Raw genomic sequence first — 71,731 nt, forward strand, 5'->3', positions numbered from 1 at the left:
GGCCTTGCCCGGCAGAGTAGTGGCCCCTCCGCGCGACGAAACTCTTGCGGCTCACCGTTCATCGGTGCCCTCCGGCAGTCCGCTCTCGACGAGTGGCCAGATCGTCTTTGAGATCGGAGTACCGAGCTAGGGTTTGGGTGTGCCGCGTGAGCGCCTGTTCCCATCTCCCTGAGTTCTTCATCTCTGCTCGACAGCCAAACAATCAATTTTCTCGAGTTAGTTGTAGCCCATGTTTATGAAAGGGTGCATGACCTCTTAGTTGTGCTAAGAAAGGCCCAATAGAAAAGAAATTGACCATGCTAGCCCAGTTATAGAGCACTTCTCCTTTTTGCAGCGTATTTTCACCAGTTTTCAGCGTATAAGAGCAACTATTACGATTCTTGCGGCTTAGGAAGCTCACGAGCGTTTTGGAAAGTAGCAACATCAAGCCCGGGCACGTGCCTAGGGTGCCCGGAAGGTAAAATCGCCCCTGTGCCCATGAGCAGTCCCTCGAACGGAAGACCGAAAGGACAACCTCTATACGAGTTGCAGCGTATGGTCTTCATGATCCAGCAGCGCTTCACCGTCCAGAGCTAATCATCACCGAAAAATTAGAGGAAGGAGATTAGAACCACACTGGGCTTCTAATTATGAGGATTAGATGATCTATGTCTAGCTCTAGTTGATCAACTAGGACCAACTAGAAGTAGAACTAGAGAACTAGAGGAGGCTCCAAAATTTGTGTGTTCAAAAGGTGCCAATACCTCTAGTATATATAGGTTGAGGGGGAAGGAGGGGGTGCCACACAAGTGGGAGGACTCCCCTCCCCTTATGTTGGCCCTAGGGGGAGGATTCCTCTCCCTTGTCTAATTTGGCTTCCCCAAGTGGGAAAGGGGGGCGCCTCCCCTATTGGGCCCTTGCGGCCCAATTCTCCTTCCACCTTTTTTGCCATTAAGCCCGTTGAATATAAATAAATATAAAAGCCTTCTAACTATCATTAGATCCTTTTATTATTAATTTAACATCTCCAAAAACATTTTACACCTATATATTATTTATGGTAATACCCGGTATTGTCCGATAAACTCTGGAACTCTTCCGGTGATCCCGAAACGCTTCCGGTTCCTCTTGAAACTATTGTGAATATTAACGAAACTATTTCATGAATTTTTTCTTATTACTCCCGTCCTACTAATACTCATCATATCATGATTACCTTAAACTTGTGACCCTGTAGGTTCGGTAAAACGTAGACATGAACAAAACACTTTTGTTCAATGATCGATAGCGGAACCATGGACGTCCATATCGATCCCTATGAGTACACGAATGACATTCGAGTGAACCTTCGGTTATCATGTGTTGTTACCTTTGCTTCGCGATACTTTACAAAACCCGAGGTGAGATGTGTATCGGTATCCTCTTGAGTCATACACATGCTCACTATACTGGTCTCCTCGTTGCCGGTTTTGTTCTTCTTTTGTCGCCGCCATGTTCCGGCATCCCCATGACACTGTCACCTATGTCTGGCCAGACGATAATGGATGCCGTCACACCGAGAGGGCCCTAGAATATCTCTTCATCACTGGAGGAGCAAATCCCATTCTCGAACTATCTAGTCCCTAGTCAAACTTTTCGATGAACCTGTAAGTTGATGTTATGATCATCGTGTTACAAATCACATTTGAGCAAACCCAAAGTCCACTGTACGGTAAGAGGTCAATATGATACTTTCATGGTCTAAGGAATTAAAACACATGTTAACACTCCATGTTAGAATAATTGACTTCTGTCGATATTATCTCAAAGTATAACAATTCACTTCTGTCGATATGATCATTCTGCTAACGTCATACTCTCAATATTGTGTTAGGACTACCGTTACGCTTAACGATGTCCTAAGATCCGGGAAATATGATCACTAACAACATTGAGCCAGTCCTAGAGGCAAGACTAGAAACCTAATATTACCGTTTATCATTCCACACATGCATATGAATTTTCCACTGAATCGCACATTCCAGGATCATAGTAGTTATAAAATAGAATACAAACTCTTAATTATGAATATAGAAATATAATAATATAATATTATTGCCTCTAGGGTATATTTTCAATAGATGTGATGCACTTTTGGTTGTAAGATTTAATATGATGCACTTTTGGTTGTAGAAATATGAATTTTTTCTCTATATGATGTTTTGTTTTCGAAATGATGCGGCTGTATAGTGGCTGTAGGCTGCCGCACGGTCATCTCCCATTTTACATATTCAAATATGTATCATCCACTATAGTAATAGTTTTACATCGCCAAATATACATGATCTGTTGGAGTTGGCTTTAAAAAAAAATGTAAAATGCACTTTCCGGTGATGTAAATTATACAACACCTACATTTCCATCTCCAAATATACAACATCTATTAAAGATGCTCTTAGGAGCCGTCGGAGCGGAGATGTGACAACACCAACACTATGCTTAGTTTCATAGCTAGGCAAACGATCCGTACCACCGACGAGGTAGAGGAACTTGGCGAGAGGGTGGGAGATGTTACACAGTTAGGGTAGGGAGTTCCGCCACCTGTGTCGCCGCCGCAGAGCGCGTTCAGAGAAGGACATCAGAAGCAAATTAACAAGGAGCGAGGGTCCTTTTTGCTAAATGTCCACACATATTTCTCCAGCATATTTTGTAGCATCTATCTTCAATTTGACGGCTCAAATTTCCTTTTCTATTTTTTTACCACAAGCTCAACTTTTATCTTAGTCGTTCCCCTTTCGACGATGTGTTCGGGGATGTGATGCAGCTGGTATACGATGCTAGACTAGATCCGGACGCTCCATATCCGCCCAAATGTTCGGGTGGCCTGCCTGGGCAGAAAAAAGCCACCCAATTGGCCAACCCGAACACAGCCCAAACGTCTGGACCGACCGACACGTCCCATACCCAGTCCACATATGGGTTGGGTACGGGGATGCCCCGACACGTCCGCCATGTTGGATCCAACCCACTATGGCCCACCCCGACCCCACATATATTCATCCTTATCCGCACTCTAGACTAAACCATAGCCACCACTCTGCTCCACTCCCCTCTGCCCAAAGCTCACGTCCCGCGAATTCCATCCGTTTTCGACATTGCGAAAAGTGGATCCGACTTCGAGATGTCCCGATCCATCGACTGGAACCTCGTCCCATGCGGGGTCAAGGAGGAGATGACCGTCTGCATGGCTCTCTGCCGCTCTTGGTAGGAGTGCGCTCGACCGTGCTCGGACTTGATGTGGAGGGAATCCATTGTGTGCGCTCAAATGACGGTTGGATCCACAGGGCTGGGGACTGGAGGCGCATGACCACAGGCTCGCCGGAAGCGGTGACCATTGCCTAGCATTGCAACCTCGGGGTGGCGGCGCAACCCCTTCATTGGCCCATCGTCCTCGAGCCATCGGGCTCCTAGTCGGAGGTCAACGCCGACATGGCTCACGAACTATCTACGAATACCGCAAGGCATGCATGCAATATGAGGCACATGACGTTGGTGGCCACGATAGCCCTCGAGGCGAAGGCTGCGGAGGCGGAGTCGCGTGCGTGTCGCCTCGCGCCACACTCCAAGGGTGTCGGGGTCGGGCTCCGACCACGAGTCCGGCCCATCCACGTCTATCGCGTACCTCATCTCCACCAGCGACTTCGAGGTCGGGGGCTCCGACGAGGAGTAGGACATGAGAGACGGCGACGCCTCGTGTCCCATGTGGGATAGTCCGTGTCCCATGTCCTACTGTACCTTGCCGACGACAGGACCTTCACTTCGCAGGTCTCATGGCTGTCGGACAAGTATACTGAGGGGACAACAAGGATGGTCGCCGACGAAGAATTAGATTAGATTTTAAGTTTCATGTAAATTGTATATATTTGATGATTTGCAAATGAGCACCGATTGTGACATTGAACATTTGAGTGTTGATCGATAACCGTGTTAGATGTAAATGAGTCAGGCTTTAGCTGGGTCGGGTTGTAGAGGCTCTAACTTCGGAGGTGTTTGTTTCAGCGTTTTTTACCTGTCATCCCTTTACGCCGTAAAGGGGAAACGTTACCTACGTTTGTTTAATGCACACCGTAAACACTTTCCTCCGTAAACAGGTCCAACCCAGTTATTGATCGATACCGCTCCCCCCCTACCGGTAATTGCGATACCGTTCCCTTCTCTTCCCACACGATCCCTTCTTCCTCCCCTCCCGACCCCTTCCTCCTCGTCCGTCGCCGCCGCCTCTCCTCCGAGATCAGAGTGACCGTTGACGCTTGACATCGAAAAAGGCTGCCGACGCTTGACATCAAAGGCGGCCGACAGTGCACATGCTCAGGGACGGCCAGCGGCGCGCAAGACTCGAGCGTCCGGCGACGCTTGATCTATCTACGGGGAGGATGGCGGCCGGCGAGCAGCAGGGCCGAGCAAGAAAAGCAGGATGATGGCAATCGATTCCTTTACGGGAATGTGAACCAAACAAACTTGCAAACTGATTACCCTCCAAGGCTGTGATCTGATTACGTTTACCATTTCTCTAGCCAAACACCTCCTTCGTTTTAATCGTCAACGCTGGATTGTAAACAGAACCTGCGAGCCGTTGTCTCTCGAGAAAAAAACCCTAAGCGAGCCGTTGATATCTCCTTCTTTCATCCTGACCGTTCATTAACTGAAGCCTCTGTATGTTGCACTCGGCCCTGACAGCGTGCCGCCTCCTCCTCATCACCAAGCCCAACGCTAGGGTTTTGCCTGCCACCGCCGCCGCCATCCGCCTCTCCTCGTCGCGAGCATCTACGGTCGCCGCCACCGCCACTGCCACCGTCGGCCCTCCGATGGAGGTGCCGTCGGATTGGACGGCCGCCCGGGTCCGGGAGGTTTTCATCGACTTCTTCAAGTCCAAGTCGCACACGCCATGGCCGTCGAGCCCCGTGGTACCCGTCGACGACCCCACGCTCTTGTTCGCCAACGCCGGGATGAACCAGTTCAAGCCCGTATTCCTCGGCACCGCCGCTCCGGACTCGCAGCTTGGCCGCCTGAGCCGCGCCTGCAACACCCAGAAGTGCATCCGCGCCGGCGGCAAGCACAACGACCTCGACGACGTGGGGAAGGACACCTACCACCACACCTTTTTCGAGATGCTCGGGAACTGGTCCTTCGGAGACTACTTCAAGGAGGGGGCCATCGGGTATGCATGGGAGCTCCTCACCCAGGTATCGGGTTCTTGCCTTCACTCCCCCTTTTGATCGCTAGCGCGTTAGTATGTATATGCACTACTGTACTTCTACATCAGATTATGGATCAGTAAAATTTAAGTGAAAGTTGGGTCCACTTTGGTCATAAATCTATCCGAACAAGCAAAAATAAGCAAATGATGTCAAAAACTTTAGATGTACAAATTTCCCACTGATTTTAAACACTGGACACCTTCTTACCACATACTGTTTGCTATTTCATGTGTACAGGTCTACAAATTGCCCACTGATAGAATTTATGCAACATACTTTGGTGGTGATGAGAAAGCTGGTCTCGCTCCGGATACCGAGTCGAAGAACATATGGTTGAAGTATCTACCTAATGAAAGAGTTCTGCCTTTCGGTTGCAAGGTATCCTGGATGTGCTTGGTTTGTTGGTTGAGCTCCTATCTATTGTGGACATTATGTTGTATTAGTTTCACTTTCTCCGTTTCTGTTGGGCCTAACTATTGACTGAATTTCCCTACTAAAGAACACTATATGATGTATTCTTTGAGCAGGATAATTTTTGGGAGATGGGTGACACAGGTCCTTGTGGGCCATGCACAGAGATCCATTTTGATCGTATTGGCAATCGTGACGCAGCTTCATTAGTGAATAATGATGACCCTACATGTATTGAGATATGGAATCTTGTGTTTATTCAGGTTAACATGCTATTTTCCCCATTTCTTTCCAGATTGTCAAGCTTTAATCCCAATACAATGTCAGTTACTCTGTTCAATGTGTGCACACCTATTTGCTTATTTATCTGTTGTATGCACTGACATTTGGCTGTTTTAATACCCAGTTCAACAGGGAATCAGATGGTACTTTGAGATCCTTGCCAGCAAAACACGTTGACACTGGAATGGGCTTCGAGCGTTTAACCTCTATCCTTCAGAATAAAATGAGCAATTACGATACAGACGTATTCATGCCATTATTTGATGCCATCCACAAGGTATTTTGTGCACACTTGCAGCTTCTTTTATGCTTATGAGTTGTGGCAACAGTATTTTTCTGCAGTAATTAATTGTTACCTAAAGTAAATGATATTCATTGTTAATTCAGTATGCATTATGAATGCAGCTGGCAGGCGCTGGAATTCAACCATACTCTGGTAAAGTGGGATCCGATGATGTTGGGAAAGTTGATATGGCATATAGGGTTGTTGCAGATCACATAAGAACCCTTTCTTTTGCTATCGCTGATGGTTCTCAACCTGGTGAGTTCATACTGTTTTGGTTGGGGATACATGATTTAAAATGATTGCCATCCATTTATAAGTATGGTTAGTTTCTGTAAAAAGATGGAATAATAACAATACACCTAAATGCTTGCTGCGTTGCATCCTGCACAACAGGATGTTAAAGTAGTTCTATTTCATATCTGTCCCCAAGTGAGCATAACGAGCTTGTGCGCTTATGTTATTTTGGTTCCTTAAACTAGACATTATTTTGAACTTATTATGCTCCTAAATTTTCTGTTACATATGTAAGATATTTTTTATTCAAGATATGGATGTGGCACTGGAATAAAATGAAGTATATAGACATAAAGTCACCAATAGATCATCATATCCAATTTTGAAGAATTTGAATGAAAACAGATAGATCATTGTAGTACCCATTGTCAGCCAAAATGATTAGTCATTCTAAGAGAGGCTAGGTTTTTGGACTTGAATGATTAATTTTGGTTTAAGTATCCAAGTGTCAAAATCACTAGTTTGGGGACCTGACTTGCATTTACTATTTTAGGAAGAAATGCATTATTTCCCTTCTAGTTAATATGAAGTCATACCTGCTAATTTTTTATGGGCTTAGTTCATTGCGAACCAAAATTTATAGATTTCAAATGGACCCCTGAGTTGTTATAGTTCTTATCACATGAATTTATGTGTGAAATACCAATTAAGCCTTATTTCGACTGTCTTTTCCATGGTGGAAGTGTTGGCGCTAGTGGTTGGGTGTTGTAATTAAGTGATGGGTGCTTGTTGGAATAAATATGGCAAGGATATGTTGAATTGGGCCAGACTTGGAATAAATATGGCAAGGATATGTTGAATTGGGCCAGATATGGATGTGAGACAATATTAATTAGTAGTCCAGAATGACATATAATATGAAGTGAGCAGTTAATGATTCTCTTGCTTGCTGTTTATGCAATAGAAATCACCACTTGGATGTACTCCCGAAACGTCATATATTTAGGAACAGAGGGAGTATATAGCTGCAAAATAATATGATATGTTGCACATATGTTGCAGTTACATAATATTACCTCCGTCCCGAAAAGCTTATCTCAGATTTTTCTAGATGCGACACTAAAGCGTGTCTAGATACATTCGTATCTAGACAAATCTAAGACAAGTAATTAGGGATGGAGGGAGTATTTCGGTAATAAAGGTTCAGAACAACTGCAGAAAATATATTATTGTCTTCATTCAGTTTAATGGGATTGTTTTGGTGGATCCACCATCATGGTCAACCTATCTAGTGAGGATGGTGTAGAACTGATTTTTTTTGTCGCAACTACTGAGCTATTGTATTTTTCTTGCATTTACAAATTACAATGTTTCAGAGCTTTGTTTTGTATTATACAATGACGTTTCTTTGTTCTAATATGAGTTTTTCTGTAGGAAATGAGGGAAGGGAGTATGTTCTAAGGCGTATACTTAGACGTGCTGTTCACTTTGGTCATCAAAAATTGATGGCAAAGCAAGGATTTTTTAGCTCGTAAGAACTGTAACCTGCATCTGCTGTATTCTGTACCCTCCTTTTGATGATATATTTGCATAGCTTTTTGTTTACCCAGAATGCTAAAAATGTAATGCAAGGCTTATGAGAATGACTGTAGGAATGTCATATGACAATAAAAAAAACTATGTTCACACACAATTTTAGTTAATTTATTATGAACCCAGGGTCATGTGCTATGTGTTACTTTAATTTGGGTTTGGGTTTGTGGGGCATAACTTGGCACTGGACTTACCATTGTTCCTGCGATGCCTTTTGTTTTAGGTTCATGTGTACTTTTTTTTTTGCTAGCAAAGCTTTATAATAACTAGCATTTGGTCCTGATAATGAGGCATGGTTTTGAAAGTTATTTCACTCGCAGAGAAAAAAAGTGCTAGTGCGTTTTGCCATTGCCTGGCGCCTATCTCATCTACTCCCTCCGTCCGTGAATAAGTGTACATCTAGCTTTTCTCCCAAGTCAAAGTTTTAAAACTTTGACCAATTTTATAGAGAAAAGTAGCAGCATTTATGGCACTAAATTAGTATCACTAGATTCGTTTTGAAATGTAGTTTCATAATGTACCAATTTGATGTCATATATGCCACTACTCTTTCCTTAAAGTTGTTCAAAATTTTAAAACTTTGACTTAGGACAAAAGCTAAATGTACACTTATTCGCGGACGGAGGGAGTAAGCGCACACCTAGCATGATTAAGCGCTAGGCGTTCTGTTGTTGCCTAGCACCTAAGCACACTTAAGCGGATGCCTAGGGGTGTTTTTTTTCATGACTATCTTAATAGGTCTTGATGGCGTGGATTCTTGGGCATCACTGTCCTATGCTTGAGTGTGTGTTCTGGAACTGCTGTATTTTCCATAACTTGAATATTTATTTATTAATTAACTATCACTCTCACGATTGTAAAATTATTGTTATCTTAGAATGTGTACAGTCAGATTCTGACGGTTGACCAGCAATAATTTCATTGCTGGTCTAATTTTACATGGAAAGTGCTATATATGTCCAACTAAACCTTTTTGTTTTTACTTCTGCATCAATTTTTCAAGTTGTTTCTGATTCTCTCTCCATATTTCCGGCGACTGGCATCTCTCTCTCTCTCTCTCTCTCTCATCTCTCTCATCTTTTGGTTTTCGAAGCTGGCATTTGATTTACCATTATTTTGTGTCTTGCTCGTACAGCCTTGTAGATGTTTTTGTCCGAGTGATGGGTGATGTGTTTCCTGAGCTGAAAGACAATGAAAAGAAGATTAAAGATATAATTAAGGACGAAGAGGCAAGCTTTGAGAACACTCTAGCGAAGGTATTATTATTTGCCTGGAGTATTGCATAACAGTAACATCAGTTTAGCCCAAGTGAAGTTTGTTGGTGTAATTTCATTGGAATCAAATCCGAGTCTTTGCACACTCTTAGGCAGTGTTCTCATACTTTATCCTTTTCTGTGAAGCATACTTTATCCTTCTGAACATGTGCTAGTCTCAAAGTAATTTAGCTAGTTTGTTTTTGTAGTTGCCGGAGACTCTGGGCCAGTTTATACCTTGTATCTTCTATACCACTGTTTTGCTCGTGTGATACTGCTACAGGCTTTATATATATTAACGTGTTGTGCTGAGTAACCAGGCAGTGCCTTGTTTTAACACTACACATTAAGGAACATATCCATGATGATCGTTTCGATCTTGGTTTATGGCAGCTTAGCAAACTTCAATAGTTCAATCACAGTAATTAGCATACACGATAAATTGTCTCATCTTTTCTCTGAAATGACTAATTATAATCCAATTTATTTGGTTTCTACATGGGCATGATTCTGTTTATCATGTTTGTATTTTAAGGGTAGTTCCTACTAGGCGCATTGTCATTGTATTTCATAGAGACTAAGAAAGCTTACAGTTGAAGTTTAATTGGCCATTCTTTTCTTAAAACCATCATAATATGTGTTGTCATTTCTGGTCACTGTTCAGCCAGTTAACTGAGTGTGCTGTTGGTGTAATTTTCAGGGGTATGAGAGATTTAAGAAAGCTGCAGATGCTGTCAAGGAGAATGGCGGGGCAGTACTTAGTGGCCAGGCAAGTGCTTTGGTTTTGAATTACCACCACATTAGTTGATTTATTTTGTTTTCACTAGAAGATGTTTGCACCTAAGCAGATATATAGTTTGTTTGTTGTGTGAGCACGTGTTGTGTTATCTCATTGGACAGAAGGGGGGAAAGGGTCCATTGGCAAGTGATGGTATTTAGGAGATAATATAAATTATGAAGTTGGAGTCAAGGTATCCTGATTAGTAAGATGCATATATTTCATATTAAAATATTTGGAATATGTTCTTATCCTTTGCTAGAGCGGTTGCATTGTCATCCATTTTCATAGTGAGGATTAATCTGGATATATCTAGCCCTTCCCTCCCTCTCCAATACGCCATAGAGCATTGTTTTTAAGGTGTCCCGCCTTGGATGCTCGGCAAGCGCCCTGGCAGTACCTTGCAGCGCTTAGACGTCAGGGCGGTGAGTGCTCGCCTTGGGTCGCCTTACCGCATTAAGAACAATGTCTCAAAGCCTAACCATCCTTTAATGAAAATGGTTTCCTGGCAGGGGTGAAAATGGTTCGAATATCAACAAACTGACGGAACCCCTTAACAATGGCGTTAGGAACCAGAACTTGGATATCTGACGGATACAATATCGGTAGTTATTCTCGGATGTGGTTTTAACATTGTATAGGCACTATCTGCCAGAACCAGGATACCAGGATTCATGGATTATGAGTCCAAGGACTAGTCAAGACTAGTCTATGAGTCTCAACTCCAGGGCCGACTGCACTTCAGTGTCGACTAGTCTATGATTCGCAACTTCAGTGTCGACTAGTGTCGAGTAGTCACGCTTAGTCTATGAGTCTCAACCTCGGAACGACTCGTCGACTCGTAGGATTTTGATCAGATAGTATTCAACACACTATTTGATGAGACTCCCACCTGCTCATTTGTGAGCTTGTCTGCTGGCTTCAGGTGATCCTGGTGGTTGCATTGCTTGCTTTAGAGGAAACACAATACATGGATGTGAAGCCTGCCTGTGGGATGTTAACATGGGCCGTGCTGGCTGTTAATTGGGGCTTCTTGGTTATAGAAAGATTGGTTCGGGCCTTGTGTTGAGTTTTTCGTATATTTTTTACAGCTGGACATCAAGTTGTAACGAGTGTTGACAGGTTATGGTTTGTGTGGAGTCGGGCGCGTTGTATCCTGTGCCTCCTATATGATGAGGGGGGCACCACAAGTTAGCGACGGACACACAGGGGGAGCTGGCGGCATGCGTTGGTGTCCGGGCAGCTGGTGTTGCAGTATCAATGGGAGGAGCACCCGTAGTATCCACAGGGGATGGAGGCGATGTGCACTGAACCTCTTGCTGTGATTGCTTGGTCCTCACTAGGCCAACATGCACCTCTGTTATTGCAACCTCCTCACCTAGCCTCAAAATCAGGCAAATGATAGGTGTAGGTTCATTTCGCTCAACCTAAAAAATATATTTGGCACAGTTATATATATCTAACTAGAGACTTAGAGCTATCGTGTTTAGTGGTATCCGTTGAGCATTATTTATGTTTCTGTTTTTGATTAGAGCATTGTTTGCTGCCGACCATATTTGGTCGTTGTTCACTCCATATTCATGTCCAGGCACTCATCCGTTGAGCATCTCTATCCGCTCTGCTTGCACCCTTACCGGTGGTTAGATGAGGGCAAGGTCTCTACCCCTCAGTCCCAGACCTATACCAAGCCATGCAGTTATCAATCTGGTTCTCCTTCATCCATCCATAGCTCAATCGAATGTTGGAACAATAATTTTGCAAGGTTGGTTACAGCTCTGAACACTGCGCACCTAAGCATCGACAGGGCTCTTCCTACCGTGGTGGAGAGGCTCGTGTCTATTGGAGAAATTAGCTGGAGACATGAGAGACTTTCCAATTAGTCGTTGCATCTAAAATTAGTATGAAAAGTAGGCATCATATGTTAGATTAGTGCTTTGTCAGCCAGAGAGCTAGTTTATCTGTGCTCTTGGGTGTGTAGCCTTCCCTCCCTAGTTTCTATTCATTCCTTCGTATTTGAGAAACATGTCAAAACTAAGGAATTCGACTATTTGGAAAACTTGACCATATTCTCTACAATAATGTGGAATAATTCTTTTCTTCGTTCTTATTTTAAGAATCGGAGTCCACTATGTAGAAATATGTCTCTTAAATCATACTTCGGTCACGTTTATCAATGTTCTGTTACATCCTGCTGAACTTTTCAAGTTTATATTGCTATCCTTCATGTATTGCAACCGTTATTTGTTCTTTCAGGATGCATTTGTTCTGTGGGACACCTATGGTTATCCAATTGATTTGACTGAGGTTTGTTCTTCATGTTTTCATCAGTAAATTTAATCAAATTAATTTGGCAGTGATATATACTTTTCATGTTTATTATGTCGTTAAACTTGATAAAGCTTTTATTGTCTTTTCTGGTATCATTGTTGTTTCCTATCTCATAGGTCATGGCAGTTGACTTCGGGCTATCTGTTGACATGGAGGGTTTTAATGCTTCTATGGAAGAAGCAAGGCAAAAGGCTAGGAATGCTCGCTACAAGGTTGTGTTCATTTCTCCTTCAATATAAAACTTAATCCTTCGCTTGTGGTCTTCTATGCTATCCAAGTATTATCCCTGCTCTTTGTTGTTTAATGATGTTGTATTTAACTAAACCTAGCATCTCTTATATGCCAGTGATGCTCAATTCATTGAGCAACTTTAGTCTGTTTATATCATACTTATTTCTGACTTTGTTTTATATGTTTTTCCTGCAGGCTGGTGGTAAATCTATTGTCCTGGATGCAAATGCTACGTCGCAGCTGCACAATCAGGGACTTGACAGCACAAATGATAGCCCAAAATTCCAACACAAGGTTAGATGATTAGTTAGATTATTTAGTTGTGGTTTGGCTATTAGGTACAGTTCTTTCCAATATTTCAGTGCCTGTTTGGGATTTCATAGAATTTCCATTCTAGTTTGGCCCAAACATTTAGAAAGCAACCCCCACTTCAAAAATCACCTTCAAGTAGTGAATTTACGTGGCTGCAAGCTTTTGATTGTTTTTGCAGTGTTCATATTTTGAAACACTTATATATTGGTTATATGACCGATATACCTAAAATCATTTTGCAGGTACATAGCAGTGTAGTGAAAGCTATCTATACTGGCTCAGAATTCGTAGCCACTGCATCTGGTGATGAAGACTTTGGCCTGGTTTTGGAAAGTACAAGCTTCTATGCAGAACAGGGTGGTCAGGTACAACTTCATGTTTGACAGTGTCACGTTGATGTGTTGAATGAAAACGCCAATTGCAATCACCTCTAGAGTTGAAATCATGCTATGAATTATCAGCTTACCTACTGAATAAGCATGGTATTCTGTTGTTTTAGGTCATGTGGGGCCATTACTATAGGAAGAAACCCCAGCTGACATCAGCTCGATAGCTACCTTAGTTTGCAAGTTAGATATTTTCTATAGTAACCATTGAGCTGATGTCTGATGGGGTATCCTCCTGTAGCAATGGCCCCACATGACAGTATTTTTTGATAGCTTTAACAGAATTATGTTGACCTATATTGATTCATTAGTAAAGTAGACACATAATTTCTGTTTGGAAGTTATTCTTTGATTGTAACCATAACAAAAAATGATTAATGCACCCTGAAGAGTGATACCTCCCATTGGTTGAAATCTGATTGGTATCCTGTGTTGTTTGTTGTACGTCATCCTAATAATCTACAGCACTCATGAATACTCCCTCCGTCCCATAATATAAGAGCGTTTTTATATTATGGCATGGAGGGAGTATATGCTTGAAGTATTTTTGTCATTACACCATTTCAAACACCACATTACGGTTGTATACAATAGTGTTGAGGACTTTGAAGTTGCCCGTACAATACACTAGCTTCAAGTTTTTCAGTCAAATTTTGACTAAATTAATACCCGTACATTGCACAACAAGCGTTGCAATTTGCATTCAACAGCCATTGATGTTTTCTCAATTATTTGAAGTCACCGTGCTGCCATGGTCGTTTCTTGTTCTATTTCAAAGAAGCGCATGTGACCTCTTTCTTGTGTGGGGTTTGGGGTTGTATATATAAACTTTTCCTCTTTTTAATGAACGATACACAGCTCTCCTGCATGTTTGTTGAGAGTTGCACCATGCATTGTATGAATTCTCTTGACATGCCATATGATATTTTTGGAATAGATTTATGACACTGGGAGTATCGAGGGGCCATCTGGATCTTTCACTGTAAACAATGTCCAAGTGTTTGCTGGCTATGTCCTGCATATCGGTTCATTTCTGGAAGGTCCGGACTCCAAGGCATTGTCTGTTGGCGATGAAGTGAAATGCAAGGTAACATTCTTCACTGATTAATTTCTTTATACCGAATCAGTTAACCTGTGAAATTTGCTAAATCACATGGCGATACTTCTATTACTCTTGGTAGGTTGATTACACACGGCGTACTCTCATTGCTCCAAACCACACATGTACCCATATGCTGAACTTTGCTCTAAGGGTATGTTTTCAAGCCTCTCAGATTTTACAAGGAGTGCTTTTTTTGCATTCATGATGGTTTCACTGTTGTAAGTGTAGGAAGTACTTGGTGACCATGTTGACCAGAAAGGTTCCATTGTTCTTCCAGAGAAGCTGAGATTTGATTTCTCCCATGGTATGCTGTGATTCTTTTTATATTGTATTCACATGATGTTTTTCCTCAGCTTGTCAACTCAACTGTTGGTACATAACAGGGAAACCTGTTCAGCCCGAAGATTTGAGAAAAATCGAGTATATAGTGAACCAACAAATAAAGGATGAGCTGGAGGTATCTGCACAAGAAATAAAATTAGCTGACGCAAAGCGCATAAATGGTCTGCGAGCTGTGTTTGGTGAAGTGCGTCCTCTTACCCAGCTTGACATACCATGTTCTAATACCTTGTTTGCCTGACCTGTTGTTTCGTGTAATTCGTTTTGCATATGGACTTTGTAGATCTACCCTGATCCTGTAAGAGTTGTATCAATTGGTCGCAAAGTGGAAGATCTGCTTGCAAACCCTGAAAGCAAAGAATGGTTATCCATATCAACTGAGCTGTGTGGAGGTATATTTACTACTCTGTTCTATGTAATTCTACATTTGTGTGTTTATGTCATCTAAAGTTTTTGTATACCAGGTACACACATTTCAAACACTAGAGATGCTGCGGCATTTGCCCTCATATCTGAAGAGGGTATCGCAAAAGGTGTTCGCAGGATAACGGCTGTTACTGCTGAGTGTGCCTCCCAGGCTATGAAGCTGGCATCATCTATCGATACTGATATTAATGAGGCATCTAAACTGGAAGGAGCCACATTGGAGAAGGTACTAAGTGTGCTTGTCTCTCTTAGTATGAGGCTGTGAGCTATATGGTTGTGTTACTCTGACAAATTGGATAATGGATATCATTAGAAGTTACTGTGGTTTTTGTTTGTTTTCTTGGAAATATTATGTCCTTAGCCTTTATATAAATAGATGATGTCCATTGTACTTTGTAGCTATTTCCTTCTGATCTGCTTTGTATTAGACCGTATCTAAGAATGATGTTTCTTCATCAGAAAATTGGGTCCATCAAGAATACACTGGATGCAGCTGCTATCCCAGCTGCAAGGAAAGCTGATCTAAAAGGCAATATCTCAAAGCTGGAGGTCTGTAAATGTTTCAGTTGATTTGGTGCATCTTGTCAAAGAGAAGTATTTATGATACTTGGTATTCTGTTCGTAGTTAAAATGAAAGCTGATTACAGCTGTTGCATATATCAGGATCAACTTAGGAAGGCGAAGAAGAAAATGGGTGAAGAAAATATCCAGAAGGCTGTCAAGATTGCCATAGATGCTGCAGAAGCTGCTCTTTCTGAAGGAAAAACCTTCTGTGTTACTCATGCTGATGTGGGTCTTGACACCACTGCTGTCCGGGAAGCAGTTGTCAAAGCCATGAACCGTTTCAAGGTCGGTACTCCAATCCATTTCTGTCAAGTAGTGTCCCCATCATGTAAAAATCACTGTAGATTCAGCATAATTTCCAACTTGCTCCAACATTTATTTTTGTATGAATTAAAACATTAAAGTTGTATTCCTTGTGTTCTTTGGATGTGCTGGTGACCTCATGGGTTCGACTTTTCCAGGGTTTGCCGATAATGGTATTCAGCACAGATGAGGCATCAAACAAGGCTGTTATTTATGCCGGCGTACCTCCGGATGCACCCAATGGCTTCAAGGTGTTGGATTGGCTTACACCTTCAATCGCACCACTCAAGGGAAAAGGAGGAGGCGGCAAGAATGGTCTCGCCCAGGGCCAGGTGAGGCATTATTTAATCTTTATAAGAGAAGCCCCTTTGGTCAAAGTCTACTAATTGTCGTTGCCTAATATCTGTGAATCCTGCAATGCAGGGAAGTGATGCTTCTCGGGTCAAGGAGGCAATGGAGCTTGCTACCCAGATAGCTTCGATGAAGCTGAGCTGATTTGTTGAGACTGGTCTTCATTACATGTTAAAGTGGCTGCTTGATTGGTCGTTGTCACCCTACTTTCACAAATTGTGATACGTGAAGATAAATTTATTCATGAAAATCGACTAGAAGCAGTGTCCGTTTCCACATCACAGGATGGTGTTTAAGGGTCACAGTTGTTGTGTAATTACAGTTTGGTTTATCAAATGGAGTGTTATATTTGACGAATGTTACGAATCTAATAACAGTACCGAACACCTTTTCCTAGTGTAACTGCGGCATGCTTGGTTCATCACCCGTGGTTCTTGCTATCTCATTCCTTTGCAACAGTGCACCAGAAAATATTCAAAAGCTGGATTAAGATCTGTTTTTATGATTAAATCCGTTGTGATGAGATTTTCGAAATTGGATCTCATGTTGGTATGTTTCGATGATTTCTTCTAGTTTGCCATATGTAAGTTATCAAACTGTTGACTCGTCGGTCATTAATACAATACTCTCTCAGTTTCTTTTTGTAAGGTGTATTATTTTTGGCATGGGATCAAGACACATAATTATAAACGACACTTTTATCACATTGATCTCCAAGGTACGATTCCCACAAAGTATCACTCAATATCGTCCTATCTCTCTCTGTCCAGTTTTGTATAAGATCGCCTCTAAGGCCATTGCTAATCGTCTCCGAGAGTTCTTGGATGATATCATCAGTGTTGAACAAAGTGCGTTTGTCCCTGGTCGCCTGATTACTGACAATGTGCTAATTGCACATGAAAGTGTGCATGCGATGAGAAGAAGGAAGAAAGGGGGGAATGCTGTATGTGCTATCAAGCTGGACATGATGAAAGTGTACGACCGTGTAGAATGGCATTACTTGCAAGCAATCATGTTGAAGCTTGGTTTCGGTATGGAGTTTGTTCGCCTAGTCATGAAGTGCGTCACTTCCATCAGATTCTCAATACGGGTGAATGGTGAACTTCTTCCTTTTTTCACTCCCTCTAGGGGGCTGCGACAAGGGTGCCCAGCGTCTCCGTACTTATTCCTGCTATGTGCGGAAGGACTAACTTCACTTTTGAACCATTTTGGTGGTTAGAGAGTAGACAAAGGCATTCGAGTCAGCTACCGATCTCCGTGGATCAATCATCTTCTTTTCGCGGATGATAGTCTAATATTTATGCAGGCAAAGGTGGACAGTGCCCAAAGGCTCAATGAGATACTGAGAATTTATGAGAGGGGCTCAGGGCAGGCTGTCAATAAAGAGAAAAGCTCTATTTATTTCAGTCCGAACACCCCTGCTCCGGATAAGCTACTGATGAAACAAACTCTGAACATTGCGGTAGAAGCTTTCAGTGAGCGCTACCTTGGTCTACCTACAGCCGTGGGTAGGATCACAAGCGGTACTTTTGACCATATTGGAGAGAGGATTCGAAGCAAACTCCAAGGCGGGTCGGAAAGAATGATATCTTGTGCTGGAAGGGAAGTGCGTATAAAGACTGTAGCCCAAGCTATACCTATTTTCAGCGTGAGTTGTTTCAAGTTAACAAAGAAGGTGTGTAAAAGCCTCACTTCCTCCTTCGCCAAGTATTGGTGGAGCAGCTCCCTAGATCGTAATTCCATGCATTGGAAGGCTTGGACGGCTTTGGCAAGTCCAAAAGAGAAGGGCGGAATGGGATTCCGGGATCTTGAGCTTTTCAACACAGCTCTTCTCGGCAAACATGGTTGGCGACGGATGACGAACCCATCATCGCTGTGTGCTAGAGTTCTCAAAGGGAGATATTTTCCCACTTGTGATTTTATGCAAGCTACAGTTCCGCGTTTTTCCTCGACGATGTGGCGTGCTATCATTGCGGGGAGGGAATCTTTGCAAGTCGGTCTGATCAAACGCATAGGAGATGGCAGGTCGATCTCTATCTGGGATGATAAGTGGATCCCCGACACTCTTTCTATGACTCCGACTGTCAGAAGTACTAATACACAATTGCAAACAGTCTCAGACCTTATTGATACGGTTAATTGGTCATGGAAGGCTGATGTGGTCTGTCAAAACTTCATCACCCCCGATGCGGATGCAATCCTTAATATCCTCCTGATGCGGGGTGGGGGCGACGATGTTGTTGCATGGGCTCATGAACGGTCGGGATGCTATTTTGTAAAATCAGCGTATCGTGCTCTAATGACTCGTAACGAGCATCTGGCTCTAGAGGAAGGGACGATCACCGAGACTTCATCGACAGACAAACAGCTATGGTCCCGGTTATGGAAGCTTAAGGTTTTGCCAAGGGTGAGAGTGTTCTGGTGGCGGGTATTGCATGGGATTCTTCCGGCTGAATCTACTCTCATGCACCGTTATATCACAACCATTGGCACCTGCAAACCGTGTCTTCACGCAGAGGAAGACATGAAGCATGCGTTACTGGATTGCACCCACGCCAGACGTTTTTGGAATGCGGCTCCGGACTGGCTTGACATCAAGCGACCGGAGCTGCACCCACTTACATGGTCTCGGGATGTTCTTTGCGATCCAATGTTCTCTGAATCTGAGAGAGCAAAATTGGTTACTGTCATGTGGGCGATTTGGACCTCAAGAAACAATGCCACGCATGACAAGAAGGAACTTGATCCTATTCAGTCCATGAAGAAAACCCAAGAAGCTCTCACTGTCCTCGAACTACCTCGCGATCACGCGCGAATCTTGCCGGGGCATGGTTGGAGACCGCCGGACTTGGGATGGATCAAGATCAACACTGATGTGAGTGTTGCCATGGAAGCTAGAAGGGGAGGGGCAGGTGGAGTCGCAAGAACACATTCATCCTTCCTAGCTGCATGGTGCAAACCTTACTCGGGAATCACAGATCCTCTTATAGCCGAAGCACTCGCTCTACGCGATGGTGTTCTCTTTGCTCATCTTCGAGGCTATTCTGAGGTGGTTTTCGAGTCTAATAATTTGGAGATTGTAAATCTCTGTTCGTGCGATCGTGGCGCCTATCTTGTTCGAGATTAGGGAGCATGTTATTTATTTTAAGTCTTTTGTAATTCAGCATGTAGGGAGGTCAGCTAATGTTTTGGCTCATCTTTGTGCCAAACAAGCTAGCACCCTGGATGTAACCGAATGTTGGATGGACTCCATTCCGAGTCTTCTTGTAACCAGCCTCTCAGCTTATTTAGCTGGAGCTGTTAGTGTTGAATAAAGAGCTCCCAAATTTCCCTACAAAAAAAAGACATGTTCGGATGAAATTAGCCTTGGCAAATTTGTTGTTTAGTGGCAAGTAAATCAATTAGTCCAGGATACATGCAATCAACAGAGAGATTCTTTCTTTTGCCATAATGAGAGATACAGACAATTAGGTTAGAGATACTTTCCCAACTAGATTAGACATACTTTTTCTTTTTCTGGAGGGCTAATAAGGGAATTATAAAGAATTAAAAGAAATGCATCTTATATTTTAAATTTTTATCAAAAAACAAATACACCTTACACTGGTAGAAAAAGAGGCTTCCGTCCAGCCCCATTAGTCGCGAAACTGTAGGAACCGCGACTAATGAAGTCTTTAGTCGCGGTTCGGCAGACGAACCGCGACCAAAGGCCTGGGCCCAGGGCGCTCGGTGGCCAGCTGGTGCACGTGAGGGGCTTTAGTCGCGGTTGGCCAGGCCAACCGCGACTAAAGGTGCGCAAAGGCCTTTAGTCGCGGTTGGCCAGGCCAACCGCGACTAAAGCTCCTCCCCTATATATACCAGTTCAGCACGCTCACTTAGCCATTTGGTGCCACTTCTCTTCACAAGCTTCACAAGGGGGTGTAGGTTTGCTTTTGGTTCCTCTTATGCACACAAGGTGTTTGATGAAATGCCCTAAGAGGGTGAAACAAACATGATATGAAGTGTTGGAGCCACACTTGAGGTTCCTCATTTATTTTTTCCTCCTCGATCGCGGTTAGCAACCTGAACCTTTCATGCATGTGTGTCATTGATAAAATATGCATGTGTGCAGTTCATTGTTTAATTTATATTGTTTGTAGCTAGTTAGTTTAACAAATGCATGATGGTTAATTATATATTTTATATTATAATAATGCAGATGAATCGGCAATGGATGTACGGTAACCGACTCTCCGGCGAGTTCACTACGGGTTTGAAAGATTTCCTTGTAGTGGCTAATGCGAACAAGCAGGGGGGTTTTGTTATCTGTCCATGTGTTATCTGTAAGAATCAGAAGGGTTACTCTTCCTCAAGAGATGTTCACATGCATCTGCTTCGGCACGGTTTCATGCCAAGCTATAATTGTTGGACCAAGCATGGAGAAAGAGGGGTTATAATGGAAGAAGATGAAGAAGGGGATGATTTCATCGATGAAAGCTATCTTGCTCATTTCGGTGATACTTTCATGGAGGATGCTGAAGGTGAAGGGGAAGGTGAAGAAGAGGCACGTGATGATCCCGTTGATGATCTTGGTCGGACCATCGCTGATGCACGGAGACGCTGCGAAACTGAAAAGGAGAGGGAGAATTTGGATCGCATGTTAGAGGATCACAGAAAGGCGCTGTACCCCGGATGCGATGATGGTCTGAAAAAGCTGGGCTGCACACTGGATTTGCTGAAATGGAAGGCAGAGGCAGGTGTAGCTGACTCGGCATTTGAAAACTTGCTGAAAATGTTGAAGAATATGTTTCCAAAGGATAACGAGTTGCCCGCCAGTACGTACGAAGCAAAGAAGGTTGTCTGCCCTCTAGGTTTAGAGGTTCTGAAGATACATGCATGCATCAACGACTGCATCCTCTACCGCGGTGAATATGAGAATTTGAATGAATGCCCGGTATGCACTGCATTGCGTTATAAGATCAGAGGCGATGACCCTGGTGACGATGTTGAGGGCCAGAAACCCAGGAAGAGGGTTTCCGCCAAGGTGATGTGGTATGCTCCTATAATACCACGGTTGAAACGTCTGTTCAGGAACAAAGAGCATGCCAAGTTGTTGCGATGGCACAAAGAGGACCGTAAGTCGGACGGGGAGTTGAGACACACCGCAGATGGAACGCAATGGAGAAAGATCGACAGATGGTTCAAAGACTTTGCAGCTGACGCAAGGAACATAAGATTTGCTCTAAGTACGGATGGCATGAATCCTTTTGGCGAGCAGAGCTCCAGCCATAGCACCTGGCCCGTGACTCTATGCATCTACAACCTTCCTCCTTGGTTGTGCATGAAGCGGAAGTTCATTATGATGCCAGTGCTCATCCAAGGTCCGAAGCAACCCGGCAACGACATCGATGTGTACCTAAGGCCATTAGTTGATGAACTTTTACAGCTGTGGGGTGGTGTCCGTGTGTGGGATGAGCACAAACAAGAGGAATTTGACCTACGAGCGTTGCTTTTCGTAACCATCAACGATTGGCCTGCTCTTAGTAACCTTTCGGGACTGTCAAATAAGGGATACAATGCATGCACGCACTGCTTACATGAGACTGAAAGTGTACATTTGCCAAATTGTAAGAAGAACGTGTACCTTGGGCATCGTCGATTTCTTCCGAAGCGATGAATTAGTTTTATTTTTCTGATTATAAGAAAACGATCAGTACATCATGCGATGATCCAAAGCGCCACATTGTTCTTTCAGGGAAAAGAAACATCGTGGGAGTGGAGGACAAGACAGACATGTCAGAAGATTATAATATGTTTGGTGAAATTCCGCCCTTCAAAGTGAACATTGACCCAAGCATTAAGTTAAATGATGAGGATGCTCCATGGATACGGCACAATCGTAAGCAAGCAGGGACACAAGGGAAGAATTGATGTGTAATAATTTATTGTACCAAACTTTGTATTTGGTCGATGAACTGAATGATGTATCAAACCTTTTGTCAAACCTTCAAGGGGTTTTAAAATGAATTAGTTTTATTTTTCTGATTTTTTTGATATATAATTGTATTTTTAAGATTTTAAAATGAATTAGTTTTATTTTTCTGATTTTAAAAGGAAAAAGGAAGAAGAAGAAAGAAGGAAAAAGGAAGAAAAAAACAGAAGAAAAAAACAGAAGAAAAAAGGAAAAACAGAAGAAAAAAACAAACAGAAGAAAAACATAAAAAAAACAGAAGAAAAAAACAGAAGAAAAAAGAAAAAAGGAAAAAAGGAAGAAAAAAAGAAAATATGCCACCTACTGGGCCACCACGGCCTGAATACGACTAGAAACCCATTAAAGGGCCAGGATTCAGGCCCGCAGAAGGCCCAGTAGGCCCACAGGCACATCGTGACAGAATAGGCCCGTAAGCCTGCATTTGAGAGGAGCTCGAAGTGGTGAGCGCAGCCGCGCTTATAAACCACTGTCGAAGCCTCTCGGCTAGCGAGGTGGGACTAAACATCCCACCGCACCGCGCCAGTTGTAGCACAGACCTTTAGTCGCGGTTGGGGAGGCGGACCGCGACTAAAGGGTACCCTTTAGTCGCGGTCCGCCTTTCCAACCGCGACTAAAGGGTCTTTCTGCGCGGGAACGGAGGCGGCGCCAAAACCCTTTAGTCGCGGTTGGGGAGGCGGACCGCGATATGTATGGACGGCCTTGATGAGGCGCCAGTGAAGGAGGTAGTAATTACATATGTCAAGAATGGGCCTCTCGTCGAGCCTGCGCAGGAAAAGGATCTACCTCCACAAATGAAAGGTCTGCTGAAATGGTACAAGGGTTACATAAAAAATAAAAACGCCAAAGAATATATTTATGCGGAAGTTAGACATGAGCATCACTTCAAACATTACTATGTACAAATTGAACTGAGTGAATTGTTCCAGCTTTTCAATCTGCGCGAGCTCGATAAATCTATCATCAGTTGCTACGTTCTGTAAGTGATTTATTAATTTCTACCCCATCTCGTTCATATTGCCTGCACTATATATATGTCCTAACTATATTGTTGTGTCCGCTATTATACATGCAGAATGAAGATTAAGGAATGCAGAGTAAGGAACATCCATGATGTTGGGTTCATTGACCCACACATCGTTAATGGACATGTGTTGGAGCGTTACCCCACCGACGTGGAGGCAGACCTGTGGCAGTTTCTTACAAAGCAGGAACTCAAAAGTGATATTCTATTTCCTTACCATTTTGAGTGAGTGTTTCTGTCTTGAGCACATTCTCTTTTGTTTACTCCATGCATGGTATGTGGCCGGCTAATCGATGAGTTATGCATGACGTACTGTGCATGTATCGTGTCCGCAGGTTCCACTGGATTCTGCTAGTAATTAAAGTTAACACCTCAGAATGTCTCGTCCACGACTCTGTGAATATGGATCCAAAGCTTTGGGGCGGCATGAGAAGAATGCTGCAGAAGTAATTATTTTCATTCATTTGCGCTCTATATCGATCGGCTTATTTCGTTCATTTCCTAATATCAAGTAACTAATTAATAACTCTCTTGTTCATTTAATTTTCTTTGCCTCGTAGGGTTTGGAGACGGTTCGTAGATACAAAGGTCGGTGAATTCAAAAAAGAGCTAGAATTCAAAATGTTAAAGGCTAAGAATGCTGGGGATATTCAGCCACCGGAGACCAATCTATGCGGATACTATGTCTGTGAGATGATCCGGAGATACACCTCTGAGCGGGTTCCGAGTGATACCAATGCTCAGAGGAATAACCTCCGGTGGATGCTTAGTCCAGAAGCTCGCTTCCGACCACTTCAAGAGGAACTAGCTGGATGGTTCAGCAGGGAAGTCCTCCATCCTAAAGGAGAACACTATTACGAGGACGTAGAACTTTATATGCATTAAATCATGTATGGAAACTTGTTCAAAATTGTATATGGTCATCCGATGATATTGAATATATATTGTATATTCCTCTTGAATTCTTTTTGTTCTAATTTCAAATTTATTTGAAATTGTACATTCATATGCATGTATGTAGTACCGTAGAATATATGAAACTCCTTCAAAATTAAAATAAAGCACAAAAGAAATAAAACAATACAAATTAAACAGAAAACAGGTTTAAGGGGGGGGCTAAAACCCTAAACCTGCGGCGGCCTTTAGTCGCGGTTGGCCAGAAGAACCGCGACTAAAGGTCCTCCGCCCCGACGGCCACCTGGCGCCCACGTGGACGGGCCTTTAGTCGCGGTTCTTAAGCAACCGCGACTAAAGGGGGGGGCCTTTAGTCGCGCCCGTTCGGTCGCGGTTGCGCAACCGCGACTAATGGCAGTTGCGAACCGCGACCAAAGGCCCTTTTTCCACCAGTGTTATAAAAAGAAATGGAGGGAGTACTTCTCAACGTTTTAATACGTATTATTTTTTCAGAAGTTATCAACTGGTACTATAAGAGATATTGATACTGTCCATATTAATTGACAAAAAATACACAGGTTGTCAAACTACTTGTAGATAATTATTGATTTTAAAAACTAGACTTCGCCACTATTCCCTCCGGCCCATAATATAATACTCTCTCCGTTTCTTTATATAAGGTGTATTTGTTTTTTGATAAAATGCAACAATGTAAGATGCATTTTTTCTAATTTCTCGTAATTCCGATCTTGTCCCTCCAGAAAGAGAAAAGTATCTCTCCCCTGATTGCATGTATCTCTCCCTGTAAGAAAGAAAAGAAAACTATCTCTCTCCCAATTTCGTGTATCTCTTCCCTTCCTAGCCTAAATGATTTACTTGCCGCCAATCTATGAATTAGACAAGGGTAATTTTGTTCTAAATAGTCCATAATTATGTGCATCGGTTAACGTGCTAAAAATAATACATCTTAGATAAAGAAATAGAGGGAGTAGCATTTTAGCATAAAAAACGGCGCTATTATATTATGAGACGGAGGAAGTACATCACTGCTATGTGTGAGGACCCTGGGAGGATCTCACACCAAGTCCAGCATCAGATGGGAAAATTTGGGTAGTTGAGAGAGACAAAGAGGGGATGGGAAAACAGAGAAGCAGGTGAGTTTGAGAGGGCACCCCGCGAACCCATGGGCATATGCACCCATTTTTCCAAAAATGCATTTTAAGCACGCTTTAAAATATAAAAAAATTCAAAAGAAAATATTACGCAGACATGTTCGCAAATATGTGTGTGCGGCACAAAGTTTTGTGAAAAGAATGTCATTTTGTTGTCTCCATAAAAAGGATAAATTTCAGTGCTTCTAAATAGTGTTTCACGACATAATTTTTGTCTTTTTTGCATATACCACAAAAAATGTTGTTTTTTCATGAAACTTTATGCACGCACATGGAGACATACCCGTGCAACTTTTTCAGATTTCTTTTAGCATTTAGAAATGTGTTTTTTAAAGTGGGTTCATCCATACACTTGTCGTGAGAGTTTAGATTATTTTCTTTTCTTCGGAGTGGTACATAACCCCACGCACGTCACGGCTCACATACAGCACAGGCTAGGCCCACTCCACCTGCCGGTTGTCTGGTGACGTCGTCAGCGACGGAGCCATGACACTGTTTTGAGCCCAAAGAATTGCCTCCGTTTTGCATCACTTGGATTACCTCCATGCAGTCTGCTTCTATCTGAGCTTGTTGCAGGCTTGCAGCTCACGTTGGTCGCCAAAAGCAAGCCGTCCCTGAGTCCCGATCTTGCCGGTTCGAGCAACTTCTCGACATGCGAGAATTTCCTTCTCTCCCACCAGATATACCAAATGGTTGTGATAATCAATATCTCGCAATCAATACCCGGAACTAGGGGCGCCAGGCCATTAAGTGTACACAATCGCGATCAGTTTGGCACATATCATTGGCCATCTGTTGTAGACCCAATATTCTCCAGATTTCATTCACACGAGGACACAGGAATAGAGCATGCCCAACACTCTCGCAATCACAAGTACAAAGAGGGCCATTGTGAGCTTGTTATCATGTCTCTGTTGGAAAGAACTCCAAGGCATTGGTAACTCTGGTAACTTTAGCACTGATAGTATTTTAACTATAAAATATGCAGCCTGTAAGAACATCGTAACTGTGTTGGTACCTATAACATGAGTAACAGTGGCGGAGCTTCAGCAAGGCTACATGGGCCATGGCCCGCCCAGCTTTGCACCACCTCCTCCTATTATAGCCGGCCCATGGGCCGGGGAAAAACCAATTTCATGCAATTTAGCCTACCCAGCCCGCCCAGGAATTTGCTGCAAGCTCCGCCACTGATGAGTAACATGATAAATAAATGTACCGTGTGCAATTTGGTAACGTGTACTAAATCAACAACACTTATTTTTGGGACGAACGGAGTATAACATATTGATCCTGGTAACTACGTAGTAATCATGACATTCAACTTGCTGCTACCCACTTGCCATCTGAAATTGCTCTTGAAATCATAGTTATGGAATGCTGGAACATTTGGGTTCATAGAAATAACAAGATTTTCAATAACATCACTCCAAGCTCTGCCTCATGGAAAGTCCTCCTCAAGCAAGATCTCAAGATTATTTGTTATAGAATCAAAGAAAGAAAACTTCAAACATTTCACGACTGGATTGATATATAGTTCCCTTCGAGTCCACTTGATCTTTGATGTTTCCAAAGCTAGGAATTGGCTAAACCAAATGTATTTTTTACTTTGTTAGTTTTATTAATGAAAATAACGTAGAACCATTGTTCTATGGTCAGGGCTTAAAAAATGCTCATACAACAAGTTATCCAAGTGCAAGGAAAATCAAGAGGTCTGTTGGGGGCAACAACACAAGACATACCCAGAAGGAAAAAGGAAAAGCGATATTTCAACTCATGGCTTTATTTAGGTATAAGATACATAAATCCACATTTCAACACCTGGCTTCAAACAAGACCTGTTACACATGCACGTAAGTTTAAGGCCGGTGCGCATAGAAACCCATTCTCTGCAAATACGATTTTTTTTTTGCGGGGATGCAAATACGAATTTAACTCCAGAATATCCATTGTTTGAGGATACCGTGTCCATGTTTTGAAAAGCCTCATATGAACTCAAAACAGCACACATTTTGACACATAAATTGATTCGTACTACTACAAGACAACTGCTTCTTTTTGTTTATTAAACATGGGCAGAAGGATGGCTGAGACACCAAGACGAATAATACAATCTCTCTCAAACGGACCCTTGTTTGTTTGTCCATATGTGCAGGCGCTAGCTGCTCGATGGTGACCGATTTTATGCAACGGAAAGATTCGATGGTTCCAACTGAGCAGTGAGCTGGTTGGCTTCTTCACATGGAGTGTAATGGATAGAGGACAGCACGACATTTCCACTGCACCACCATCAACAAGCAACCATGCCTGCAATGGCTCCCGCCCAGGAAGAGCCGTTGGGGCTCGTCAAGCCTGCGCCACCGCCACCGCCCCCTTCCTTCTTCCTCGACCAACCCTCGATAACCAACGGTGGCTCACAGTCACAGCAGCCGCAGGATGACCTGGCCTTGGCATACATCTCGCGCATGCTCATGGAGGAGGACATCACCGACAAGTTCTTCTACCAACACCCTGAGCATCCGACGCTCCTGCAGGCCGAGCAGCCCTTCGCTGAGATCCTCTCAGCCTCCGGCATCGCCACAGCTGGTGCCCATGGGTCCTCCGCTTTACTTCCAAGTCAAGGCAACAACACGGGCATCATGGCTTCCGCGTTCTTGTCCAGCGAGGTACATAGTCCACCCTTGTTCTTGAACGGCACAGTCACAGCGGAGGCGCCCAGGAGCGGCGTCACCATGGGCGACCTGTCGAGCATGGCTTTCTTCAAAGGCATGGAGGAGGCCAACAGCTTCTTGCCCACAGTCAATGTGATGGTGGATGCTAGGGGGCGTAAGAAGAGGTCTGGCATGGATAGCGAGACGGAGGCGTGCATGGGCAGGAGCAGCAAGCAAATAGCGGTGCGGGTGCTGGCGCATAATGATTCGGAGGAGGAAGAGACCGCACTTGAGCTGGACCTGCTCATCCTCAACGGCTATGACATGTACTCCAATGAGACGATGAAGGAGAGGGGGGGCCAGGCGGCGCATCAGAGCATTTGCAGGAAGGCGCCGTGTGTGAGGCACAGCGCGAGGCAGATGGTGGTGGCTGATCTGGAAACGCTGCTGATCCGCTGTGCGGAGGCGGTGGCTACCAATGACCGGAGCAACGCCGGCGATCTACTGAAGAAGATCAAGCAGCACTCGCTACCAACAGGAGACGCAAGGCAGCGACTGGCATATTACTTCGCCGAGGGGCTGGAGGCACGACTGGCGGGCACAGGGAGGCAAATATACCACTCGATCACCGCGGCGAATCACACCTCCACCGTGGAGCTCTTCAAAAGCTACCACCTGTGCATAGCCGCCTGCTGCTTCCTGAAGGTGTCGCTTAACTTCTCCAACAAAAACATCTACAATGCCGTGGCGGGGAGAAAGAAGCTGCACATTGTGCACTATGGTGTCAACGATGGGTTCCAGTGGCCGGATTTGCTCCGGTGGCTAGCAGACAGGGAGGGTGGGCCACCGGAGGTGAGGATCACCGGCATTATTAGCCCGCAGCCTGGGCCCTGTCCGGTTAAGCAAGCCAAGGAGACAAAACGCAGGCTCAGCTACTGTGCAAGGCAGTTTGGCGTGCCATTCAAGTTCCATGCTATCATAGCCAAGTTAGAGACTGTCCACGCTGAGGACCTCGACATCGATCCAGACGAGGTGCTCGTCGTGAACAATATGTTTCATTTCAGGACATTGATGGATGAGAGCCTCACCTTTGACATGGAAAACCCAAGGGACCTGGTGCTCAACACTATCAGGAAGATGAAACCATCCATGCTCATCCACGCTGCTGTCAATGGAGCATATAGCTCGGCGTTCTTCATGACTCGTTTCCGCCAAGCGCTCAACAACTTCACAGCGCAGTTTGACATGATGGAGAGTACCATGATGCAGAACAAAGACAAGAGGTTACTGGTGGAGCGGCACATTTTTGCACGCTCTGTGATGAATATCATTGCCTGTGAGGGCCCTGACCGGGTGGAGCGCCCTCAGAACTACAAGGAGTGGCATGCGCGGAACCAGCGAGCCGGACTAAGGCAGCTGTCATTAGACCCTGACATTGTTAAGATGCTCAAGGACCAAGTGAAGAAGCAGTACCACAAGCATTTCATGATTGATGAGGATCAACGGTGGCTTCTGCTCGGATGGAAAGGCCGGGTGCTCTACGCCCTCTCGACATGGGTAGCTGATGATGCTAGTGGCTCTCAACTGGAGTAGATGGATGGATTGAAGTACGAGTGAATATAGATTTGCCTGTTGCACTATCAGATGTGTGTTTGCTCCTTTTTTGTATGTGTAACTTGGTAACAGAGACCATTATAAGATTTCAGAGATGCAGTGAGTGCACATATATCCATTTTAATCTGCATTGTGAGAGACAAGATTATGTGGAATCTCTGCATAGCTTGGTCTGATAAGGAGACTGGATATTTCTCTTCAATTTTCTCAATCAGAGATGACATGATATGTGAGAAACAGTGCGCTTGTAGGTTGTAATGCTAACCTGGTGGATAATTTGGAAGGAGCGCGATACGCACATCTTTGACAACAATGCCTGCGATGCTGACCAGTTGTCTCTCGATATCTTTGAAGAGCTCCAGAACCATGCAGGGACTCAGCGCACAGACGGAACCCCTTCTGCCTAATCTGTTCAAGTCTTTAGTGCTGTAATAGTAGCTGAACGTACTTAGGTTGATTGTACTCTTCCTGGCTCTGCCAGCTTCTCTTAATGAATGAAACTCGCATAGCACTGCTACAATTTCATCAAGAAAAGAAAAAAAGTTAGGAATGATGATTCTGACATGATACATACAATCAGTCATCACTCTAATGTCTAATAAGATGTCAGGAAAGTATCGAAATTGCAGCTAGTTTCCATGTCCTGATTAGTTTCAGTGATGCCTTGTCAAGGTTCCTGGTATTGCAGAAACTGGAGGATGCTTGCTCAACTAGTACTGAAGGTGCACAGGTTGGGTCGATGCATGTTAGCTGTTTGTATCCATGCGTCTTTTTTCTTTTTCTTTAATGTGCATTGGAATGTACATCCTACTATTGTTTTTTAGTCGTCTGCATCGGAAAGGAAGGTCACAAGTTTGTCATCTTGTCTTCATCGTTGTAGAATCCAAAGTTTTTGTCTGGTAAACCATAGTCAACTGCAGACAGTCCATTTATGATAGTACACAAAACATGTAGTACGCCTAGTACAGTTTTGTTATATGGCCTGGTCTTCCGTTGGATGGTTGGAATCATCGAACACCCAGCCAAAATCTCCATGTTATCTCATACAACCAGGACAGACTGAGAGCATAGGAGCACCATCATTCATGGCACCCACGCCCTATGTCTTTCCCAATCCCAACCTGCAGCCTGCTCCGGCGTTGCAACAGCCGCATGATGACCTGGCCCTCGACTACATCTCGCGCATGCTCATGGAGGAGGACATCGTTGACAAGTTCATATACCAGTACCCTGACCCCGCCGCGCTGCTGCAGGCCCAGCATCCCTTCGCACAGATCCTCACCACCTCCGACACCACCACCTCATCCGACATGCTCACCTCAGCCTTGCCAATCAGACATATCCAGAACCCAGCCTTCTTTTTGAATGACAATGGCGTGGCAGATCCCAACAACAGCATGGACATGATCTCGAGCATGGCATTCTTCAGAGGAATGGAGGAAGCCAACAGATTCTTGCCCAGATACAGCGGGGCGGTGGAGGGTAGTAACATGCCTCACGGCGGCGGTGGCAACGGGGCAGAAGCTGGAAGGAGCAGCAAGCAAATGGCTGTGCAGGTGCACCCTGAATCCAAGGAGGAGAGCGATATGTTGGACCAGTTCATGCTCAACAGCTACGACATGTGCACCACTGAGGCACGTGAGCGATGTGACGAGGCGGAGCAGCAGCCCATCTCCACCAAGGCGCCGCGTGGGAGGCGCGGCGCTAGGCTGGCGGTGGTGGACGACCTGGAGACACTGCTGATCCGTTGCGCGGAGGCAGTGGCCACTAACGATCAGCGCAGCGCGTGCGAGCTGCTGTGGCGGGTCAAGCGGCACTCTTCCCCAACAGGAGACGCCACACAGCGACTGGCGCATTACTTTGCTGAGGGTCTAGAGGCACGGCTGGCTGGTAGAGGGAGCCAGCTTTACCGATCGCTAATGGTGAAGTGCACCCCCGTTGTCGAGGTCCTCAAGGCCTACAAGCTCTTCATGTCCGCCTGCTGCTTCATGAAGGTGTGTTTCCTCTTCTCCAACAAGACCATCTACAATGCCGTCATGGGGAGACACAAGCTGCACATTGTGCACTATGGTGTCAATGACGGGTTCCAGTGGCCAGACTTGCTCCGGTGGCTAGCAGAAAGGGAGGGCGGCCCTCCGAAGGTGAGGATCACCAGCATTACCAGCCTCTGGCCAGGATTCCGTCCTGCCGAGCAAACTTACGATACAGGACAACGGCTCTACCGCTGCGCAAAGCAGTTTGGCGTGCCATTCGAGTTCCGCGTCATCCCAGCCAAGGCAGAGGATGTCCGGGTAGAGGATCTCGACATCAATCCTGACGAGGTTCTTGTCGTGAACAGCCTAATCCATTTTAGGTCCCTGATGGACGAAAGTGTTGTCATCGACAGGCTAAACCCCAGGGACATGGTGCTAAACACTATCAGAAAGATGAAGCCAGCCGTATTCGTCCATGCCATCGTGAACGCATCATACAACACGACATTTTTCGTGACACGGTTCCGCCAAGTGCTCCACAACTTCGCAGCACACTTCGACATGATGGAAGCCACGGTGCCACGAGACAATGATGAGAGGCTGCTGGTGGAGCGGGACATCATCGCACGATGTGCCATGAACATCATCGCCTGTGAGGGGACAGACCGGGTGGAGCGCCCTCAAAACTACAGGGAGTGGCAGGCGCGGAACCAGCGAGCAGGGCTCAGACAGTTGGCACTGGACCCAGACATTGTTCAGTTTTTGAAGGACATAGTGAAGAAGCAGTACCACAAGCATTTCGTGATCAACGAGGATCACCAATGGCTTCTGCAGGGATGGAAAGGACGCGTGCTCTACGCCATCTCCACATGGGTATCTGACGATGCTAGCAGCACTCAAGTGACATAAATTTTAAGTACCAATGGATGCTTGGGCACATTTGATCTGCTTTTGTGAAGTATGGTCCCAAACATTTTTTAGCAGCTTGCACCAGTTATGATTTATGAGGATCTACGGTGCAATCTGCAACAAGGGTCTATGTTTACCATGGTAACGATGTACACATAAGGAATAAAGTCTGGAAAATCCTTCGTTTTTTGTGGAGAAATTATAAACTAAACTGCACAATCCATGAGCCAAACCAAAATGATTTGTGGGCATACAAATCCACAACTTTAAACCAGCAGAATAGCTTTCCTACAGAAGTGATTTAGTGGTCCATGGAAACTGTACAATCCACTTACCGTTTACCACAACCATCTTCTGCATAGAAATCTCAGGAACGAATCATCCTTGTGTCATGGCATAACTGACAGCATAGTCAACAAAATACATTTTCCCTTGAAACTAGCACAAACAGTAGTACTCCCTGTTAGGAATAAGCAACTTGTATTCCCATGAGGCCATAGGCCGATATATATATATATGTACAGGTGTGGAACATATGCAGGAAACCCCTTATACAACGGGATAAATACAAAGGGGTACATGACTTATATTATAACTCTAACACCCCACTCAAACTCATGGTGGATGAACAATACTGAGTTTGGAGAGATAAAAGCCATGTTGTGCTCTAGTCTGGGCCTTCGTCAGGAAATCCGCCAACTGTAACTCGGAAGGCACATACTGTAGAGCAATAACCTGATCCTGCACACCAGCGCGCACATAGAAAGCATCAACACCAATATGCTTGGTGAGCTCATGCTTCACAGGAACGCGCGCAATGCTGATAGCACCTGTACTGTCGGATAAGAGCAGAGTCGGTGTAGTGACAGAAACACCAAAATCCTGAAGTAACCACCGTAACCAAGTCACCTCTGCCGTCAAAAGAGCCATTGCTCGCAACTCAGCCTCGGCACTCGAACGGGAAACTGCAAGCTGTTTCTTCGTCTTCCAGGCAATGAGAGAACCACCAAGAAAAACATAGTAAGCAGAAAGTGAACGGCGATCTGAAGGATCACTAGCCCACGTAGCATCCGAATAGGCCTGAAGCTGTAAAGAACTGGAGCGAGGAAAGAATAGATGGTGAGAGATCGTGCCTCGAAGATATCGGAGAACACGAAGGAGATGACTATAGTGAACCGAGGTGGGAGCAGAGACAAACTGACTCAGAATATGAACCGGATAAGAGATGTCCGGACGAGTGACAACTAGATAGACAAGACTGCCAACAAGATGACGATAACGCGTCGGGTCAGGGAGAGGATCACCATCAGTAGCACGGAGGTGAACATTGAGCTCCATAGGAGTCTCAACAACGCGCTCGTCAGTAAGAGCAGCACGAGCAAGAAGATCCTAGATATACTTTTCCTGGGATATAAAAAAGCCATCAGAGGTAGAAGAGACTTCAATCCCAAGAAAGTAGCGAAGAGGTCCAAGATCAGACATAAGAAACTGCTCACTAAGACGGGCCTTTACAAAGGCAATATACTCGGGGTCATCCCCCGTGATGATCATGTCATCAACATAGAGAAGAAGAAGAGTCCGACCACGAGGAGAAAGGTGAATAAACAATGCTGGATCATGAGCACTTGCTGAAAAACCAGCAGCAGTGATCACAGAGGCAAAGCGCTCAAACCAGGCGCGGGGGGCTTGCTTAAGGCCATAGAGAGAGCGACGAAGACGACATACCATGCCATCAGGAACAGAATACCCAGGTGGTGGCTGCATGTACACCTCCTCACGCAGCTCACCATTAAGAAAGGCATTCTTAACATCAAGCTGAGATATAGACCAGTGGCGTGCAGAGGCAACGACAAGAAGTGTACGAACAGTGGTCATATGGGCCACAGGAGCAAAAGTCTCGTCATAATCACGACCGTGCTCCTGCTGAAAACCACGAGCCACAAGACGAGCTTTGTGACGCTCAAGAGAACCATCGGAGCGAGTCTTAACCTTGTAGACCCACTTACAAGTGATCGGACGGACTCCGGGAGGAAGAGAAACAAGATCCCAGGTACCAGTGCGTTCAAGAGCAGCAATCTCCTCTGCCATCGCAAACTGCCATTCAGGATGAACAACAGCCTGACGGTAAGAAGTCGGCTCAAGAACAGCAGCACCAGCGGTGGGAAATCCAAAGCGATCAACAAGCGGACGAGGACGAGAACGCAAGCCATAAGTAGGCTGAGAGGAAGATGACGACTCATCCACAGAGGCATCGACTGGTCGTGGACGACGAGTGTAATGCTGAGGAAAAGATGAAATAATAGAAGGAGGAATCGTCAAGGTAGAATCGGGGGGTGGCGACGAAGAAGTCACCGGAGATGAAGGTGTAGAATCCGGTGACATGCTGGGAGAGGAGACCGGGGAGGAAGTCACCGGAGATGAAGGTGGAGAACCCGGTGACATGCTAGGAGAGGAGACCGGGGAGGATGGTGGCTGCAAATCAACTAGAGGTGGAGAAGGAGAGGAAGTGGAACGGAGAGGTACATGCTCGACGGGGGTGATAGGTGAGTCAGGAAAAGTGAGGAAAGAGATATCATGCACTGAAAAAGTCGAGGAAGATGGGCGTGGGTAGAAGGGACGAGACTCATCAAAAGTCACGTCTCGAGAGATACGCATCCGATGACCGATTGGATCCCAACAACGATAGCCCTTATGCTCATCACTGTAGCCTAAGAAGACACACTCAACAGACTGAGCGGTCAGTTTGGTGCGTTCGCGAGGGGCAAGAAGAACATAGCAAACACAATTAAACGAGCGAAGCATCGAATAATCGGGAGAACGATCAAAAAGTCGCTCGAAAGGAACACCACCCTGTAGAGCAGCGGAAGGCTGTATATTGATAAGATAGGTGGATGTGGAGATGGCCTCAGCCCAAAAATGAGGCGGGAGAGAGGCAGCAATCATCAATGCACGAGCCGTCTCAAGAAGATGTCGATGCTTTCGCTCAGCCACACCATTCTGAGCATGAGCACCAGGACAAGAGAATTGAGAGAGAGTCCCTTGCTCAGCAAGAACACCACGCAACATCTTAGAGATATACTCGCCAGCGGAGTCAACACGAAAAACACGAATGGGTGAAGAGAACTGAGTATGAACCATGGCAGCAAAATGCTTATAAATAGACAACACCTCAGAACGAGAAGTCATGAAATAAAGCCATGTGTAACGAGAGAAATCATCTATGAAAATAATATAGTATTTATGACCACCTTTCGAAGCGAAAGGGGCCGGACCCCATACATCAGAATGGACTAAATCGAAAGGACGCTTGGACACTGACTCACTATGTGAATATGGTAACTGAATCTGCTTGCCAAGACGACAACCCTGACACTCTAAAGAGACATCTCCTGAGACAGACCCCAGAAGACCTCGACGAACTAAAGAAGACAACCGAGAACCACACAGATGACCAAGTCGATGATGCCACTGCTGGAAGGAACCAGTAACGGAGGCGACAGAAGCGGAAGAACTGGCGATGGTGGTGGCAGCGGAAGGAACATGAAGCCAGTCCAACTCCCAAAGACCCTGAGAATCACGGCGGCGAGGGCCAGCCCCAACCAGAGTGTGCGTGCGACGGTCCTGGACAGAACAAGAGTCAACGTCAAGGATGACACGACAACCAGAATCAGTAAGTTGACCAGCAGAAAACAGATTCATGGTAAGTCGAGGAACATGAGCAACATCAGGAACAGAATAAGAAGGAGTGGTAAGATTGCCTCTACTAGCAACAGAAAGTGGAGTACCATCAGCAGTGAAGACATGAACAGGAGAATCCAGTGATCGAAGAGAGGACAAAGTGGAAGAATGAGAAGACATATGAAAAGAAGCTCCAGAGTCCAGAACCCATGGGGATGTACCTGACTGTGTAGAGGGTGATTGCTCAGTGCGGGAAGCATCAGTCACAGAACCAGCAGTACCCGTCGAGGAAGAACCTGAAGCCGCGAGCAGACGCTTAAGTCTCAGAATATCCTGGTCAGTCAAAGCAATGGCTGAAGCTGTCGAGGTAGATGACGAAGTCCCTGAAGATGATGATCGCGCCTTGCGCAGGTGTTTCTTCTTCGTGTAGCACTGAGACTCAAGATGACCATCATTGTTGCAATAGTCGCAATGTGGACGGGGGTGACCTGAGCCTCCAGAAGGAGTGGGCAAGAGCGGCGGAGCACTCGAGCGAGAGGGGGTCGGTGCAGCAGGTGGCGTAGGAGCACGAGTAGCGAGCACAGAGGGAACCTCCAGCAAACCAGCCCCACGTAAGCGAGTCTCCTCAGCACGAATCTCAGAAAGCGCCTCCATGAGAAAATACGGCCACGAGCAAACAACTGAGCACGTCGGGGCTCAAACTCCTTACGGAGCCGAGACAGGAACTCATAGACGCGATGAAACTCCAAATTGGCCTGGACAGCCTGGCAACAGGGGCAGGTACGACAACCAACACTGCGGAGAGAATCAAGCTGGCGCCAGATAGCAGAACTCTGTGCATAGAAGTCATCAATAGTAGAGTCACCCTGCTGAAGAGCATGCTCCTGACGGACCACAGAAGGTATAAGGCATCACCAGAGGGCTGATAGCGCTGACGAAGACGGGTCCACATCTCAAAGACAGTAGGAAGACCCAGAAACTCGGAAGCAAACTGAGGCAGAACAGTAGCAGTGAGAACAGCTGCAGCACGAGCATCATCATCAAGCCACTGGGTGTAAACAGACAAAGCACCATGATACGTCTGAAGAGCCTCCTCATAAGCCAAAACCCTCTCATCATAAGCACGATCAGCAGCCTCATCAGCAAGCTTAGCCGCATCCGGATGAAGAACCGGTGGAGTCGGCGGAATAGGAGCCACCGGAGGAACCGGACGTGGTGGACAGCAGACCTTGCCAGAAAGAACACCCCAGAGACGGATGCCACGCATGTGAATGCGCATGAAGCCAGTGAACTCAGTGTAGTTAGTACCATCGAAGATCACCGGACAGCGAGGGACAGCAACATAGCCCGTTGCAGCAGTCATTTTTTTTTGGTCAACGACTGCGTGGAAGCCCGATCCGATCTGGAGGGCAGAATCGAGCAGCTAGGCGGTGGGATCCGATCTGGAAAGAAGTAGAGGCGAGCAGGAAGATGAGCGCCTCGTCACTTGAAGCTGGCTGCAGCTGGGCGATGGGAATCGGCGACTGAGACGATTGGAGGCCCGGCGGTTGGAGGCGATTTCGATCTGGAGCGGGGCCTGGAGCACATCGATCACGGGAGGTCGTGGTGAGCGCTTCTATCTGCAGCGGAACGGGGAGGAGAAGGAGATCGAGGAAGACTTCGATCAGGAGATCAATCACACGAGGCCGGTTGGAGATCGAGCGGGACTGCTTCGATCGGGATGGATCAATCGCACGAGTTGCAGCGTGCAAAAAATTGACCTAGCTCTAATACCATGTTAGGAATAAGCAACTTGTATTCCCATGAGGCCATAGGCCGATATATATACATGTATAGGTGTGGAACATATGCAGGAAACCCCTTATACAACGGGATAAATACAAAGGGGTACATGACTTATATTATAACTCTAACACTCCCGAGTTACCTCCTTTATGAAGTTGCGATGAGATGATATCTTGTGAGACATTCCAACATCTGAAATAAAAAAGAGGGAGATCAAAAAAGATCAACATGGGAAATCAAATATTAGTGCCAACAATGCTGAAAAATACTAAGAGAAACAAGTTTGGCCAATGAAACAGACATTAGGCTGAATGGGTGCACAAGTCACAAGTGTCCAAATCAATATAGTATACCATCAAAATATTTCAAGGGGGCATTACCAAATATGATACACTAAGTTGCAACAGGAAAAAACAACAAAACACCGTATTCAAGGATATGGTAGCCAGGAGATCAGATACGCAGACCAGGCAAATGCTGAAATGGAAGACAGTAAGAAGTGAGCTGCACATGCCCCCCCACGCTAAGAAAGATTTAAATTCTAATTCATAGATACGTACAGTGCATGAAATAGGATCCTTCTTGTACTCCCCCATTATAATTTTACTACATTGTACATTCAATTTTTCGCGTGGTAGTTCAGATTTTTTATAGATTGTCTTCATGTTCAAGAATATGTCAATGCTCATTCTTCATCCGACTCCGAAGGAGGAAATTTTGGATCTCCATGCATCTACTATGTTATATTGACAGGTTGTGCACAGTTAAGAAAACAGCAAAAGCCAGTCGGGCCTTTGAAACTAGTCTGCAGAAGAACGGAGCTAGAAAATGGTGGCCTATGATAGCGGAAGCTCGTGCAAGTGAATCATCATTTAAACAACCTAGGTTAAATTCTTGATAAGCAACAAATAAATGTCTCTAGTGCAATCATCTAGTTCCATCGTAATAAACAATAAAAATCAAGCGAGCTGAAAAAGAGAAAAACTGAAAGATGTAATACGACTGAGGCACTGCTTATATTGCTTATTTAACTGTGTGCAGAGCACAGTCTAGCACGCACATGTGCAGTGTTTCTAGTAATTACCAGCCATCATTCCTCAGGTAACTCTCCCTCCCCAAACCACCTGGGAGGATCATATCCCTGTGCACCTACGCTTGTATCAGAAAACAAAGCACTCATGTTCCATAAACATGATATGATGCAGAACTGGAAATGTGTAGCAAAAAAGAACACGCACCAAGAGGATTACAACGGCACAGACGCCATGCTGTCAAGATTGTACCCTTCGCAACACCATATCTTTTGTACGCCTGCATAGAGTACTCGCTGCATGTTGGCACATAACGGCAGCTTGAAGGCAGCAAGGGTGATATCTCTCCTGTTCACATAAAGCATGAGCCAGTGAGCAGGCCATGTATAGATAAAAGCCGGTCTTAAAAGCATGGTCTATGACTGCATAGTGGTAGTAACACAAATGTCCAAAAGACAACCAGAAATGAAGCGGTAACAAACTGCAAACAAGAACTTACTTTTGTAGAATTTTAGCATCGATAGTGCCACGCTGACTCCCAAATCGTTGACTTCCTCTTCTCAGAATCATAACATGCACATATTTTTGGAAAAGGGGGTCAGTTTGTTACTTCTGTAAATCAGCACAGGGAAAACACAACTCCATGTTCGATCAAAACAACGCTGAATGCATGATGTCCTAAACTCGTAATGTCTTACTTAAGCTAGTGCCTGCTCCTTGTCCTAAATTCATGTTTACAAGAGCGCATAAAGTATTGCATAGTGGCGTACGTCTAATGAGTTTTTACAGCATGCGAGTTGAAACCAACGATTCATGAGCTTCTGAGAGTTCTCTTGCACAAAAAATAGACTAAAGAAACTCACCCACATAAAGATGAAATAACTGTGTTGAACAGTCCAATACTTGGGAAACAAAACATAAACTAATACTTTGGAAACAAAACATACATAAACTAAAATAAAGGAAAAAGAAATGCATTCAGATTTCTCAATCTGTCATCACTAGACTAACCGTCGTCGTCGGCAGCACAGCAGACCCGCACCATCGGAATCCTTCTCTTATTCTTGTAGTGCGGACCAGTGAAAGAAGCTGGAGATTCAGAAACCAGCAGGCAGATAAAAGGGGGTAAAAAAGAGAGAAATCGGTATATCGGTTGCCGCAGGATAAGGTTCAGGAGAGATTTAACTGAAAGTAAGAGACTCACGTGCGCTCCTCCCGAGAGGCAAGAGGGAAGCGGAGACGGGGGCGGCCATGGCGACGGTGGCGTGGCGCCTACCGGCAGCACAGACGAGCAGTGGTGATTTTCGCAGGATCTTTTTATTGGATAAAGTTCTTGCAGGATTTGAGGCCTTTTGGGCTAAATACACTATTATCCCTACTCTATGGAAATGGTGGGCTGGGCTCGGAAAATTTTGCCCTCCGGCCCTTTCGAAGCAATTTTTTGGACCATTTTTTTTGGAAAAAGAAAATCAGCCACGCGGAAGGCTATCCAAAGAACTAGACCTTGTCGGCGAATCGCACACACCAAAACCTACCAATATCAAAGCTTGTGAAGGATAAAAAAAATATCAAAGCTTGTGAAAATAGATAGCCCTGACGATTAGGAATTCGCAAGAAGCGGATGGAAGGTCCTAAACCCCTTTTTTTCCCATGAAAGGCCAACCACAAGGCGACTAGGGTTTCGGCTGGTCCGCGCCGGCCGCCTTCTTGACAGCGGTGTGGTGGCCGACGCCATTGCTGTCCCAGGGCGGCTTTGGAGCGTCGTTGTTAGCCTCTCTCTCCACGACGAGCTTGACGGCTGATGAGGATCTCTCGATGTAGCATCAACTCTTCTCCCCTGACTGTCTAGATGGGATCAGCAGATTGTTCATGGAAGTTTTGAGGTACTGAGACTGTGTTCTTCACCCTTCTCGGGGGGAGCTCCTTCTCCAAATTCGTTGCCCCCTAACAAATTTAAGTTAGGGTTTGCTGTCCTCCGACAGTGCCACCGACCGAGAGTTTTTTCTGTTGTTTTACTGCCATGAAGATACTAGCATGGAACTGTCGCGGCCTCGGGAATGCCCCGATAGTCCGAGTTTTGTTGGATGTTCGGCGAGCATGTAACCCCGATGTGGTGTTCTTGTCGGAGATGCACTTAGAGAGCTATCTGGCAGAGTGTTTGAGAAAAAAAATGAGGATGGATCAGAAGCTGGTGTGTGTTAGTGAGGGAGAAAGGGTGGCCTAGTGCTTTTCTGGAAGAAGGAAATAAAGATTCATAGATAGGGATTGGATCCCACATTCATTGATGTAAGAGTGGAAGATGAAACTAATAATTCATGGATGCTAACGGGTATGTATGGTGAATTTAAATGGGAACATAAGTAGAAGATTGGAATTTATGAGACAACTCCATCAGAATTATAATTACCCCTGGCCTCTTATAGGGGATCTCAATGAAGTCTGATTCTTGAGTGATAAAGATGGAGGAAATCCACGTCCGCAACAATACATACATGCATTCCAATCAACAATAGATGATTGCAGATTGAGAGACTTGAGGTACCTGGGTGATCGTTTCACCTGGCAGTGTGGACATATTAAAGAGATGCTTGACCGTGGACTGATAAATGATGCATGGGGAATCATGCACCCCAACGCAGCACTCCAGAACATGAACTACAACCATTCAGACCACAGTCTGCTCTTGGTGGATACCGAGTACTATGCTCAAGAAGAAAATAGTGGAGAGCGAGTTAAGCGATTTGAGGTACGATGGCTCAAAGAAAGCTCCTTTTCGGAGAAGGTGTTGGAGGTGTGGCAAAGATAGGGTCAAACCCAAACTTGGGTTTGGTCCATGTGATAAATTAAACGCATGCACAATATGCTTCATGACTGGGATCAAAGGGTGCTTAAGAAACCAAAGAAACAATTACTAAAAGCACAAAAGGAATAGGAGAAAACCATGATCAGACCTATCAGTGATGAAAGTGAGGAGAAAAGGAAAGAACTATCAGAATTGATTCAATTATTATTAGAGCTTGAAGAAATCCATTACATGCGGAGACCGCGTTTCAACTGGCTGAAATTTGGTGATCACAATACGGTGTTTTTCCAGGCGTATGCATCAGTACGAAGAAAGAAAAATCTTACAAAATAGGTAAAAGATGAGGATGGTAATGTTTTGCCAGATATGACAAATTTAAGTCCACATATTCAAAACTACTTCCATAATCTGTTTACATCGATCGGAGGTGCGGCATGTGAACCCGACTATTATGGAGAAAGTTCAGAAGAAGGTTACAGATCAAATGAATGCACTCCTGATGGCGCCATATTCGTATGGCAGTTTTCAGTATAGGTGATCTTAAGACACCGGGCCAGATGGGCTCCATGCAATTTTCTTTAAAAAAATCATGTGTTAGGTGAACATATCACCAAGGAGGTACTGTTTCCCGTCAATAACCAACAGATCCTGGTTGAGTGGAATGACACCTCCATGGTTCTTATTTCGTAGGTTGATTCTCCAGAATTAATTACTCGGTATAGGCCCATTAGTATATGCAATGTATTCCCTCCGTCCCAAAATTCTTGTCTTAGATTTGTCTAAATACGGATGTATCTAGTTATGTTCTAGTGTTAGATACATCCGTATCTAGACAAATGTAAGACAAGAATTTTGGGACGGAGGGAGTATTATATAATATTATCTAAAAAATATTAGCATCAAGAATGAAGGGTATCCTGCCAGTGATCATTTCGCCCACCCAGAGTGCCTTTGTGCCAAGTAGACTCATAAACTGATAATATCTTGATTGCGTATGAGTGTATTCATAAATAAAGAATAAGTGAGTGGGCCAAACAGGGATGTGTGCAGTTAAGTTAGAAATGCATAAGGCCTATGACGGTGTTGAATGGATTTTCTTGAAGAGTATGATGGAAATTTTGGCATGAGCAATGGATTCATATGATTATGGCTTGTGTCTCATCTGCCAGATATAAAGTCAGAGTCAACTCTCAAGAGACAGAAGTGTTTACCCCATCTAGGAGCATTCCGGCAGGGAGACCCTCTCTCCCCATATTTGCCCCTTCATCGTGCAGAAGGGCTTTCCAATATGTTGTTGTATGAAGAAGAAGTTGGTGGCATGGAGGAAATTAGAATGTGTAGAAATGCACTGTCAATATCACACCTTTTATTTGCTGACGGTTCTCTGATTCTTATGAATGCAAATGTTTTAAATGCAACTTCCTTACAGCAGACCCTGGATACCTACAGTTAGAGCTCAGGACAACTGGTGAGTTTGGACAAATTAGTAATTTTTTAGCCCTAATACTAGTGTGGTTTCTAGGGCAGAGGTATGTGAAATCTTACACATTAATACAGAAGCCCTGGCAGATAAGTACCTAGGACTTCTAGCCTTAGTGGGAGGTGATAGAAGTGATTGCTTCAGGCACTTAGTCGAAAGAATCAAGGAAAGGTTGATGGGATGGGTGGAAAAATTATTTCTATAGGTGGTAAGGCAATATTATTGGAAGTTGTTGCCCAAGCTATACCTATTTTTGTTATGACTGTGTTTAGCATTCCTAAGGGGATATGCAAAGAGATTACAAATATTAGTATTTCCCAGTTCTAGTGGGGAGATAACGAGGGGCATAGAAGAATGCATTGGATGGCATGATGGATTTTTGTTTTTCGAAAAGTGAAGGAGGCATGGGATTCCGAGATCTCTATTCTTTCAACTTGGCCTTGCTTGCTCACGATGTGTACATGGTAGTCGTGTCGATGACGAGCGGCTCACGAAGGCATCTCCTACACCTCCCTGACGTTTGTTAGTTGGTCGCTGACCCTAATTTCGGCGACCCCGATTGAAACAGTGGCCAATCGGCTTGGTCATGGTAGTCGCGTGACTATCGGTCCCTTGTCCCCTGAGCTATACAACATCAAGTTTGATGTTAGTACTGAGCTTCATGGCATACTGGTGAATGAGGAGATATATTGGCTCCAACAGTCTCATGAACGCTGGCTCTTGAAAGGGGACCTGAACACGGACTATTATCATAAAATTGCAAATGGCCGAAAGAGAAAGAACACAATCCACTCCCTTAAAGCCGGGGATGCGGAGATCGAGGGCACTGACAATCTGATTGCTCATGCCATGGAGTATTACAAAGATCTGTTCGGACCTGGGTCCGGTAATCTGTTCCACCTTGATCCTGACACTTGGTCTGTTGACGAAAAGCTCGATGCTAGTGATAATGCTGATTTGTGACGTGAGTTCACGGAGGAAGAGATCAAGGAGGCGTTGTTCTCTATGGCACATAATAGAGCCCCTGGCCCTGACAATATTCCTGTTGAATTCTATCAGGTATGCTGGGATATCGTTAAAGATGATCTTGTGAGGCTTTTTGTGAGCTTTCATAATGGGACTTTGGATGTTCAACGTCTTAACTATGGGGTGATCACCCTTTTGCCCAAGTCTCCGGGCGCGGATAAAATCCAGCAATTTAGACCTATATATCTCCTAAGATGTCCATATAAGCTTATTACTAAAGTTTTGGATCGGCGAGTGGAGAGGTACGTTGATAAGCTCATTAGCTCGACCCAAAATGCTTTTATCAAGGGAAGAAGCATTATGGACGGGGTGTTGTCGCTGCATGAAATTTTGAATTATACCCATGTGAAAAAAAGGGTGGGGGTCGTCTTGAAGCTCGACTTTGAGAAAGCGTACGATAAGGTGAACTGGGAATTTTTGTTGGAATGTCATAAGCTTCGTGGTTTTAGTGACACGTGGTGCAACTGGATTAAACAGATCCTACTCAATGGTACAGTTAGTATCAAACTTAATAATCAGGTCGGTCCTTATTTCCAGAGTGCTAAGGGTGTTCGACAAGGGGATCCCCACTCCCCTTTCCTGTTTAATCTAGCCGCTGATTGTCTTGCGAAGATGATCTCCAATGCCCAAAATAATAACTTGCTGGTGGGTTTGGCTTCAGATCTTATTCCTAATGGAGTTGCGGTGCTCCAGTATGCAGACGATACTATTATCTGTCTGGAACACAATGTTGATAAGGCAGTAAACCTGAAGTTGCTGTTGTACATCTTCGAGCTTATGTCTGGTCTTAAAGTGAACTATCATAAAAGTGAGATCTTCACTGTGGGGGGCGATGAGAGCACGGTGAAATACTATGCTGAGTTGTTTAACTGTGATGTGGGTAGCTTCCCCATCAAATACCTCGGCATGCCTGTTAGTTATTCCACACTTAGAGATTCTGATTGGGAGTTCATAGTGGCTAAATACCTTAAAAGATTCGAGGCGTGGATCGGTAATGCTGCATCCATGGGGGGAAGACTAACTTTGTTGGACTCAGTTGTCACCCAAATATCCTTATATCATATGTCTATGTGGCTTATGAGCAAAACCTTCATTGAAAAACTTGATAAACATAGAAGGAAATTCTTTTGGCAAGGTTGTAACAAGAAAAGGAGGTATCATTTGGTCAAATGGGGCAGAATATGTAGATCTCGAGATAAAGGTGGCCTGGGAGTTAAAGATCTTCGTAAACAAAACATTAGTTTGATGGTCAAATGGTGGTGGAAACTCGAGACCCAAAATGGCCTTTGGCAAAAAATCATTCGTGCTCGTTATTTGAAAAAAAAGAACTGTGGCTACGGTTGAACCCAGGTTCAATGATTCTCCGTGCTGGAAAGCCCTTCTTAAAGTTAAGGCCCTGTATATGGCTGGTAGAAAGATCAAAACGGAATCAGGAGATCTAACTAGAGTGTGGAAAGACTCTATTAATGGGTCTAGACCATTCCAGGACTGTTATCCCCTGCTGTTTGACATATGCACTGAGCAGGACTGCACTGTCGCAAAAGTCAAAGCTGTGACTCCCAACACCTTCTTTAGAAGAAGGCTTACCCCTGATCTTCAGATGCAATGGGAGGATATGAGGAAATATATTGACAGTATACAACTGGGAGTAGGGGGGGGGACCAAGTATACTGGGGGCTAAATGGTAATGGTAGATTTTCTACCAAATCTATGTACAAATGGCTAGAAAACCCTCTTAGTGGCTGTCACTACAGATGGATTTGGAAGGCCAAGATCCCCCTCAAAATCAAAATTTTCCTGTGGCAGCTATCTCAGGATGTTGTCTTGACTAGGCAAGTTATGAAGGAGAGGAGATGGCCTGGGGATCCCAAATGCTCCTTTTGTGACAATACTGAATCATCCCGGCATTTGTTTTTCACTTGTCCTGTGGCTAAAGTGGTGTGGCGTTGTGTTGGGATGGATTTAGGGACGGACCTCTGTCCAAACAGTTACTGGCAATATTTCTCATGGTGCCACACTTTCCTTCCCTATGAGAAGAAATACTATACTGTTGGCCTGGCGGCCGTTTGCTGGGCTATCTGGTTGGCTAGAAATCGAGCCACCTTTGAGAAGAAACAGATTAAGACACCGTTTGAGATTGTGTTTTCCGTGTGCTCCTTTTTGCTATATTGGGAAGGTCTTCAGCAAGGTGATGGAGTCAAGGAGCTGCGCAGTGGGGCGGCGATGGTCAGGTCAAGCACTATGAGCATGATGAAGATGTGCGAGGCGGCGAGGAGACCGATCAAGGGAGAATGATCTCGCAATCTCGCCTGCTTTCAGAGTTGCCGCTGTCGTTTCCAGCTCCTGTCCGTTTTCTATTTGGCTCTTGTGATGAGCTTTTGGCTGTAATAGACTGTAGTATTTCAGGTTGTCGTTGAAATATGGTGTTGTCAGGTTTTCGCCCCATGGCGTTCGTTTCGATGTCGGGCGAACGCAGTGGGTTTCCTGGCAGTGCCCGAACTCGCTGCACCTCTTTCCCTTTTCTCCTGTTTGTTTCTCGGAACAATGTATTTCCGTTCTTTTGCAATGGAAAGGGGTCATGCCCGGTTCGAAAAAAAGTCGCGTGACTATTTGCACTAGCTCCGGTGGCCAGTAATCCTACTCCGTACGTCGGCCACGAGCTGCGAAAGCTATCATGGGCGTCGGCGCTCCGACAAACAGCCGAATCGGCCAAAACACGATGTCATGACGGATCCAAATCAGCACGGCGGTGGGACCTTCGGTGTCCGTCCGACGGAGGGATCACGGTCGGGTCAGGGATGGATGGACGAGCGGCGGTGGCAGACTTCCCGGGCGAAATCGTTGGTGGCACTAGGTAGGTGGAGGAGCTGGTGCGGCGCAGGAATGTTCTGTGCGACAGTGGGGGCTAAGCGCGTGACCGACTGCGTTTTACTCGAGCCGCACAAGCGATGGAAATTTGCATTACTTGGTGCACTATTTTACATCACGGACAAAATCTGAGTAAAAACACTTGCATCTACATCATCTGTTGGAGCATCGTTTTTGTGCCTTCGTGATGCAAGAATCAGTTTTATGTACATCTACATCGTGTATTGGAGATGCTCTAACTGAACTACTACTCCTACATGATGATCACTGAGGAGGTACGGGTGGTCTCAAACAATTCCAAGCAATGAATTTTGTGCATGAAGGCCGGGAGACTAATACGGAAGAGCATAGTATTGTGTCATATCTCCCGTTCAAAGTAAAGAAATAACTATAAATCATATTCCATCATGTATTGAAATCAAGTCCCTCCGTCCCATAATTGAAGACGTTCTTTTACACTACAGTAGTGTCAAAAAGTCTTACATTATGGGACGATGAGAGTATTTGTGCATCAGATATTCAGAAAAAAATGGAGAAAGGAAAATAATTAATCCAAGAAAAAATGTATTGCGTTTCTGATGAACACACCTGGAATTTTATATGTGTACAGGCGTCGGTGCATTGTGTACGTGCGTGCATTGGTTCTTTTAGTTGGATTTGAGCTGTGCATAACGTGATACTACTAATTTGCTCAAGTCATGCCCGAGATGTAAGCTTAATTATTTGATACACATGGGCCGTTAGGCGGAGAGAAAAAGAGTCAGGGAGACGACATCTCCTTTGGACCTCGTACTGATTGTTTGATGGACACCAATGTAATATCTCACCTCAGTTTTTATATTTTTTATTTTGGCAGAATTTTCAATCTATTCATTTTCAATCATGATAGTACAACAAACATCAAAAATAACAAAAATTACATCTAGACTCGTAGATCACCTAGAGACGATTACAAACACTAACGAGCTGAAGGCGTGCCGCCGTCATCACCCCTCCCTCGTCTGAGCCGGACAGAACTTATTATAGTACACAGTTGGGAAGTCGTCATGCTAAGGGCCCATAGGACCAACGCACCAGAACAGCAACCACCGCCGATGAAGAGAAGGTTAGATCGGAAGGAACCAACCTAAAGACACACGAATAAAGACGAACAAAGACCGAATCCGAGCAGATCCACCAAAGACAATCACCGACAGAATTTTGCGAGATCCGCCGAAGACACACTTCCACACGCTCTTCAAAGATGCTAAACGCAGCACTGGAACAGGGGGCTAGGCGGAAGAGCCTTATTTCATCTTCAAGAAGCTGTCGCCATCTCATCTTGCCGAGGAGAACACAAAGCCTAATAAAACTTGAAGAAGCACCTAAAAACGGAGCCCTCCCGCCAGTAAGGGTCGGGATCCAACGTGCACCCATGGCCCTAAGGCCACATGAGGCGTGGCAGATCGGCGCCGCCGCCGCCGGAAGGCAGAAACCCGAGCCATGTTTCCTTGAAGGAGAGACGTAGGGACGAGAGGCCTCTTACATGTCAGACATCAAATTTAAATTCATAACAATTGCTTGTTGTAACATGATAACTTTTCTCACATTTTCATACTGCATGGCAATTTTCACTCCAGAACATGATAATTTTTTACACACAAGCATGGCAAAATTATCTATTTTTTGCATGTCAAATTTGGCTGTTCGTTGGAAAATGTAAAAAATCTGATGTTAGATTTTTAACATTTTCGTTGTTTGATTTGTTAGTTAACTAGTAACATTGATGCATGAAAGCTTAGTAGTGGTGTGCCCAAAAGGCTATTAGTTGCCTAGGGAAGTGTATGGCTTCATATGCGATAAATATTGTAGACAAATAATAGGATGCAACACACGTTTATTCACGGGCATCCAGTGCCAATATATAGATGTACAAAGAGATCATCACGTTCAATACTAAACCATAACGAGATGGACCGAGATTGGAGTACATGTATATGTATGTGTACATAGGGCGCTCAACACCCATCCTCAGTCGAAGCGTCGGCGTTAACGCACAGGCTGGACCGAAACTCCTCAAAAACCGACGTTGGCAACCCCTTTGTCATGATATCTACAAACCGCTGGAGGTAGGCACGTGAAGAACTCGAACGTGACCAAGGGCCACTTGCCCGCGAACAAAGTGGATATCCAGCTCAATATGTTTGGTGCGACGATGATGAACGGGGTTAGTAGAGAGGTAGACAACGGAGACGTTGTCGCAATACACCATGGTGGCCTTATCAACAGGACAAGAGAGCCAGGAGAGAAGCTATCGAAGCCAGGAACATTCAGCAACAATGTTAGCCACTGCGCGATACTCAGCCTCGACACTAGACCGAGAAACCGTGGGATGCCGCTTGGATGACCAGGAGATAAGTGACGGTCCAAGGTAGACACGGTAATCGGTGGAACATTTTGTGTCGGGCCGTTGAAGCATTGAGTGAGAGGCCAAGATCCATAGTACCACGAATGTAATGAAGAGTCCGTTTCACCGCGGTCCAGTGAGCATTGCTACTTGTGAGTTGCGTTGAGTTTTCCCCGAAGAGGAGGGGATGATGTAGTACAGTAGAGATAAGTATTTCCCTTAGTTATGGAACCAAGGTTATCAATCCAGTAGGAGAATCACACAGCAATTCGTTAACAACACCTGCACACAAAATAACAAATCCTTGCACCCAACACGAACAAGGGTTGTCAATCCCTTGACGGTTAATTGCAAGATTAAATTCTATGGTGATAGATAGATAGATCAAACAAAATACAAAATAAAATAAATAAAGTAAAATTGCAGCAAGGTATTTTTACGATTTTTAATATATGATAGAAGCTGACCCGGGGGCCATAGTTTTCACCACAGGATTCTCTTGAAAATAGCATAAGGTGGTTAAACAAATTACTGTTAAGAAATTGATAGAAAAGAAAATAACTATAACAATGTCCAAGACAATGATCATGTATATAGGCATCATGTATGAGACAAGTAGACCGAAATGATTCTGCATCTACTACTATTACTCCACACATCGACTGCTATCCAGCATGCATCTAGAGTATTAAGTTCATAAAGAACGAAGTAACGCCTTAAGAAAGATGACATGATGTAGACAAAGTAAAATCGCGCATGAATAAACTCCATCTTTTTACCCTTAATAGCAATGATACATACAGGTCATGTCCCCTTCTGTCACTAGGATTGAGCACCACAAGATCGAACCCATCACAAAGCACCTCTCCCATTGCAAGATAAATCAATCTAGTTGGCCAAAGCAAATCAATAGATCGGAGAGAAATACGAAGCTATAACAATCATGCATAAAAAAGTTCAGAGAAAACTCAAATAATATTCATGGATAATCTGAGCATAAACTCATAATTCAACGGATCCCAACAAACACACCGCATAGAGTGATTACATCGGATAGAACTCTAGGAACATCAAGGAGAACATTGTATTGAAGATCAAATAGAGAGACAAAGCTATCTAGCTACTAACTATGGAACCGTAGGTCTGTGGTAAACTACTCACGCATCACCGGAAGGGCATCAAGGTTGATGTAGAGCCCCTCCGTGATCGATCCCCCCTTTGACGGAGTGCCGTAAAAGGTCCCTAGATGGGATCTCTTGATAACAGAGGCTTGCGGCGGCGAAAAAGTATTTCGTGGACTCCTCTGTTGGTTTCCCAATTTCAGAGAATTTATAGAGGCGGAGTTAGGTCAAACGAAGCTACATGGACTCCACGAGCCACCAGGGCGTGCCCTGGTGCCTCGTGGGCCAATGCCCCATCTTCTCGTCCCCCCCGAAGCATTCAGGGTCTCTTATGTCCGGAAAAAAATCACAGAAAAGTTTCGTGGTATTTGGACTTTGTTTGGTACTGATATTCTGAAAAACCAAAAACAGGCAAAAAACAACAACTGGCACTGGGCACTAAATTAATAGGTTAGTCCCAAAAAATTATATATAATTGCTTATAAGTGTATATAAAACATCCAAGATTGATACTATAATAGCATGGAACAATCAAATATTATAGATATGTTGGAGATGTATCAAGCATCCCCAAGCTTAATTCCTGCTCGTCCTCCAGTAGGTAAATGATAGAAACATGATTTTTGATGTGGAATGCTACCTATCATATTCATCATATAATCTTTTCTTTTGTTGCATGGACATTTGGACTTGAATGATTCAAAGCAATAGTCTATAATTTGATATGAAGACATAAATACTCAAGCATACTAACAAGCAACCATGTCTTTCAAAATATCAATGCTAAAGAAAGCTATCCCTAGCCCATTATGCTCAATCATTGATCCATTCATGAAACACACTCCACATTAGCTACATCCAATGACAAGTATGACAATAGTGTTCTCTAGTTGGTTCTTCATAAGAGAAGATGGAGACTCAAAATAAAAATAAAAATTGCATAAAAGTAAATAGATAGGCCCTTCGTAGAGGGAAGCATGAATTTTGAGATGTACGAGAGCTCAAAGCTTAAATCAGAGAGATAAAATTATTTTGAGAGGCATGCTTTTCTTGTTGTCGGGGAAACGACACCTATGGGATCCTGTGGATCCCTTCTACGGTTTGGCAGGGAAGAGGAGTGAGCAAAGAGAAGATCTAACAATCAACACGAGAGATTTTTACCCAGGTTCGGGCCGCTGAGAAGCGTAAAACCCTAGTCCCGCTTCTAGTATATTTAGTGTTCTTGAGCTTCGGCTAGCTGCTGCGCATGCCAACTAGGCCGTAAAGTCCAAACGTCCCTTCCTGCATCGCCTTGGGCCTCGTTTTATACCAAGGGGCTACCACAATGGCGTACAGGCATACAGGAGGTGTAAAGTAGCTACCGTGTACATGCTTATCACTAATGTCTTAGGACAAACACATTAAATGCGCCGGTTACGTGCCCCTAACTTTATCAGGGACGGAAATAGAGCCCGTCCCGTCCGTCGCCGCCTCACCCCATCTTGAGACGCACCCAGGATGATGAGGCATGCAATGCCAAGCTGACTGGCTAGCCGCTGCACTGGAGCAGTGGCAGGATCTTCACGAAGATCTGCATGCCACCACGCAGGTGATTGCCTGGCTGGCTGGCTAGTTGCCGTGCTGGAGCGGTGGCAGGGCGGCGGAACCTTGATGTGTGCGAACCTTGCCGCAGGCTCGCAAATGCCCCTGGCAAGGATCTTGCCGGGGCCTTGCAGACGTCCCCGGCAAGAGCCTTGCGGGGGACTTTGCCTCTTGGTCTTCACAAATATCTCCATGCCACCACGCAGACGCCCCTGGATCTTGGTCTTGACATTGTCGATGGTGTCAGAGCTCTCAACCTCAAGGGTGGTGGTCTTGCTGAGGCTTCACAAACCATCCCGACAAGAAGCTTGGCCGGGGCTCGCAAACCACCCCGGCAAGAATCTTGTGAGGGGTTCAACTTGTCTTCTGTTCTCTGATTACTGGCTCGGATGTCGTCTTGGTCGTCTTGCATTTGCCACCAGCTGTCCCCGTCAAGCCTCACCGCGGGTACGATTGCAACTACCCATGCACAAGTAAGGGGTACGAAAGGGCCCAAACCTTATCACACCGACAGGACCCCCCGGGCCTGGGCCACACACGCGGGTGCGAGGCGTTGTTGGGCTAGGCCCAAACAGTGCGCGGGCACACGTGGCAGGGGTTAACTGTTGTAATCATCTCATCTGTTGCGCTTCGCCATGATCCACATTGAGTGCGCGACGTGGGGTACGTGTGTGGAATGGTCACAACAACAGCACGCCTGTGCAAATGCCTCCTCATTGAACAGTAAAGAGGCAGCCCCACGCCTTCCCCATAAAAAGAGGAATCCGCAGAGGTGCCGCTCATTTACCTCTTGCCCATCCCAATCTAGGAACCACCGTCATCTTCCTCCTCGAGCCCGAAACATAGTCGCTTCATCCACCCGCCGCCCCTGCGCTCCCACCATCCTCGGCCTCTCGCTTCTCTCAGTCTCTTATGGCGCCTAAAGTGAGCAAGAGCAAGGAGGCGCCCAAGGCGGGCAAGGGCAAAGACGCACCCAAAGCGGGCAAGGACAAAGATGCGCGCAAAGCGGGCAAAGACAAATACGTGCTAGAGAGTGAGTTCGTGACGACGTGGAAGAAGAACGCCGTCTTCGCCCCGACACTCGCCGCGCATGCGCAGAAGGATCGATACCTGTGCATGCGGGGAAGAGCGACAAAGGGACACCCCGCTACCCGCATCATCCCTGCTTCCTGCGCCACGCCCACTCCAGATAAATTCACCTTCTTTGTTGATTATCTCTACTGTGGGCTCTGCCATCATTTTCCGATTTCTTCGTCGACATCATGTACACATTTGGCTTCCATCTCTTGGATTTCACACCGAATGCAGTAGCTTGTATGTCCACCTTCGCCCACCTCTGCGAGAACTTTGCCGGAGTGGTCCCCAACACAACCCTCTTCTACCACTTCTTCATCCCTCAGATCCAGCCAGGAGAGGCCCTTTCCGGCTGCGTCGCCTAGATTCCAAGGGCATGGAACAAGGAGACGTACCCCGACGTGCTCTGGCGCGAAAAGTGGGATGAGTGGCGGGGTCGGTGGTGCTGGATCACGGAGGAAGACCCGCAGCTGTTCTGTCTGCCCTGGCAAACGAAGCTGGACCGCGACAATGGTTGGAGCACCCTCGACCCTCGAGACAAGGATCTCATGATTGCGATCGACAATATCAAGCGCCTCAAAGCTGTCGGGCTCACAATTGAGATGGTTGGCGCCGACTTCCTCCGCCGCCGCATCGCTCCTCTGCATAACAAAGTGAGACCGGCCTGGGATTACCGGAATGCAGCAGATATCATGAGGCTGTGCCCTGGTCTGAACAACAACCTGATGGTGATGCAACACGCAACCCTCTGCCACAAGATGTTCAGGGTTGACTGCAAGTTCAGGTTGCCGGCAGGAGTCATCCCTCTGTGTAACAACACCGCCCTAACCTCGATCATTGCCATGATGCCGCCGTTCAACGCCCATGGCCTTGATCAAACTTGGGCCAAGCCATCCGTGAAGCAGGTGAAGGATTTCTTTGACAACATGTCGGAGGAGGCCATTCAAGACGAGACGCATTTCATCCGCCCCACCATCGACGAGGAGGTGGCATACATCATTAGCAGGGCGGAAGAGGCGGCCCTTGCCAAGGAGGCCGGCAGCGTTGGCTTCGTGGAAGACGAAACCAGCGCAGAGGAGGACTTTACCGAGCAGGGGGAGCCTGCCGAAGAGCATAGTGGCGTGGTTGCCGGGGGCCCTTCTGCTGAAGATACAGCTGAGGAGTAGCTGCATGAGGAGCCCATGCTCCAAAGAAAAAGCACGTCCTTCGGCGAGCCATCTCTGGCGAGCTAGTCCAGCAGGCTTCCTCGTCCAAAGAGGTCCCCGACAAGGGGGCAGCCGGCGAGGTCGTGGAGCGGCAAGATGCTCAACAGCAACCCGTGCGTCAGACGAGGGCGGCGGCAAAGAAAGCAACAGGGGCGGCTCGCGTGACGGCGCCGGCAGCTGGAGCAAGCTCACATCAGGTTGCCGCTCCTGCCACAGCCAAGCGTTTCAGGTCCCCTTCACCATCCCCTTGTACGGACAGCATAGCCAAGGTCGACTTTGACCTCTCCTCTTTTAGCCCGGGGAGGGAGAGGAGGCCAGAAGAAGAATAAGATGAGTAAGTGCCCTGCCGCCTTCTCTATCCCCTGAGTCTTTGATTTGGCTATCTCATCTTATTTGGATCTTGCCTTGGCCCGTCTCCGTAGTGACACAGAAACATTGGCGCAGAGGATGGCGAAGAAGGCCAAGACTTTGACGGGCGACGAGCCCCCGGCAAGCACCTTGAGTGTGCCGGAGATGATCACAATCAGCCCGGAGTCCATCCTGCGATGCAGCCCCCAACCCAGCCACGGGCGTGAGTCCATTACTCATTTCCCGTTGGCGGGCGTTGGGGTACATATCTTTACTGCTAACCTTGCCAGGTTTGCAGGAGAATAATAGCAACAGGAGGAGCCGCCGAGGGCCATCCCCGACATGCCGCCTCCGTCAACCACACCGCCCAGAGAGGGGTCCCCGGCAAGGGCTTCCACTGACGAGCCCTCCCGTGGGGAGGAAGAGCCGGCAAGCAAAGGCGTCAGCAGTCCTACACCGACAACAAATGTTGTCGGGGAGGGAGCCACCTCCCAATAGCTCGACACAGGTAAGCCGCCTACTTCCTGGCACTTGTCATTTTTCCAGTATGATCTTTTTCTCTTTTCTTTCTGCTTTGAACTTCAACCTTGGTTTCATCTCGTTTTTCCTCCTTGGCTTTCAGATCCCTCCTTAGCAGACCAAATGGACATCGAGGCCGTCATCGAGGAGACCGCCAAGGATGCTGCCACCGAGGCCGCCAGGGTCACTGCTGACGAGGCCGCCAAGGATGTGCAAGAAAAAACTGCCATAGGGTCTGCCGGGGAGGCCGGCAAGGGGACCAGCGACCGTACTGATAGCATTCCTGCCGCAGGAGCGCCCGGTGCTACATCGGCCCCGGAGCCCTCAGTTACCTGGGAGACGGTTGTTGAGGACTACCCGTCAACATTTGAAGCCCCTCCCTCAAGCAGGTACCTGAAAGTTGGCGAAAACATGTTCGTCAACATCCCGGGGACGACAAGCACTGGAGCGCCAACAGAGGGAGAGGTTTTCGATGAAGAAGCCATTGCCGCTGCCGGGCTTAAGATTGTTGATGAGCCGCATGTCAGTAGCAGCAGATCCAAAGAAGACCAGCTCCTCCTGGCCATGAGTGACAACTTTCAGAAGCTCCAGGCGCTTCACCGTACCTGCAAGGAGAAACTGGACTCTAAGGCAGCGGTTGTCAACGCGGCAGAGGCAGACCTCAAAAAGTGTGTCGAGCAAATGCAGGTCTGGTTTGCCGAGGACTGGCAAGAGCCGAGGACTGGCCGGGAGCAACTGAGCCAGTGTTGGGATGAGCTCCTTCTAAAACAGTCCGATGTTGAGAAGGCACAGGAGGAGGCCGCTCAACAGGCTGCCAAGGAAGACGCACAACTAAGGGAACACCGTGTCCTGCTCGATGCTCATGGAGAGGACCTTGCCACTCGTGAGGAGGCACTTGCTGCCAACCTTCGCGGCAAGGATGAGGAAATTGAGAAGCTTGTCACACGGCAGACTCAAGAGCTAGAGCAGGAGCACAAGAAGACGCTTGACGCTCTGGTCTTGGACCATGCCGGCAAGCTGAAGGAAGACGTCAATGCTGCCGAAGCTGCAGAGACCGCCTAGATCGAGCTGGCCGGCAAGGTGGGGAAGCTGGAGGCAGATCTGGAGGAGCATGGAAAGGAGATTGCGATGCTCAAGAGCGATAGAGAGAAAACTATCTATACCTTGGCGGAGATGCAGACCACCATATCTGACAAGACCAAGCAACTCTCCGCAGCCAACGACTCCATTGCCGATCTGAAGCTAAAGCTGAGCACACTGGAGGAGTCCCTTGAGACCAGCAGGGCTCGCGAGAAGAACCTAGCCAAGGACCTTCAGGATGAGAAGAAACTGCTTGAGAGCGCTGATGCCACCTATAACGACTATGTGAAAGGCATGGAGATCTGGACTGAGCGCCTCATCGAAGTATTGAGAGCATCGCTGCCACCCTTGTGGCTGGCTGGTGGCCCCCCTCTGGCACTTTCTTCGCCCAACATTTTTTATATATTCCAAAAATAAGCTCTGTGAAGTTTCAGGACTTTTGGGTTGTGCAGAATAGGCTCTAATATTTGCTCCTTTTCTAGTCCAGAATTCTAGGTGCCGGCATTCTCCCTCTTCATGTAAACCTTATAAAATAAGAGAGAATAGGCATAAGTATTGTGATGTAATGTGTAATAACATCCCATAATGCAATAAATATCAAAATAAAAGCATGATGCAAAATGGACGTATCAACTCCCCAAGCTTAGACCTGGCTTGTCCTCAAGCGAATGCCGATATCGATAAGTATGTCCACATGTTTAGAGAAAGAGGTGTCGATAAAATAAAATACGGACATGAGGGCATCATGATCATTTTTAGAACAACAACATATATTATCATATAATTTCTTATGCTAAAGTAACAATTCATTCACAAAGTAAAGTATGAATCAGAAAATTTATTGGAAACTAACAAACTATGATCTCAGTCATTGGAGCAATTGCAATTTATCATAACATCGGAAAGAGTCAATTAAAGAGCTTTTCAGCAAGTCCACATACTCAACTATCATATAATCTTTCACAATTGCTAACACTCACGCGATACTCATGGGTTCAAAGTCTCCACCGGACACCGAGAAAGATAGGGGCTTATAGTTTCGCCTCCCAACATTTTACTTCAAGGGTAATGTCAACAATAATACTTTATGATAACCTACATCCGAGTGGATATATATATCCGGATCTCTCCAACACATAGAGCTTGCCAAAGGAAAAGTATAAAAAAGAAAGGTGATGATCACCATTACTCTTGTATAAGGGTAAGAGATAAAAAGTAAAAGATAGGCCCTTCGCAGAGGGAAGGAGAGGTTGCCATGCACTTTTATGGTTGGATGTAAAAAATCTTAGTGCAATAGAAAGTCACTTTATATTACCGCTTGTGATAAGGACCTTTATTATGAAGTCTGTTGCTTTTATTTCTTCCATATCACAAGTTTGTTGGAAATATGCCCTAGAGGCAATAATAAAATGGTTATTATTGTATTTCCTTGTTCATGATAATTGTCTATTGTTCACGCTATAATTGTATTAACCGGAAACCGTAATACATGTGTGAATACATAGACCACAACATGTCCCTAGTAAGCCTCTAGTTGACTAGCTCGTTGATTAATAGATGGTCATGGTTTCCTGACCATGGACATTGGATGTCATTGATAACGGGATCACATCATTAGGAGAATGATGTGATGGACAAGACCCAATCCTAAGCCTAGCACAAGATCGTATAGTTCGTCTGCTAAAGCTTTTCTAATGTCAAGTATCATTTCCTTAGACCATGAGATTGTGCAACTCCCGGATACTGTAGGAATGCTTTGGGTGTACCAAACGCCACAACATAATTGGGTGGCTATAAAGGTGCACTACGAGTATCTCCGAAAGTGTCTGTTGGGTAGGCACGAATCGAGACTGGGATTTGTCACTCCGTGTAAACGGAGAGGTATCTCTGGGCCCACTCGGTAGGACATCATCATAATGTGCACAATGTGACCAAGGAGTTGATCACGGGATGATGTGTTACGGAACGAGTAAAGAGACTTGCCGGTAACAAGATTGAACAAGGTATCGAGATACCGACGATCGAATCTCGGGTAAGTACTATACCGGTAGACAAAGGGAATTGTATACGGGATTGACTGAATCCTTGACATCATGGTTCATCCGATGAGATCATCGTGGAACATGTGGGAGCCAACATGGGTATCCAGATCCCGCTGTTGGTTATTGACCAGAGAGATGTCTCGGTCATGTCTGCATTATTCCTGAGCCCGTAGGGTCTACACACTTAAGGTTCGATGACGCTAGAGTTATAGGGAAAGTATGTACGCGGTTACCGAATGTTGTTCAGAGTCCCGGATGAGATCCCGGATGTCACGAGGAGTTCTGGAATGGTCCGGAGGTGAAGATTGATATATTGGACGAAGGGTTTTGGAGTCCGAAAGTGTTCCGGAGGTACTGGGTGATGACCAGCATGACCGAAAGGTGTTTCGGGAGCCCCGGCAAGTGTTGGGGGCTTCATGGGCCAAGGGAAGGGGGCAAACCAGCCCACTAAGGGGCTGTGTGCCCCCCCTGACCTATTCCCACGTGACCAGGGGGTTTGGGGCGCCCCATCTAGGGTTCCCACCTCCTGGCTTGGGGGCCAAGTCACCCAAGGAGGAGATCCCATCTACCCTGGCCGCCGCCCCCCTAGGGGAAACCCTAGGGTGCCTCCCCTTGCCCTTGCCCCTATATATAGTGGAGGTTTTGGGGCTGCACAACACATGAGTCTCTCTCTCCCAAGGCGCAGCCCTACCTCTCTCCCTCCTCGTCTCTCGTAGTGCTTGGCGAAGCCCTGCTGGAGTACCGCGCTCCTCCACCACCACCACGCCGTCGTGCTACTGCTGGACGGATTCTTCCCCAGCCTCTCCCTCTCTCCTTGCTGGATCAAGGCATGGGAGACATCACCGGGTTGCACGTGTGTTGAACGCGGAGGCGCCGTTGTTCGGCGCTTAGATTGGAATCGACCGCGATCTGAATCGCTACGAGTACGACTACCTCATCCGCGTTCTAGTAACGCTTCCGCTTAGCGATCTACAAAGGTATGTAGATGCACTTCCCTTCCCCTCGTTGCTAGATTACTCCATAGATTGATCTTGGTGATACGTAGAAAATTTTAAATTTCTGCTATGATCCCCAACAGTGGTATTAGAGCTAGGTCTATGCGTAGATTCTATGCACGAGTAGAACACAAAGTAGTTGTGGGCGATGATTTGTTCAATTTGCTTGCCGTTACTAGTCTTATCTTGATTTGGCGGCATTGTGGGATGAAGCGGCCCGGACCGACCTTACACGTACACTTACGTGAGACTGGTTCCACCGACTGACATGCACTTGATGCATAAGGTGGCTGGCGGGTGTCTGTCTCTCCCACTTTAGTCGGATCGGATTCGATGAAAAGGGTCCTTATGAAGGGTAAATAGTAATTGGCATATCACCGTTGTGGTTTTGCGTAGGTAAGAAACGTTCTTGCTAGAAACCCATAGCAGCCACGTAAAACATGCAACAACAATTAGAGGACGTCTAACTTGTTTTTGCAGGGTATGCTATGTGATGTGATATGGCCAAAAGGATGTGATGAATGATATGTGTGATGTATGAGATTGATCATGTTCTTGTAATAGGAATCACGACTTGCATGTCGATGAGTATGACAACCGGGAGGAGCCATAGGAGTTGTCTTAATTTATCTATGACCTGTGTGTCAATGAAAACACCATGTAATTACTTTACTTTTTGCTAACCGTTAGCCATAGTAGTAGAAGTAATAGTTGGCGAGGCAACTTCATGAAGACACGATGATGGAGATCATGGTGTCATGCCGGTGACGATGGTGTTCATGCCGCGCCTCGAAGATGGAGATCAAAGGTGCAAGATGATATTGGCCATATCATGTCACTTTATGATTTGCATGTGATGTTTGTCATGTTTACATCTTATTTGCTTAGAACGACGGTAGCATAAATAAGATGATCCCTCGCAATAATTTCAAGAAAGTGTTCTCCCTAACTGTGCACCGTTGCTAAGGTCCGTTGTTCCGAAGCACCACATGATGATCGGGTGTGATAGGTTCTAACGTTCGCATACAATGGGTGTAAGCCAGATTTACACACGCAATACACTTAGGTTAACTTGACGAGCCTAGCATGTACAGACATGGCCTCGGAACACGGAAGACCGAAAGGTCGAACATGAGTCGTATAGTGGATATGATCAACATGAATATGTTCACCGATGATGACTAGTCCGTCTCACGTGATGATCGGACACGACCTAGTTGACTCGGATCATGTATCACTTAGATGACTAGAGGGATGTCTATCTAAGTGGGAGTTCATTGAATAATTTGATTAGATGAACTTAATTATCATGAACATAGTCAAAAGGTCTTTGCAAATTATGTTGTAGCTCATGCTTTGGTTCTACTATTTTAGATATGTTCCTAGAGAAAATTTAGTTGAGAGTTGACAGTAGCAATTATGCGGACTGGGTCCGTGAACTGAGGATTGTCCTCATTTCTACACAGAAGGGTTATGTCCTTAATGCACCGCTCAGTGTGTTGAACCTCGAGCATCGTCTGTAGATGTTGGGAAACATCTGACATACACGTTTTGATGACTACATGATAGTTCAGTACGTAATACTAACGGTTTAGAATTGTGGCACCAAAGACGTTTTTGAAACATCGCAGAACATATGAGATGTTCCAAAGACTGAAATTGGAATTTCAGACTAGTGCCCATGTCAAGAGGTATGAGACCTCTGACAAGTTTCTTAAGCCTGCAAACTAAGGGAGAAAAACTCAATCATTGAGCATGTGCTCAGATTGTCTGAGTACTGCAATTGCTTGAATCGAGTGGGAGTTAATCTTCCAAATGAGATAGTGATGGTTCTCCATAGTCACTGCCACCAAGCTATTGGAGCTTCGTGATGAACTATAACATATCAGGGATAGACATGATGATCCTTGAGCAACTCGCGATGTTTGACACCGTGAAAGTAGAAATCAAGTAGGAGCATCAATTGTTGATGGTTAAACCACTAGTTTCAAGAAGGGCAAGGGAAAGAAGGGATACTTCATGAGACGGCAAATCGGTTGCGTCTCTAGTGAAGAAACCCAAGGTTGAACCAAACCCGAGACTAAGTGCTTCTATAATGAGGGGAACGGTCACTGAAGCAGAACTACCCTAGATACTTGGTAGATGAGAAGGCTGGCAAGGTCGACAGAAGTATTTTGGATATACGTCATATTATTGTGTACTTTACTAGTACTCCTAGTAGCACCAGGGTAATAAATACCGGTTCGGTTGCTAAGCGTTAGTAACTCGAAATAAAAGGCTGCGGAGATGAGCTAAAGGTGAGATGACAATATGTGTTGGAAGTGTTTCCAAGGTTGATGTGATCAACCATCGCACGCTCCCTCTACCATCGGGATTGGTGTTAAACCGAAATAATTGTTATTTGGTGTTTGCGTTGAGCATAGACATGATTGGATTATGTTTATCGCCACACGGTTATTCATTTAAGGAGAATAATGGTTACTCTGTTTATTTGAATAATACCTTCAATGGTCTTGCACCTAAAATGAATGGTTTATTGAATCTCGATCATAGTGATACACATGTTCATGCCAAAAGATATAAGATAGTAATGATAGTACCACGTACTTGTGGCATTGCCATTTGAGTCATCTTGGTATAAAACGCATGAAGAAGCTCCATGTTGATGGATCTTTGGACTCACTCGTTTTTGAAAAGATTGAGACATGCGAACCATGTCTATTGGTAGATATGCATGAAGAAACTCCATGCAGATGGATCATTTGGACTCACTTGATTTTGAATCACTTGAGACATGCAAATCATACCACATGGGCAGGATGACTGAAAGGCCTCGTTTTCAGTAAGATGGGACAAGAAAGCAACTTGTTGGAAGTAATACATTTTGATGTGTGCAGTCCAATGAGTGCTGAGGCATGCAGTGGATATCGTTATGTTGTTACTTCATAGATGATTTGAGTAGATGCTGAGTATATTTACTTGATGAAACACAAATCTGAATTATTGAAAGGTTTAAGTAATTTCAGAGTGAAGTTGAAGATCGTCGTGACAAGATGATAAAATGTCTATGATATGATCATAGAGATGAATATCTGAGTTACGAGTTTGGCACACAATTAAGACATTGTGGAAATTGTTTCACAACTAATACCGCCTGGACCACCATAGTGTGATGGTGTGTCCGAACATCACAACTGCACCCTATTGGATATGGTGTATACCATGATGTCTCTTATTGAATTACCACTATCGTTTATGGGTTAGGCATTAGAGACAACCGCACTCACTTTAAATAGGGCACCACACAATTTCGTTGAGACGACACCGTATGAACTATGGTTTAGAGAAACCTAAGCTGTCGTTTCTTAAAAGTTTGGGGCTGCGATGCTTATGTGAAAAAGTTTCAGGCTCATAAGATCGAACCCAAAGCGGATAAATGCATCTTCATAGAATACCCAAAAATAGTTGGGTATACCTCCTATTTCAGATCCGGAAGCAAAAGTGATTGTTTCTAGAAACGGGTCCTTTCTCGAGGAAAAGTTTCTCTCGAAAGAATTGAGTGGGAGGATGGTGGAGACTTGATGATGTTATTGAACCGTCACTTCAACTAGTGTGTAGCAGGGCACAAGAAGTTGTTCCTGTGGCACCTACACCAATTGAAGTGGAAGCTTATGATAATGATCATGAAACTTCGGATCAAGTCACTACCAAACCTCATAGGTCGACAAGGATGCATACTACTTCAGAGTGGTACGTAATCCTGTCTTGGAAGTCATGTTGCTAGACAACAATGAACCTACGAGCTATGGAGAAGTGATGGTGGGCCCAAATTCCGAAGAATGGCTCGAGGCCATAAAATTCGAGAGAGGATCCATGTATAAAAGAAAGTATAGACTTTGAAAGAACCACTTGATGGTCGTAAGGCTGTTGGGTGCAGATGGATTTTAAAAGGAAGACAGACAATGATGGTAAGTGTCACCATTAAGAAAGCTCGACTTGTCGTTAAGATGTTTCCCGACAAGTTCAAGGAGTTGACTATGATGAGACTTTCTAACTCGTAGCGATGCTAAGAATCTGTTGGAATTATGTTAGCAGTTACTGCATTATTTATGAAATCTTGCAGATAGGATGTAAAAAACATTGTTTCCTTGATATTTTTCTTGAGGAAAGGTTGTATGTGATACAACTAGAAGGTTTTGTCAATCCTGAAAGATGCTGACAAGTATGAAAAGCTCCAGCAATCCTTCTAAGGACTGGAGTAAGCATCTCGGAGTTGGAATGTATGCTTTGATGAGATGATCAAAGATTTTGGGTTTATATAAAGTTTATGAGAAACTTGTATTTCCAAAGAAGTGAGTGGGAGCACTATAGAATTTTTGATGAGTACATGTTGTTAACATATTGTTGATCAGAAATGATGTAGAATTTCTGGAAAGCATGCAGGGTTATTTGAAAAGTGTTTTTCAATGGAAAATCTAGATTAAGCTACTTGAACATTGAGCATCAAGATCTATAAGGATAGATAAAAAACGCTTAATAGTACTTTCGAATGAATACATGCCGTGACAAGATTTTGAAGGAGTTCAAAAATAGATCAGCAAAAAAGGAGTTCTTAGCTGTGTTACAAGGTGTGAATATTGAGTAAGACTCAAGACCTGACCACGGCAGAAGAGAGAGAAAGGACGAAGGTCGTCCCCTATGCTTTAGACATAGGCTCTACAATATGCTATGCCGTGTACCGCACCTGAAGTGTGCCTTGCCATGAGTCAGTCAAGGGGTACAAGAGTGATCCAGGAATGGATCACATGACAGCGGTCGAACTTATCCTTAGTAACTAGTGGACTAAGGAATTTTCTCGATTATGGAGGTGGTAAAAGAGTTTGTCGTAAAGGGTTACGTCGATGCAAACTTTGACACTAATCCGGATGACTCTGAGTAGTAAACCGGATTCGTATAGTAGAACAGTTATTTGGAATAGCTCCAAGTAGCGTGTGGTAGCTGCATCTACAAGATGACATAGAGATTTGTAAAGCACACATGGATCTGAAAGGTTCAGACTCATTAACTAATAAACCTCTCTCACAAGCAAGATATGAACAAACCCCATGGGTGTTGGATTCATTGCAATCACATAGTGATGTGAATTGGATTATTGACTCTAGTGCAAGTGGGAGACTGTTGGAAATATGCCCTAGAGGCAATAATAAAATGGTTATTATTGTATTTCCTTGTTCATGATAATTGTCTATTGTTCACGCTATAATTGTATTAACCGGAAACCGTAATACATGTGTGAATACATAGACCACAACATGTCCCTAGTAAGCCTCTAGTTGACTAGCTCGTTGATTAATAGATGGTCATGGTTTCCTGACCATGGACATTGGATGTCATTGATAACGGGATCACATCATTAGGAGAATGATGTGATGGACAAGACCCAATCCTAAGCCTAGCACAAGATCGTATAGTTCGTCTGCTAAAGCTTTTCTAATGTCAAGTATCATTTCCTTAGACCATGAGATTGTGCAACTCCCGGATACTGTAGGAATGCTTTGGGTGTACCAAACGCCACAACATAATTGGGTGGCTATAAAGGTGCACTACGAGTATCTCCGAAAGTGTCTGTTGGGTAGGCACAAATCGAGACTGGGATTTGTCACTCCGTGTAAACGGAGAGGTATCTCTGGGCCCACTCGGTAGGACATCATCATAATGTGCACAATGTGACCAAGGAGTTGATCACGGGATGATGTGTTACGGAACGAGTAAAGAGACTTTCCGGTAACAAGATTGAACAAGGTATCGAGATACCGACGATCGAATCTTGGGCAAGTACTATATCGGTAGACAAAGGGAATTGTATACGGGATTGACTGAATCCTTGACATCATGGTTCATCCGATGAGATCATCATGGAACATGTGGGAGCCAACATGGGTATCCAGATCCCGCTGCTGATTATTGACCAGAGAGATGTCTCGGTCATGTCTGCATTATTCCCGAGCCCGTAGGGTCTACACACTTAAGGTTCGATGACGCTAGGGTTATAGGGAAAGTATGTACGCGGTTACCGAATGTTGTTCGGAGTACCGGATGAGATCTCGGACGTCACGAGGAGTTCTGGAATGGTCCGGAGGTGAAGATTAATATATTGGATGAAGGGTTTTGGAGTTCGGAAGTGTTCCGGAGGTACCGGGTGATGACCAGCATGACCGAAAGGTGTTTCGGGAGCCCCGACAAGTGTTGGGGGGCTTCATGGGCCAAGGGAAGGGGGAAAACCATCCCACTAAGGGGCTGTGCGCCCCCCTCACCTATTCCCACGTGACCAGGGGGTTTGGGGCGCCCCATCTAGGGTTCCCACCTCCTGGCTTGGGGCCAAGTCACCCAAGGGGGAGATCCCATCTGCCCTGGCAGCCCCCCCTAGGGGAAACCCTAGGGCGCCTCCCCTTGCCCTTGCCCCTATATATAGTGGAGGTTTTGGGGCTGCACAACACATGAGTCTCTCTCTCCCAAGGCGCAACCCTACCTCTCCCCCTCCTCGTCTCTCGTAGTGCTTGGCAAAGCCCTGCTGGAGTACCGCGCTCCTCCACCACCACCACGCCATCGTGCTGCTGCAGGACGGAGTCTTCCCCAACCTCTCCCTCTCTCCTTGCTAGATCAAGGCATGGGAGACGACACCGGGCTCCACGTGTGTTGAACGCGGAGGCACCGTTGTTCGGCGCTTAGATCGGAATCGACCGCGATCTGAATCGCTACGAGTACGACTACCTCATCCGCGTTCTATTAACGCTTCCGCTTAGCGATCTACAAGGGTATGTAGATGCACTCCCCTTCCCCTCGTTGCTAGATTACTCCATAGATTGATCTTGGTGATGCGTAGAAAATTTTAAATTTCTGCTACGATCCCCAACAAAGTTCATATAAAGCTTATTTTCTTCACACTAATAGATCATACATATTTAAAGAGCAATTTTTGTTGCTTGCACCGATGACAACTTACTTGAAGGATCTTACTCAATCCATAGGTAGGTATGGTGGACTCTCATGGCAAAACTAGGTTTAGGGATGTTTGGAAGCACAAGTAGTATCTCTACTTGGTGCAAAGAATTTGGCTAGCATGAGAGAGAAAGGCAAGCTCAACATGTTGGATGATCCATGATAATATAACCTCTATTCGGATATAAGCAAACATAACTCATTATGTTGTCTCCCTTGTCGAACGTCAACTTTTTATCATGTCATATTTTAATGTGTGACAATTACAAAAGATGTCCAAGATAGTATATTTATATGTGAAGCCTCTCTTTCTTTATTACTTCCTATTAATTGCAACAATGACCAAAACTATGTTTGTCAACTCTCAACAACTTTTATTCATCATACTCTTTATATGTGAAGCCATTACTCTCCATAAGATCAATATATGATCTTTTTATTATTTCTTTTATTTAATTCCCTCAAGATCATAGCAAGAAAGCAAAGCCCTTAACTTAAAACTACTCTTTATTATATATCTCACGAACTCGATTACATAGAGGGAACATAAGGCAAAACTTAGCTAGATCATACTAAAACTTTATTCTACTAGATCAAGATATAACCAAAAGGATCGAACTAAAAAAACGATAAAGATAGAGGTGTTATAGTGATACGATACCAGGGCACTCCCCCAAGCTTGGCATCTGCCAAGGGGAGTGCCCATACCCATGTATTTAGATCTCTTTCTTCGGAGGTGAGGATGACAAAGTTGTTGATGAAGTCGTGTCACACATCGAGCATAGGAGATTCTCCAATTTGGGAATAATGCCCTTGAGTGCGGTGATGTACTCTTGAAACATAATATTTTCGCGAGTTAGATACTTGTTTTGCACCCGAACTATTTCAATCATCTTGAAAGCTTCAATTTTAGTAGGGGTAAGATGATTGTAATAAGGTTGGAGGATGTCTTCTTCTTCTGCTGTCAGAACTTGATCCTCCGCGGCCTTCTTGATATTATCACCCTTTTTGATCTCCCAAGTTCTTCTCTCTTCATCTCTATCTTCATTAGCCAAGCATCATCACCCCCGCTGTTGGAGGAGGAAGACGACATGATTCCTGGTCTTGAAAACTCTCGCAGAAAACAACTCGAAACAAAAACATGAGATATTTGCATGGTACGATGGTCAAAACCTTTGGGAGATTATAATGAATTTTTACAGACCGTAAGAAGTATTATGCAGGAAAACAGAGTCCGGAGGGCACACGAGGTGGCCACAAGGTCGGGGGCACGCCCGGGGGGTAGGGCGCGCCCTTCACCCTTGTGGCTGCCTTGTATATCTTTCAGACTACTTTTAGTTTTCCTAATTTTTTAAATATTCCAAAACAGAGAAAATTTATCATTGGAAACGTTTTGGAGTCGGTTTACTTACCGTACCACATACCTATTCCTTTTCGGAGTCTGAAACATTCTGGAAAGTATCCCTTATGTACACCTTTGGTGTTACGGTATCAATTACATTGGTCTCAACATTTATGGGAGTAGCTAAGATATAATGTTTGAGTCTTTGACCGTTTACCACCTTCAGATTTTTTCCTTCGGCATTGTTAATTTTTATGGCACCAGAGCGATAGACCTCCTCGATAATGTAAGGGCCTTCCCATTTAGAGAGAAGCTTTCCTGCAAAATATCTTAAACGAGAGTTGTATAGCAAAACATGATCACCTACATTAAACTCACGCTTTTGTATCCTTTTATCATGCCATCTTTTAACCTTTTCTTTAAACAATTTGGCAATCTCATAGGCTTGGGCTCTCCATTCATCAAGTGAGCTAATGTAAAATAACCTCTTCTCACCGGCAAGTTTGAAATCATAATCGAGCACTTTAATAGCCCAATATGCCTTATGTTCTAGTTCAAGAGGTAAATGACATGCTTTTCCATAAACCATTTTATACGGAGACATACCCATAGGATTTTTATAAGTAGTTCTATAAGTCCACAAAGCATCATCAAGGTTCTTAGACCAATTCTTTCTAGATATATTAACAGTCTTTTGCAAAATTAATTTAATCTCTCTATTGCTCAATTCTACTTGACCACTAGACTAGGGATGATAAGGAGATGCAATTCTATGATTAACATCATACTTAGCAAGCATTTTATGGAAAGCACCATGAATAAAATGTGAACCACCATCAGTCATTAAATATCTAGGGACTCCAAACCTCGGAAAAATAACTTCTTTAAGCATATTAATAGAAGTGTTATGATCCGCACTACTAGTTGGAATAGCTTCTACCCACTTAGTAACATAATCAACAACAACTAAAATATGTGTAGACCCATTAAAGGAAGGAAAAGGTCCGATGTAATCAAAGCCCCAAACATCAAATGGTTCAATAACAAGTGAATAGTTCATAGGCATTTCCTGATGTCTACTAATATTACCAATTCTTTGACATTGATCGCAAGACAAGACAAACTTACAAGCATCTTTAAAGAGAGTGGGCTAATAGAAATTGGATTGCAATACCTTATGTGCAGTTCTATCTCTAGCATGGTGTCCTCCGTAAGACTCGAAGTGGCACTTGTGTAGGATCTGTTCCTGTTCATACTCAGGTACACAACGTCTAATAACACCATCTAATCCTTCTTTATAAAGGTGTGGATCATCCCAGAAGTAATGTCTTAAGTCATAGAAAAACCTTTTCTTTTGCTGGTATGTGAAACTAGGTGGTATAAATTTATTAACAAATATCTCTACTTGGTGCAAAGAATTTGGCTAGCATGAGAGGGAAAGGCAAGCTCAACATGTTGGAGGATCCATGACAATATAACTTCTATTCGGATATAAGAAAACATCACCCATTATGTTGTCTTCCTTGTCCAACATCAACCTTTTAGCATGTCATATTTTAATGAGTGCTCACAGTTACAAAAGATGTCCAAGATGGTATATTTATATGTGAAGCCACTCTTTCTTTGTTACTTCCTATTAATTGAAACAATGACCAAAACTATGTTTGTCAACTCTCAACAAATTTTATTCATCATACTCTTTATATGTGAAGTCATTACGCTCCATAAGATCAATATATGATCTTTTTATTTCTTTTTATTCCTTTCTTTTATTTAATTCCCTCAAGATCATACCAAAAGGATCGAACTAAGAAAAAGGATAAAGGTGAAAGTGTGATGGTGATACGATACCGGGGCACCTTCCCCAAGCTTGGCAGTTGCCAAGGGGAGTGCCCATACCCATGTATTTATGTCTCTTTCTTTGGAGGTGGTGATGATGGAGTTGTTGATGTAGTGGGCTTCTTCCTCAGCTTGCGCTTGAGGATAGAATATTCCTCCCTTAAGTCATCGATTCCCTGCTCAAGCCTTCATATCTTTTTACATAGTTCCTGTTTATTTTCCTGCAAGAGACGAAAAGGGATAAAATCGATCTTAGGTTTCTTTGCTTTATTAGGAAGACTTGACTTTTTGAACTCCACGTACATGTCCCCAGGTTGGGGTAGTGGGACTTCATCTTCATTTGAGCTTATCTCCTCCTTTTCCTTTGGATCATAGTCTTGTTCTTCCTCCGTGGTCCAACCGTAATGCTCCGTATCCCCATAGACTTGGGGTCTGCAATGTAATCAGCTACATAGTTTTCTCCCTCCGAATCTTGGGATGATATATTGCTCGAAATCTGCTGTAGAAACATCTCAAAACAAAAACTGGAGATATTGTCATGGTACGGTGGTCAAAACCTTCGGGAGATTATATAATGAATTTTTGCCGACCAAAAGAAGTATCATCCAAGAAAACGGAGTCCGGAGGGCACACGATGTGGCCACAAGGACGGGGGGCGCGCCCTCCACCCTTGTGGTGGCCTCATGTCTCTTTCGGACTACTTTTAATTTTCCTAATTTTTAAATATTCCAAAACGGAGAAAAATTGCTATTAGAATAGTTTTGGAGTCGGTTTACTTACCGTACCACATACCTATTCGTTTTCGGAGTCTGAAACATTCTGGAAAGTATCCCTTATGTATTCCTTCGGTGTTATGGTATTAATTATTTTGGTTTTAACATTTATGGGAGTACCTAAGATACAATGCTTGATTCTTTGACCGTTTACCACCTTCGGATTTGTACTTTCAGCGTTGTTGATTTTGATGGCACTGGAACGATAGACCTCCACGATAATGTAAGGACCTTCCCATTTAGAGAGAAGCTTTCCTGCAAAAAATCTTAAACGAGAGTTGTATAGAAAAACATGATCACCTACATTAAACTCACGCTTTTGTATCCTTCTATCATGCCATCTTTTAAATTTCTCTTTAAACAACTTGGCATTTTCATAGGCTTGGGTTCTCCATTCATCAAGTGAGCTAATGTCAAATAACCTTTTCTCACCAGCAAGTTTGAAATCATAATTGAGCTCTTTAATAGCCCAATAAGCTTTATGTTCAAGTTCGAGAGGTAAGTGACAAGCTTTTCCATAATTTTGACGAAGACATACCCATAGGGTTTTTATAAGCAGTTGTATAAGCCCATAATGCATCATCAAGTTTCTTAGACCAATTCTTTCTAGATCTATTAATAGTCTTTTGCAAAATCAATTTAATCTCTCTATTGCTCAATTCTACTTGACTACTTGACCGAGGATGATATGGAGATGCAATTCTATGTTAACATCATATTTAGCAAGCATTTTACGGAAAGCACCATGAATAAAATGTGAACCACCATCAGTCATTAAATATCTAGGGACTCCAAACCTCAGAAAAATAACTTCTTTAAGCATCTTAATAGAAGTGTTATGATCAACACTACTAGTTGGAATAGCTTCTACCCACTTAGTAATGTAATCAACAACAACTAAAATATGTGTATACCCATTAGAGGAAGGAAAAGATCCCATATAATCAAAGCCCCAAACATCAAATGGTTCAATAACAAGTGAATAATTCATAGAGGTGTGGGTCATCCCAGAAGTAATGTCTTAAATCATAGAAAAACCTTTTCTTTTGCTGGTATGTGAAACTAGGTGGTATAAATTTAGCAACAATGTAATTAGCATAATCAGCATACCATGGAGTATTACGAGAAGCATTTATGACAATTAGTTGATCATCAGGAA

At 44.8% G+C, this 71,731-nt stretch overlaps 4 protein-coding genes across 9 annotated transcripts; 3 read left to right on the forward strand and 1 right to left on the reverse strand.

Moving 5' to 3' along the window:
• Positions 1-4,658: 4,658 nt before the first annotated feature.
• LOC119286099 (alanine--tRNA ligase-like) lies at positions 4,659-16,929 on the forward strand. The gene is made up of 22 exons (XM_037565435.1): positions 4,659-5,201; positions 5,454-5,594; positions 5,744-5,890; positions 6,034-6,186; positions 6,315-6,450; positions 7,864-7,960; positions 9,158-9,278; positions 9,976-10,044; positions 12,307-12,357; positions 12,498-12,593; positions 12,808-12,906; positions 13,167-13,289; positions 14,248-14,397; positions 14,492-14,563; positions 14,641-14,716; positions 14,796-14,938; positions 15,035-15,143; positions 15,216-15,403; positions 15,637-15,726; positions 15,841-16,026; positions 16,203-16,376; positions 16,468-16,929. The coding sequence occupies exons 1-22, from the start codon at positions 4,674-4,676 to the stop codon at positions 16,537-16,539; spliced, it is 3,021 nt and encodes a 1,006-aa protein (XP_037421332.1). The 5' UTR covers positions 4,659-4,673; the 3' UTR covers positions 16,540-16,929.
• A 10,360-nt stretch (positions 16,930-27,289) lies between these two features.
• LOC119286100 (scarecrow-like protein 33) lies at positions 27,290-30,206 on the forward strand. The gene has a single exon (XM_037565437.1). It carries the CDS (start codon positions 27,754-27,756, stop codon positions 29,692-29,694), a length of 1,941 nt encoding a protein of 646 aa, XP_037421334.1. The 5' UTR covers positions 27,290-27,753; the 3' UTR covers positions 29,695-30,206.
• Positions 30,207-31,091: 885 nt separating this feature from the next.
• On the forward strand, positions 31,092-32,597 carry LOC119283544 (scarecrow-like protein 33). Its single transcript, XM_037563042.1, has one exon. The coding sequence runs from the start codon at positions 31,113-31,115 to the stop codon at positions 32,595-32,597; it is 1,485 nt and encodes a 494-aa protein (XP_037418939.1). The 5' UTR covers positions 31,092-31,112.
• Positions 32,598-38,044: 5,447 nt separating this feature from the next.
• Positions 38,045-40,426, reverse strand: LOC119286101 (UPF0161 protein At3g09310-like). Of its 6 annotated transcripts, none has more exons than XR_005140269.1 (6): positions 40,296-40,426; positions 40,103-40,180; positions 39,591-39,647; positions 39,299-39,439; positions 39,121-39,214; positions 38,045-38,252 (listed from the first exon to the last, which is right to left on the reverse strand). XR_005140269.1 is itself a non-coding variant. In XM_037565440.1 (6 exons), the coding sequence occupies exons 1-5, from the start codon at positions 40,342-40,344 to the stop codon at positions 39,194-39,196; spliced, it is 333 nt and encodes a 110-aa protein (XP_037421337.1). In that variant the 5' UTR covers positions 40,345-40,426; the 3' UTR covers positions 38,050-38,252; positions 39,145-39,193. The 6 variants fall into 6 exon arrangements, 3 of the variants coding, with proteins under 3 accessions (XP_037421337.1, XP_037421336.1, XP_037421335.1); XR_005140267.1 differs by having other exon boundaries at positions 38,046-38,252; positions 39,121-39,201; XR_005140268.1 differs by having other exon boundaries at positions 38,050-38,252; positions 39,145-39,214.
• Positions 40,427-71,731: the final 31,305 nt, after the last annotated feature.

The sequence above is a fragment of the Triticum dicoccoides genome, chromosome 4A, assembly GCF_002162155.2.
Source record: "Triticum dicoccoides isolate Atlit2015 ecotype Zavitan chromosome 4A, WEW_v2.0, whole genome shotgun sequence".
Lineage (NCBI taxonomy): Eukaryota > Viridiplantae > Streptophyta > Magnoliopsida > Poales > Poaceae > Triticum > Triticum dicoccoides.

Excerpts from the sequence above, each read along its gene's own strand:
- LOC119286099 (XM_037565435.1), top strand. The coding sequence starts at position 4,674 with ATGTTGCACTCGGCCCTGACAGCGTGCCGCCTCCTCCTCATCACCAAG. Across the intron at positions 5,595-5,743 it reads TTCTGCCTTTCGGTTGCAAG|GATAATTTTTGGGAGATGGG; the intron begins GTATCCTGGATG and ends TTCTTTGAGCAG. Across the intron at positions 7,961-9,157 it reads AAGCAAGGATTTTTTAGCTC|CCTTGTAGATGTTTTTGTCC; the intron begins GTAAGAACTGTA and ends TTGCTCGTACAG.
- LOC119286100 (XM_037565437.1), top strand. The coding sequence starts at position 27,754 with ATGCCTGCAATGGCTCCCGCCCAGGAAGAGCCGTTGGGGCTCGTCAAG.
- LOC119283544 (XM_037563042.1), top strand. The coding sequence starts at position 31,113 with ATGGACATGATCTCGAGCATGGCATTCTTCAGAGGAATGGAGGAAGCC.
- LOC119286101 (XM_037565439.1), bottom strand. The coding sequence starts at position 40,344 with ATGGCCGCCCCCGTCTCCGCTTCCCTCTTGCCTCTCGGGAGGAGCGCA. Across the intron at positions 39,648-40,102 it reads CTGTGCTGCCGACGACGACG|AGGAAGTCAACGATTTGGGA; the intron begins GTTAGTCTAGTG and ends GATTCTGAGAAG. Across the intron at positions 39,210-39,298 it reads GTGCCGTTGTAATCCTCTTG|GTGCACAGGGATATGATCCT; the intron begins GTGCGTGTTCTT and ends ATACAAGCGTAG.